The sequence below is a fragment of the Amphiura filiformis genome, unplaced genomic scaffold (genome assembly GCF_039555335.1).
Source record: "Amphiura filiformis unplaced genomic scaffold, Afil_fr2py scaffold_22, whole genome shotgun sequence".
Taxonomy (NCBI): domain Eukaryota; kingdom Metazoa; phylum Echinodermata; class Ophiuroidea; order Amphilepidida; family Amphiuridae; genus Amphiura; species Amphiura filiformis.
The window spans coordinates 77,438-149,526 of record NW_027305486.1 but is presented as its reverse complement, the minus strand read 5'-3'; the positions used below and the strand labels follow the sequence as shown (position 1 = coordinate 149,526).

The window sequence follows — 72,089 nt, the reverse complement described above, 5'->3', positions numbered from 1 at the left end:
AATAGGAATAGTATCCTTAAGGTTAGGTTTAGGTATTTTTTTAATCATTGGGTTAGGTTTAAGGAAAGGATTATGGTTATATGCCTATATGTTTAGGGTTCGAGTTCGAGTTATGATTAAGGTTATTACGGTTAGGATGAGATAAGAGTTAGATTTAGGGTTTTGGTTGAGGTGGCGCCCACTATTCTTATGCATGTTGTTCCTGATCCTTCTTTCATCTCTTTTGATTTTCCCGATATTTACTTTCCCTGATTTCGTTCTGTTTTTCTTGTCTCCACTAGTGTTCACTTTAACCAATAACCCGATACCTTTTCACACATATCAAATACTTCCTCATCTCACCATCCATGCAGAGACCATAGAGTTCAAACGCCAGTCATCCTTGTTTTTCCTCAATATAATATCATTATTAAATTCTATTTTTAAGGCGCCCATACTTCATTCAAATTACCAACACTAACTGTGCGACAATTGTCACGAAATTTTAAGAACATTTTTACGATAACTATCTCGAATCTTTTCGCGCTATTTTATTTTGTTACTCAGCTGTAGGTCGGCGAGATACTCACCGAGTTCCGATACATTAATAGAAAATATTTTCATCTTTTGGTTAGCCCCACATTGTGAAGCGAAATTCCTGAGGATTTTTTTGTGAACATTTAAAGTTTCCGATTGTCTCCTTACGGCTATTACTTTGCAAATGTGCCGAAACATAAAATGGTCAGTTGTTTAGCTGGCGTTTTTTGTTATTATAGGAAACAATTATACCCTTTAATTGTTCTTATTTATTCTTTCATAATGAAAGGCGGTTTTTACCATGTTTACTGGGCCGGGGTTAGAAGTGGTCACTTTTGATTTTGAGTTGGTCAGAAAAAGATAGAGATAGGAATGTGATAGTCTTTTAAATTGATTGCCGACGGACCACCCGTATGTTAAACTGTGATTCTTTTGACAATTCAAAGTTGTTCAAACTTTAAGGATAAGATGTTGCACCAATGTTATTATCCTGTTGGTTCACCATTTCAATTTTATTTATTTCTTATAAGGCACATGATGTAGAGAGAAATTGTGATTGGGAAATTGACTCTTTCTAATTTTCCTCTGAATTGAAACGTTAATGTGGTAGTTTGTAAAAAAAAGGGGGGAGGGGAGATGTCTCACTATGGGCCACAATGGCCTCATCACAATGGCATAGTTCTTTAACCTCACTTAAACAATCATAGTGCAAAATTTGATCTCACGTTGCAGAGTATGAGTTTTCGTACCCAAATTTTCAAAGGCCATTCACTAAATGTACAAATGTATTGGGGTTAAAGAACTGTGCCCCTGATAGATGAGCATGTTGTGGATCCTAGTGTCTTTTGCAGAACAATACTTTGCTCCGGTATTTGGTGACAAAACCTATGTACAAGTTGGACTTGGCGTGCAGAGGCGGCAAAGAAGGGGTTACCAGGAGTACATAGATTATTGTTGAATCTAGTCTCCATCTGATCTCTGTAAAAAATAAAATAATATTTTATTGTCGTGATTGTCACGACTGTGTCATACTCCTGATCACTCGTGATGTTCATAAATTGTCCCAATATTAATGTTTCCCATCACACTTCCTCATTAGGAGATTGATTTATACAACATGCTCATCTATCAGGGCACAATTCTTTGACCCCAATACAATAGTACATTCATCAAATGACCTTTGAAAATTTGGGTACAAAAATTCACACTCCGCAATTTGAGGTAAAATTTTACACTAAGATTGTTTAATTTAGGTTATTGAACTATGCCATTGGAATGAGGCCATTGTTGGCCACAGTGATAATACCATCGGCATGTATAGTCATCACAAAGTTCGCGCTAAGTTTATAAAACTTTATTAGTATAAGACTTCGATTTGCGTTTACAAGTCTGGGTTAAAGGGTCAAACAAACGGTGATGACACCAATCAATTTGTGTCAACAAAACAGTAACTCATATCTTTAAACGAAAGAGGTGCTATTGTAAAATCGTGTCTGTTACCTTACCGCAATATGTTGGTCTAAAATAATACGAAGCGAGGTGTAGAAATTATGAAATTTATCTTGTTATTTGAAGCTTCAGCACATAGTGTGATCAAGGGTACAGACTTTGCTGAAACGGTCATTTAACCCTTTCTTAGATAATTATTCCTATAAACAAAACATTCAGGAACATCATACCCATAGGTGTAAATACTATCATTTTGCATCTAAAAACTATTAGAAATTTGCAATAAAGCTGACTATTTAAAAGTGTATGGATAAATTAATGTGCACGCATGAACCGAATGACCTGAAATATTGCTCACCCACGGAGGTGTTTTGTTTTGCTCCATTGGAAGTACACGTTGTTCCACCATAAATCTCAAACAATTTTACATGAAATTATGACAAATGTGCAGATCAACAACCTTTGCATAATGCTCTACCGACAGCTGTTAACATTGTTTTACATCCATGTCAACTTTGTACTTTTTCCACTTTGGGTGATAAAATGCTTGTATACAATACACATGCCGCTTTTCGTGCTTTTTGAGTCGCAAACACTTTAAAATATAGAATATTAGCATGATTCTAGGGATATTAAACAAATCGTCCTGAACGTTCGGCATGTATTGCGGTGGACGGTGTAATGACCGTCCACGATTTGATCCAGGACCTTGAAGCGCCACGACGAAATGTCGGCATTTCGGCACAATAACTTTCAGATTTCTTCTCAGCATTCTGCTATTTTTGTTTAAATGCCGATATACTATACATGATATGTATTCCGGTTTCTTATCAGTATAGTAACTTAATTCTGACTTTTAGAACTCTTTTTATGCCATGTATAGCTATATGTAATGCTGGCAATGTAACTTCATTTTGGTTGCTTGTCAAAAATGCCGAATTTAGGCATCGAACCGTTTTCGACGGATATAGGCAAATTTTATGTACTTAGGTTTGGCACTGACACTGATGCATATTCGGCGTTATTATGTAAAGTTAAGACAATTTTGTCTCCGGTAAAACAATGCATGAGGTTGAACTTTTATAACGTCGCATTAGTCCATCTGAAGATTTCACATTCTGACAAAAGTATATCTTGGAGATGTGTTTTAATAGTTGTAGGAGGCGTGTTTGTTGTGACGACACACAGACCGGAACATATCAAGAGCCTAATTTCACACCCTCGGGCTATCTAACGACAGCCAAGCACAGATAAATTTTCCAGTTGAACTTGATCTTAAGGTGAACCTGATTTGCCTGTATAGATTTACGAGTTTTTCCAGCATTGTTTTTTGCTTCAATCGAGGGTTGCCGTATTGAAACGTGTTGTCACGGAGACAATGGCATGGAACACTCAGAAGTCCCCGATCGTTCATGCTATTTTTGATGTTTTACGTGATTTATCGTAAAGGCGATGCACTTTCGTGATCTTGACATTGAACGCCATCGGGGTTTCAATAAAATCAACAAAGTATTTAAAAGGAATTCAAATTCAACAGACTGTTAGACATGTATGTCTTCGGCTCGTATGTGCATGAGAACATGAAAGAGTGCAGATTTTCGTAAAGGCAAAACGCCAACTGAATTTTACTCCAGCAAATTTGAACTTGAAACTTCTCTATATCCCGTAATTTTTATTTTTTAATCGCAGATCACCCCCGGGTGATCGCCGCCCTCCACCCAACGCGCGTCGACCGTTTCCCTTTTTCCTATAAAGTGAAATCATTTTATCGAGCAATGAAAGTATTTAATTTATCCATCAGTATGCATTCATTTAAATTTGTAATCAATTTATAAAGAATGTGGTCTCCTTCTGAGCAGGCCCGTACGCAGGGGGGGTGCAACTGCACCTCCCCAAATTTGCCAAAGTGTTCAAAAAGTCCCAAAATTTCAGAATTTGCAAGCGTAGCGAGCCAAAAAATCAGGTTTTTTACGGGTTTATTGTCAAAAAAGGTCCAAATTTTCGAAAGAAAGTCCACTTTTTTCACAAAATCGCCCCCCTTGGGAAAAAAGTCCACTTTTTTCAAAATCAGCACCCCCAAAAAAACATCCTGCGTACGGGCCTGCTTCTGAGGTATTTCTGGATTCCGAAATTATCTTAAAACTAAATTTGCCACTGCTCTCAAATACAAATTATCACGTAGTAATAAATACGTGTTAAATAATATACCCGACTATGCATGGACATCATTTAACCAAATATCTTTTAATTACATTGATAATATATCGCTTCCGTATTACACGAATATTTTGGAGTACTTCTATTAATATAATCTCTAGTATTTGCCCAACTTCAAAAGTGTATTTGTCGGGTACATTCTTAGCTGGGCTATTTTGGGCGTGATTAAATGTTGTCGAGGATGTTATAATCGTGAAACAATGTTTGAGGAGACCACTTTATCATACTCATGATGAATTCTAAAATTACGCAGGTGCATCCTCAGACGAGTTAACAAATTAACAGGGTGGGTCAAAAGTGAAAAGAGACCGTAATTAACAGGGTGGGTCAAAAGTGAAAAGAGGCTATAAAAACATCATGATAAAGCAGAAAAAGTTCAGGGATGCAGGAAATACAAAAGATGAAGAATCGGTGAAACTAATTTCAACCTCATCATCATTATTTTTGCATTTAGGTTTTGTGCATAGACATGATAGACGACACGTCTTGATCACATTATTCACAACCGCGTGCGCATCACACAGATGCGCATACTGACCACTGCTGACCGTGCTTTTGGCCAAGATAAAAGTTGGATAAGATCCTGCACCCGGTAAATCGACATTTTGTTCAAAAATGTCGCATGCTGTACTTTCGTGTGCTTTATGGCCAACTTGCCTTGTCCGCTGCTTCAGTGACTACAATACAGCAAGCACACTATGTTTTTGCCAAAAAAAAAAAGCATGTGGGGTTAACGAATTTTGACCTGACAGATGAGCATGCGCATTTCAGTGTATCACTCCTAGGATCCACAACATGCGCATCTATACGGGCTCGGTTATTCAACCCCAATACATTTGTACATTCATTGAATGACCTTTGAAAATTTGGGTACAAAACCTTATACTCTACAACTTGATGTCAAAGTTTGCACTATAATTGTTTAATTAAGGTTATTGGACTATGCCATTTGGATGAGGCCATTGTCGTCCATATAGTGATATGGACGACCAGAGACGACGTCTAGAATCTGAAACCATGAGATTTAGGGTCAAGTATACTTTTTTTTCAGCTAATTAATTTCTCTATTCAATGTATAATCACTCAACTAATCACCCCATACGTGGTTACAAGAGACGCAGTCCAGCCAAGTCAGACGGAATATAGGGTGATCCAATCGAAGTTCACTTCATACAAAAAATGGCTGGGAGACTGACACATGCGCAAAGTGTATAATTTTGATATTGTTTAAACATGTTAAAGTACATCGCTGCCAGAAAACATTGCTCTCTTGAACAATTTTGTCGCTGCGTTCAATATGTTCAACGAATTTAAGCTCTTGACTATGCGTAACTATTAAATCACATGTATATCCCAGATTTGAGGTCTTTCGATATGCCAGTCAAAAATAGCAAATGACCAAATACAGTAACTGATTCATCTTAGAAAATTAATTGACTTCAAAAACTGATTTGTACCAATTAAAATCGTCTACACAGTTTCAACATAAACGAAAGTATAATTTTAATCTTCTCGGCTATACTTTGTTTTATTTTATTTTAATACATTTCTTTTCTTTAAAAAAAAAATAGAAACGGCAGGTTGATTAACAAAATTAATTTTTGTGTTCTGGGACACCCTATAGCAGAACCTGTAGTCGCGTGTCCGTGCGCCAAACTCCAACTGGGCCACCAAAATGTACATGCTAATTTGCTATTTTTCTTCGTAAAAAGATACCATGTAATAACATTTATGTTTTACCAACGTGCATACTATAATAGTACAAAACCGCTGTTTTAAAAAGTACTGTCACCTCTACAATACATTATTATTTCTATATTGAGTAGTTTCAAACCGATGATATTACTTCAAATTTATTATAACCCGTATCTACTTTTTCGAAAGCACACAGTTTGCAGTAGAAATCTCTTGTTGAATTGAAGGTCTCGCAACCCGGAGGTCCTGGGCTGGGTGAATCCCCAATAACTGTTTCATTGGTCTTTTTCAGATGTTTAGTTCTATATCCCATGGTTACTACCAACATTTGCCTTCAGCTGGATATTTGGGTTGTTTGATTGGTCAGAAACATTATTTTGATTCAAGTTCTAGTATACATCGAACATATCGAACACGTATTTGTGCCACGTAAATGCGCGACGTATCATGAAATAACAATGCCAATAATCCCAAAATTTATCCAGAACTTTGAATAACTTCGGATGTAAAGGATTATGCTCCAATTTCCATTTTACATGATGTAATAGTCCATGGAGTATTCACATATTATACCCATGTCATAATTTTCTTGTACATGTTGTATGATTAAGGTAGTGAACCCGGGTAGTGAAGGACCGAAGGATTAAAGCTTCTTCTTGTTTTAGACATACCCGGAGTAATTTGTCAATCATGATCATGTCATTTTTGTCACAAAGGTAATACAAGGAAAAGTACATGTAATATATTAAAGAAAACATATTAAAGCGGATAGCATCGGGGTCAAATCAAACACTTAATTTATTTATTCCAGGGCTAAATTACTGTTGTGTTAATGTTATGTTTAATATATCCTTTTATAATTATTCAGATTTTTGTCTGGTTTTTAATTATTATGTAGACATTGGTAGAGGAGATTCTCCATATTTACATGCCCTTAAAATTACTTGGCAGCACCATTATTTTGATGCTCCAATACATGATTTAAAACTTTTCCACATTCTGTATTTTTGTCAAACCATAGGGAGCAATGATCGACCGGTCAAACACGCATTCTGAACACACTAATTTGATCTCAAAATTGAAATACATTATAGTCTATAATTATACACAAAAACACAATAACCATTATTTCAAATTGTGTTATCTCTGGCGCGACAGAATGTCTTCAAAGTTGGTCCAAAGTTGACTTCAATCTGTCAAATTCAACAAGCCCCATTGATCACAATGTTGAATTTGACAACTTTACCGGGCGCGCGGACGGCGACTGATGCCTAAGTTAGCAAAACATTTGTAATGTACATTCAACTGATATCTCAGGCACATAAGCTTTACATAACAATTGTTATTTCCTAAACACAAAACTACGGCGTGGAACTCGACTTCAGATGTCGGTGACCAGTTCTAGCCCCTTTTGACAAAAAATTAATAAAATGAGCTCCGGGTATCTTGGGCACAAAATCACACTCCAATGTCTCCAAAACGTGCAATTGAAAGTGAAATTAATAATAAGCGATTGGAAATTATGCAAGAAAGCACTTGGATATTGGAGATTGTTTGGGCGACCCTGTCACAAGTTATATCCCCATTCCGCTTCATATTCCATCAATTTCACATGGGTATAGGCTATAGGCTAAGCTGACATCACCATAGACATTGCTTGATTTAAATTAGGCAAAATTCATCTGTCGACAAACAAGTTAACTTTTAAGTAGACCCAATTTGCGTATCAGCATGGTACATGATGTCATAAAATTGTTATATTATATAGAAACGGTCATGACTATACAAGCTTTCATCATTTAAGCATAAATCATCCAACATTACTAAGCAAAAATTTTGTCTAAAGGAACAAGTCGCGATTAATTTTCAAGTCTAAATTCAAACTGATGTCGTAAGTCTACCAGATTTCGTTTTAAAATTTGATTTTCAAACTTTTAACTTTTTAAAAAGATAATGAAATTTAAATCTGATTTTCAAAAGTTAATTTTCGAAGAAATATAATAACGACCCATTAACCGTAGTCTGAACTTGCTGTAAGTGAACTCAGGTTTATTATTTGCTATAAAATTATGATAAGGGATATGATAACATAATACTTAAGTCGGGTTTCGCTAATCGAACTCGATTTTATTATACGTACCGTATCCGTTTTAGTAGCAGATAAAACCGAGTTAAAGGGTAAACAGTAGTTAAGTTTATGAAGTTGTGGAAGATGACAAAACGTTCCCGTCGCCTGTGCACCTGGGGATTTTACTTAGTGCGCTGGGTGCTGGTCACAGGCTTCAACATATTCCAAGTTTTGAGATATTTTCACAAAATATCCAGAGCTATCTTAAGAACCACTGAACCAATACTAGGCTTGTTTGTACTCATTTTAATGCATTTTTTATGCTGATTCCAAATATGGCCATAAAAATGTATAATTCAACAAATTTTGAATTTTTGATTTTTTTTTTTTTTTTTTAACTTGTCGTCTGCAGTCGACACCCGCATGGAGAGAGTTTGTTAAGGAAACCACTACAATATTATATATACAAAGATGGTTTCCTATATAGACATACAAGAATTATACCTGTGCTACGTTATGCCAAGTTTTAATAGAAATGTCCTGCCAGGTACAATATGCCTATACCAATAGCCCGATGATGAAAGATAACAATACAATATTTGGATAAAACTTTGTGTATAACTTTGTGTATAACCACTGTGGTTTCCTTTTTCATCTCAGGTAAACTTAACTATATTTCGGCTACTATGATCTTTGCCAAGTTTAAATAAAGATGTCCTCCTATCAAAAGTATCAAAATATGATTATCTTAACAGAAAGTTCCGCCTTTACTTAAGGCAACCAATTTAAGGGGAACCCGCCATGCCATTAAATTAGACCTTAAATAGACCGCCAAAATACCCTCTATATGCCCCTTAAAATACATGTGCAACTTACCGCCGTACAATCGCAGTTGACGCAAACCATCTCTCCAAATGGAGGTCCGAGATTTGGGTGCCATGTTTCGCCCAATTCATAAAATTCTCCACCAAATGTGCAGCCTTTGTGAGGTAAAAAAAAAAGAGACGTGATATTAACAATGAGAAAAACAAGAGAAGGAAATTTTGCAAAACTGGTAACCAACTTTGGGACACTTTATAAATAAGAAAATCGTGGTAAACTCGCGAACATGCATGGTAAACTCGCACTTCAGTTAACTTGCAACTTTATTAACTCCCAAGTTCTGTGGCCACACTTGAGCAACTTTTTAATTTTCGGTACTTTTCGTAAACTCAACATTGATCCGCAAAACTCACCAACAACAACTTTGAACAACATTTTTTTTTACAAAAATGACTTACAAACTTTTCAAAGTTCAAGCAAATTTGCATAAGTTTTGAGAAACTCCCAATCTATATAATTATCGTGAGTAACACTTGCATATAAGTTATTGATGCATTCGCAACTTTGATCTCTAAATTTCATGAATTTGGGCAGATTATTTCCTGCTATTACTAAGCCAGTGTCAACTGTGTAATCTTTCAAGTATATCCAATTCTATCGGTCTCTGGGTTTTGAGAAATCCTCCGTAAATCCATAAGATCCCAAGCAAATCTCGAAATGAATATGTTGTGGTCTAGCTTGATTTTCATCAGCCTGGAAGTACTCAAAAGAGACTTCCTTACAAAAGTCTACAGATTATCCATAGGGTTTTAGTGAATTAGACTGTTGAAAAGAGCAAAAGACACTGGGGAGAGTGCATGCTTTTCGAATTCTTTGGACAAAACATCATTCTTTTTAAATCTCGAAATGAACATGATGTGGTTTAACTTATAATTTATCAGTTGAAGTACTGGTAGACTTCCTAAACACAAGTTTACAGATTATCCATAGGGTTTTTGTGAATTATACTGTTGAAAGCAAAAGATACTTGGGAGAGGGTGCATGCTTTTCGATTTTTTTTGACAAAACATCAGATTCATTCTTTTATTCAACGTGTATGGGATGTTATTTCCTATATTGAGATGTTCGTATAAAGAAGGGCGTATCTGCAATAGCTGCCCAATATACATTTGACAATATCTGCATTCTGTAATGTACGCAATCTGAAAAAAAATGACACCTGGCAGCTATTGCAGATAGGCCTTCTTGCAATTAAACCCATCGATATAATCTATTAATAGATATCGGATTTGACGTAAAAACATTCCGAACTCTTCAGATACCAAAAAAATTGCAACTGAATTGGCGACTATGGTAATCAGCACATTAGGGGCCACCTAGTTTATCGCAATTCAAGTTCAAAGGCACCATTAACCTTCGCAACATGCCTACCAATTCTGTTTAGTTGTTGTGAGATCAAAAAATTAGGTCTCGATAAAATTATTTTAATCCGATATTTCATATTTTTGGGGGCAAACATAATATTGCATTAAAGATTTTTCTGTCAGGGATGAGAACAGTCGCACAAAAGCTTACAACAAAGGCTTATTTAAGGTGAAAATATACCTAATCAACTTTATATTTTCATTATTTATTAATTGCTTATTATATTATTTATATTGCTTATATTCAAATTCTTTCTTTAATTCTTTCTTTATTTCTTCCTTTTTTTCTTTTTTTTTTTATTCCTTTCTTTCTTTCTTTCTTTCTTTCTTTCTTTCTTTCTTTCTTTCTTTCTTTCTTTCTTTCTTTCTTTCTCTTCTATCTATCTTTCTTTCTTTCCTTCGTTAATTCGGTCTTTTAATTTGTGGCATTAAAACATTTGGCTCTTGCGTTACTAAAGTATTATAAGTATACAAAGGGTTAAATAAAATGTTCTAAATCTTATTATTATTATGAAGTGACTAAAGTGAGCGGCTGAGCTGGCCACTTGTTTTACCAAAGTGTACATAGGTGTGAAGGTAAGGGAAAGGCCAACATGATTAGATATATAATCACTAGGATCCAAAACATGCTCATCTATCAGGGGCACAGTTCTTTAATCCCAATACATCTGTACACTCATTGAATGACCTTTGAAAATTCATACTCTACAACTTGAGGTCAAATTTTGCACTATGAATGTTTAATTGAGGTTATTGAACTATGCCATTGGGATGAGGCTATTGTGGTCCATAGTGAATACAGAGGCAAAATGTGTAACATTCGTTTACTTTCATCATGCTCTAACACGCTTATTTCTATGGGTTTTGAAAACATAGAATTTTAAAGACAGTGCATATTTTATTTATTTATTTTTTTATTTATTTTATTTTTTTTTATTTTTATTTATTTATTTATTTATTTATTTATTTATTTATCCATAAATTGTGACAGATTTAATGATTCATTGCCATAACCATGAAAGCCTTTCGATTTATAACATAACACATTACTTTTATACTTATCATATTGTCATTATCCCATTCATATCATATCATTTATGCATTTAACATAATTACCCTATCCCAAGGTTCATCTACACATCTTCATACTTATGTCACGTGACATATTCCAACATGTCACATGACCTTGTCATTCATTAATCATCGCAATTGAAAGGATTTGAAAATAATAACAATGACTTAACGGGATTATGGTGGAATAAGAATTAATTTGGACCATTGATTTATTTAATACGACAAGATCCACGTTAACGATTAAATTTGGGCGTGCACATGACAACCAGTTTTTGAACAACTTTAACAATGACTATAATTTAAATGGCCCACGTTTAATAAAGGATTGAAACAATTAACATTTTCAATGGCTGAATAATAGTCGATTATTCAAATTTAATACGCTATGATATTTGAAACGGTTAATAAATAGATAATTACTGTTGTTAAATGGATTATGTCTGTAATGATTATGTCTTTATTATTGTAACCTGAGAAGTTGTAACATAGCTGCACAAAATTTAGTGATTTTTGGGAGTTCCATAAATAGATTAGAAACAGTAGGTCGATTTTGATTTGAAACGCAATCAATTTGGACATTATAGTAATAATGAACTTCATTAGAAACAATACCAGGCAATTTATGAAAAACTTACGTAAAAGTATAAAAGATGCAATTTGGCGAATTAATTAAAAGAACAAAAAAATTACCGAATTGATACTGGTATAAAACTAAAGGTCTCTCCAATTTCCTAAAAGTTATATGCGCAATTCATATAGAATTGCATTAACGTGATAAATTCCATGCCATGTAAACTAATTGGACTTTTAGTTATTTCTAAGCGAAGATGACAGTTCATTATATATCGTACCCATATCCAAAGAGGAAGACAGATTTAATGGCTAATTTAACTTATAAATTAATTTGGTGCACTTTGTGGCCAAAAGGTGACACTGATTTTAACGCGTAGAAAAGTTCAAAGATAGGTTTCGCTCATTAATATTACATTGTAAATTATCAATAGAACTCTTTACCGTTTTGTCCGAATATCGCATATGTGAGGTATCCCGGATACCGCCAAAGGTTGTAAGTTATTTTAACCAGAAATAAAGAACAGTTTGCCAACCCAAAGTGTTGCAATTAAACAGTTTTACCAATGTTTTGTTTTGTCACATTTTGCTTACTATAAAATTGACTGTGGTTTATACCATAAACCATATACACGCGAAACATATTAATATACTCAAAAAGAGAGTATCATAAATTGGTTCAAATTTATGAATGTGGTTTAAATTTCCCTTTTTCCATAATCTAAACATTTAGGTATATATTGTAGCCAAGTGAGTTGGCTAGGCTGTCACGCACGTTTTCCAATTCCATTTTACAAATGTTTCAATAAATTTACTTGTCTAACTTATGGGTCAAATATATGCATGCAAATGATTGCTACTTTTTGTTGGTGTAATTGAAAACAATAATTATAAATTATATGATATATTTGAGAAAAATTGACACCAAATTAATGTTCTTTAGATGCTGAGCTTCGTTATGTCCATCCGACTTCAATAAAATTGTTGCGCTATATATATATAATAACATCTCTTCAACACGTTTTATTAAAATAATTAAGTCATAATACGCGAAAATATTTTTTTTTCCGATGAGAAATAAATTGTGTTGTTCTCATCTTTGTCCAATTCAACCTTCGCTAAATTCAGATATCGATCTAAGAAGTCCAAATATTTTTCTAACCATCCCATGTTTATTCCTGCACACACACCAATCATTCAATAAACCTCAAATGCTTGAAAACATGAAGGTAAATAGTGTATATAATTCATGATTTATACCGATTCGATTTTTGTTTCTTTACATATTTTAAACGACCGAGGCTCCAAAATGCTTTAGTATAATTTGGCAGGTGTACGGGGAGCCAAGGTGTGGGAAAAGGTCATATACTCATGAAAGAGTCCAAAAATATTAATGGTTTTGATTGAAATGAAAATCTTCTAAAGCATATGCGGATACATGCTTCAAATAATTTGATATGAGTTTTGCTTTAATATATCCGCAGCTCTAATTTAAATGTTTTTGCTTAAGCAAATAAGATGGCAACTTAATTGTTTTTACCAAAAATACATTTAAATTCAAATAACTTAATTATGCATGGAATAGCCGTGGTGTGATAACAAGTATGGAATTGTGTTTATTTTGCCGAAATTGAAAAGAGCAACTTCTGAACATGATATGCTGAGAGTGAGATTGTTAACATGTTTTAAGGGCATTAAGGGCAAAGGCAGAAAACCATTCCCTTTTATTTCATCATCAATCTGCGCATCATGTCAACGCCTTCTGCCTCTCCTCCGTACACCCCGGCATATCTGCCGAATTCTTCATACACTCCGCACCTCACTGATAACAGTGTTGAAAAGTTTATGTAGAAAGGACGTGCAAATATTTTGACATGTTTGTTTTTCATGTTTTGTTTTTGGCCATCAAAATGTTTATTAATAAATGACAAGTTGCAAATTAAAGTGTCATTGAGAAAGTGTTGCGGGTTCAAAGGGAGGACATTTTCACAACTATACCGATATATTCTCTTTAGATTTACTTGTCAATACACACGGATTGAAATCAGTGCCCAGTCCATATGTACAATTTAAACGCTTTACACTAGACACAATTCGATTGCAAAATAGGCTTAGTATTTAATTAGGATAATGTATAGTAAGTAGTTTGTATTTTGGTGATGAAACTGTATGAAACTGTATTTCCACATCACATCCAAAAAGCTCACATTGGGCGCACCATTCCTTTTTAAAGGAATTTTTATTATCTTTCTTGTGACACTTTCACATTGATAATTAATCATTTATAAATACATATCTGTATAAATCAAGTTTAAGGGGTCATCCGATCGAGCTGATATTGTTTATGAATTGCGCTAAAAATATGCATGTTGCTTAATTCGGAAACGATAATTTTATCATGCGGATTGTTTTCGATTGCGTATAGATCTGTATTCAGTCAAACTATGCTAAAAATGGCTAAACATGATTACTAGTGCGGGTAAACAATTTTGATACTCTTTAAAACTTATGCTGCACATGTCTGAACATTGAGATCTCAATTAAGATACAACAAAGGCTAACATAAATAATTGCAAACCAAAAAACGCTAATAATGGTAAACCACTGTTTTAGTCTATTGCAAAACAACAACGATACTTCCACATGTGAGCAAATGAACTTATAACTTTGCGGTTTTAAGTGAAAACGTGGTTTACCCTTAAGCACTTTATACGACTTTTAAAACTTTTTACAACTTTTAGACATGTACATACCAGGAATACCCCTCGATGTTGCGGGTGATTTCTCTGCTTTCAACGGCAACCTATCTTCCCTTGCCCTGTCTCGATCTCGTTTTCTTTCACCGCTACTACTCTTGGCACTTTCCACGACCCTACTTTCTAAAACAAGTAGCAGAACTGCAAAAATCAGTAAACTAAATCCCCATGTCAACTTCAACTCGCGACACCGATGATGATATTCCATTTTTGTGTGTGCGAACAAAGTTCCCAAATGCGGATAGTCTGAATCCAAAAATAAGACGGCGTATTTCCTATATAATATGCGTAGAAAGTTCACTTCGTTGTTACAAGAACTTTAATCAAACTTTGTTGAGTTATAAATCCAGTACTGTCATGTGCGAAGTTTAAATTGAAGAGGTTGCTCTGCACGGTTTTCACTTAGCAAACGCTAGACACTGAATGAACGAATTTGAATGTTGTGCCAGTGACTGAGTCAGTGCAGTGCGAAACGCTTGAACGATAAAACTTTTTTCAGGTCACGCGTGTTTTGGCGAGAGTTGGATGCGCTGCGGGGCTTAAATGCTCTAGTCGTATGTCCCCTGCGGCAATCTAATTGGCTGAATGAGTAAGTGCATGAGAGGTGGGTCGTGATGTTTTCAAAGGTGTGAAGCAGGCTATCAGTGTGGTCTATAAAGGCCCAATAGGATTTACGCCAATCGATTAGTCAAATAGTTGGATTATCGATAAGGCAAAATGAATGCGCAATTTCTTGTACTTATCCAAAGTTGCTGAAGTTCAACATGCTCAAGTGAATAATTGAAGTAAGTTGAGTTATTGGTTAATAATGTTAAAATGTACCAGACGAACGTATTGGATCAGGGGGAGTGCCTTTCATGTCATAGAATTTTTGAAACATTTGATGAGTTCAAACAGCCAACCGCTCAAATTCCATGCTCAAAATCAATGTTAAAAGTGGAATGGTGTAGAGCATGATTGAAAAGAGTTCAACTTTTTGAATTAAGTTTTTACACTTTTTGAATAGATCAATTCCTTTTGCGTACTTTAAACATGTTGAATAATGAAATTCCAATAGCTCCTCTGTATTATAATTGTATACACGGTGAAGTCCCTAAGTTACCCGACTATGGCAGGCCAAACTGGTCACAATCATACATTAACATTACGATGAAGAAAAACTCTTAGTTATTAATGTAAATCGAGAATCGGAATATGACCGACTGGGTACAACTTAACCAAACATTTAAATTGATTCGGCACCTATATGTAGGCGTATATATTATCCCTTAGTCTTCATGGTCTTTTAATTTAAATAAAATGTTTTTATTACCCTGTAACCTACTGATCATTGACACTACTTTGGTGAACATGATGACGCAACATTTATAATAATTGAAACTAACCACAATACAAACACCGTGTCAAAGGCTTTAATAAGATCGGAATTTAATGCGGACGCACGTTTCTTCTTGTGTGTAGAATTTGGGAAAGACAAATAAGGAGACAAAAGTGATCTTGTAACAAATCGTGTAAAGCGTACAATGTATAAACATGGACACCGTAGCCAAACTATATCAATATGAACAGGGTAGTAGCTGCTTACTAAGGCCAAATTGGTAAAGACATGAAAGATGAGAGATTTTTGATATGCAGGCCTCGTAGTTAGAATTATAAAGGGATTTAAATATCCGAGATCATTTGTACGAAAATTTGATCAATCATTTCAAAGATCTTATTTATCTTTATAGAGCTTTTTGAATACATGTCAATCCTTAATTGAATTATGGTTTGGAGTACTTTGGACCTAAGGTCCGTATGCACAATGATCCTGTTAAGGGAATTACATGTAGCTTTAATATTAGATGGCTGCAGTTTAACTTTGAACTTCGACTTACGAGAAAAGGACATGAAGGAGGAAAAGAAAGGAGTAGAAGGATAAAAGTGTATAAGTCTAATCTCATAGTTACACCACACTCTAAATAAATCCTAAATTATAGTACTAAGGGGCTGTGATTAGGGACTAATCAAATATTAAATCTTACAGACTAAAACCAAATCTTTAAGATTTAAAATTCAAATCTATAAGATTAATGTTAAAACTAAAATTGATTGGCCCCTAATTACAAGGATTTATTTTTAAATCCCCGTAATTGAGACCTGCCTGGTCCAACTTGTTTTGTTCTTACTGACCTAAGGGTTTGAGGCCTTTGGTTTGAGGACTGATGAGTATGTCCTGATATTGGTATAACCATGATAAACCTTTAAAGGCATATAACCCGATCATGAGGAGTGAGTGTACGTGCAAATATGCTGCATGGTGATGGGCCGGTAACCCCAATGGTACTATTAACCCAACCCACTCATAATTATCATAATTATTGGCAATCCCATCTGAGCTTTCTTTTAACTGCAGACGACAAGTTTCATTTTTTCATAAATTTCATTATTGTAAATTTTCATGACCATATTTAGAATCAGCATGTAAAATGCATTAAAATGAGTACAAACAAGCCTAGTAGTAGTATTGGTTCATTGGTTCTTATTAGTAGCTCAAAACTTAGACTTAAAGCCTTAATGTACGATTTCCGTCAAATTTTAATTTTGTTATTCTTTATTCAAAATGTTGAAATAATATTAGTAATAACTGACGGGAATGGTTGCTGTCCATTTTAGGTTGATATAACAAGGTAAAGTAAAAGAAACCCCACTGGTTATTTTGGCCATTTAACATGCAGTTCTATGGGAGGACATATTATCCTGCAAAGACAACAAATTTGGCAGATTTCATTTAGGTGCAAGTTGGGACATGTGTAAACATTACAAATATGAACAAAAATCAGGTTTGAAAAAAAATTAACCAATTTCATATTATAAGATCGTACATTATGGCTTTAATACTAGGCCTACTAAAAGTAATACTAGCACGCAGAGCAGTTTCTTGAGGCGCATCACGATTGGTTTTTTACATATTTTGAAACTGAGATATACAAGGTTTGAATTGATTGTGTCTTTCTTTAAGATATACATGTACATTTGTTCCAATAGATAGTGACTTGACTTCCTAAATTTATGATGATCAATGACGTCATGCATGATGTGCTTCAAAAGATTGATAAATCAGGTGAACTTCGAGCTCATCGATGACAAGCCGGCGCGGTAGTCACACAACTTTCCCTGATCTGAGCCAAAGGCTCTTGCTGCAGTCGCTGACTCGCGTGTCATGTCATTCACACATCGGAGCTGGATAATTATGTTATTATTGGCGTCCCATAAGAGTGTCAGTGTGAAACCATTAATTAATCAGTTTCCGTTTGGTTGACCTCATCTTAAGGTCACCGCGATCAAATTGGCAGCAGAATTCAGTGATGTGATTTGTGAATGAAGTATGTACCCTTTAAGTTCAGTTAAGGGGCCGAACACTATGACCCTAAAGAGTATGCATGGTATTTTGGGGGCCTTTTAAACATTTGGACCTTTAAATTTACGATTCAGCCCCTGTCTTGCCCACTAACAATAACCCTGCTCACATTAAGAAATAGCTTTATTCAATGAAGATCAGTTAATCTTAATTAGCTATTCATGAAGTGACCGTTGGATGACGATTGGATGAAGCAAAACACCAGAAACTTAAACTTTCCTCGAATTGCCCCCTTTCATCAATTGAATTTGGTTCACTCGTAAATGCATGGTATGTAATTACAGTTTTGATCATATCCAAATCAAATATAGGCCTATCAAACATCCATTTTCATGTTAATGCATGGTGGCATATTACGTAATCATCCCGGGTAACCATTTCTCATATCTTTCTTTCTTTCTTCGGTGTAAAGTACGAACTAATGTTTTACTTTTCGAAGGCAATTTGACTAGCTAGGCCTATAATTTTTCAGGCAGGACAGGGCGCCCAGGCTCCGCTAGCTGCATAAATATTTAATGTTAATAGTTTAGGGCCCAAGGTTAGCTGGGGCCTGGAGCTGGGGCAAAGGGTCCTGCAAATATATGGTCAGTTACACTCAGAGATATTTTTACATAACGTTATGTTAGTACGTATAGAACCTCGTAATAATTAAGTAAAATTTACCCCAGAACTATGTAATATTTACCAAATTATGTAAAATTTTAATCAAATTAATTACATTTTACATAATTTGGTAAATATTACACAATTTTACTTAATTATTATGAGGTTCTATAGGCCTACACATAACGTTATGTAAAAAATTATCTGTGTATAGCCTTGTGAAACAGGAGATTCACATCAAGCAATGCAACTGTCAGAGTTGATGACACCAATGACATGATAACAATTACATTTAAGTGAATGAATTAATCCAATTAACGCGACCACGTGTTGTGAATGATCGCCATTGAAATTGGATTACAAATAATTAATGACGGAATGAGTAGCAGCTAAATGACGGTCAATTTAATGGTACATAATCTTGTTTAGTACTTGAGCAATCACTCAATTCAAAGTCTTTGTATATATTTAGACAGCAACTTCAGTTTCATAATCGTTATACTTTTACTTAGTAAAAACTTGTCTATCATTTTTATTTATTTATTTATTTATTTATTTATTTATTTATTTATTTATTTATTTATTTATTTATTTATTTATTTATTTATTTATTTAATTATTTATTTATTTATTTATTTATTTATTTATTTATTTATTTATGTATCTATTTATTTATTTATTTATTTATTTATTTATTTATTTATTTATTTATTTATTTATTTATTTATTTATTTATTTATTTATTTATTTACTTATTTACTTATTTACTTATTTACTTATTTACTTATTTATTTACTTATTTATTTATTTATTTACTGAATTTATTCATTCATTTATTTGTTTTTATTTATTTATTTATTTATTTACTATTTATTTATTTATTTATTTATTTATTTATTTATTCGTTTATTTATTTATTTATTTTATCTGCAATTTATTTTTTATTGTTTATTTACATTTTTTTATTTTTTATTTTTTATCCTTTTTTTTATTTATTTAATATCTTATTTATTTATTAAGTCAGAAATTCTGAAAATACTCAGTTGCAAATTTTGTAAACCAAAGAAGATGGCTTTTCTCATCTTTTCTGGTTGAACACTATAGATGATTTAGTCCTTACAGCAGAGTGTTTTTTAAGCTATTAATGTGTATATATTTTTAATATCTAAATATCTAAATACCTTGATATGGTTGTTGTTTTGTGTTTGGGAGTACTTTAATGCGTTTAATTTATAGTTTAAAATTTTTGTGTTTACCTCCTAATCACATAGCGGTGTTTAAAGAAATGTTACAAAGTAATTAAAATATTTAAATTAAAACCTAAACATTCCATTTCAGTGCTGGATGGCCTTAGACCGGGCCCAATCAGAAAACAGACACAATGTGGAAACAGCTAGTTTCTTCCTTGTTCGAAATTATAGCCTTTAATGAATGCACTGCCTTTATTCATTTGGTTCTTGACATACTTATTTAACTTAATTCCTGTATAAATTCATTCCAATACAGAGGCTATAATAATAATTATGAACAATAACTTTCGGTTATTGTTACAAAGACAGTTAAGGTTAATTTCCAACTTAAATGTAAACTGCAAAGTACAATGTACCAGTTTGAACATGTTAACCGATTAACCGATTAAACCGTCTACCGTGGCAAATTAAGCAATAAGTCAACCAATCAAACGTTTTGATACGCCTTGCGTAAAGGCCTTTGACAAGATAGACCCACGAATTGGATTATCTTCAATTGAGCAATTGGGGGCAATTGAGTAAAATTAAGGGCTCGTTAATCACGTTAGTATTGTACCCATTGATGACCCATGAATAAGATCTAAATTGCTCGATGATTGGCCCATTTGTATGGCGATAATCGGCTCTAAGTACCCATCAATATCCACAGGGGATTATGAGTTGTATTTAATGAAATTGAGTATAAGGCTATCTTGTCATTCAAATTGACAGCAGCCTGTACCGTGCGGGTTTGTATGTCTGTATGCACGGATTGCATTAACACGAATTGGGCCAGGCTGAGGCCAATAACCTTTCTTAAAAGTTGTCTGTTAAAGGATAATCTTTTAGCTAGTTTTTTAGTAAGTAAACAAATAAAAACAAACAAACAAACAAACAAAAAGCTGTCCATCATAGATCACCGTACGTATAGTAAAGCTAATAATAATCTTCTCTTTATGACATTGTTTATGGATATCCACGAAAAAAGCTTATTCCAAAAAATTGCAAATGATTCCGATTTTGCGTTTGCGAGTTAATGAATTATACATGATTATGATGGGATTATGATCGGATATATTAAATAAGGCCCTAATCACAATCATAAAGGGTAATCAAGTTGGGAACCCGTCCACAAAATATCATTCATATCATATCCCGGGTTTAGGGGTTCATTCATATATTTTCATGACTAAACGGTTGTTTATGCCCGAGGGGCCGCTTGCGGCCCGAGGGCATAAACAACCCCGTTCGTACATACCAGAACATTTTGTGATTAATATTTCATCTAAATAATAACAAAAATTACAAGTAACATTATTAAAAAACATGATTTTCCTTCGCATTTTCCCTACCCGGCGACAGTCACATCCGGGACACCGGGCATAAACGCTGTTTATGCCCGGCTCTCGACCAATCACGCGCGCTGTTATATAGCGTGTATGTATGAAATATAGTTCCCTCTGAGCAAAAAATGTGCAACTTAGAACCTTATTTGTCCCGTATGCAGCACCCCAAGCAATGTTTAAAATTAAGTCCTATAAAGAACCTTGAAAAATTCTATAACAAATCTTAATGATTTAAATAGGCATGTGAACTTTCTAATTCTTTAATTCAGCTGCTAGGGACTCATCACGAAGTTGAGAAAAGTGAAAAGGAATGTGAACCTTTGTTGGTTGTAAAAAATCATTTTCTTGACTAATGAACCATGGTTCCTTAAAGGTTCTTCAAGCTTATATTCTAGAAAGAACCATTTTCGTGGAATAATCATGGTTCTACAAAGCTCGTTGGTTTTCCATGGGGTTCTTTAGAACCGGAAACAAGTTTCAAAAAACGAAGAACCTTTAAGGAACCTTAAAGGAACCTTAATCATGTTAATGTTCTATGTAAAAAACAACATAAGAAAATATTCTTTAGCCAAGCAATGGCGTAGGCCTATAAATTATAGCCAGCACCTTTTCAGAGGGTGGGCAAGGGCCCGGGGGGTCTTCGAAAAATTTTGTACGGGGGTGTGCCACGCAGACTTTCGGATGCTGACTTTCTCTATACCTACTTTTTGCTGTTTTTGCTACCCATCAGTATACCAATTTTCAAGAAAAAGCACCCAAAAAGCACACAAATTTGCCATAATTGGGCGCTTTAATGGCATTTTTGCCCAAATGCGCCCAATTGGGCGCATTGGTATCCACTGAAAACCCACCCATCGATATACCAAAATCGCTGAAAAGGTACCCCAAAACCGTGGCACATCCCCGTATACCTTCAACCAGGAAGTGCTAGACAATTTTTAAGGGGTAAAACTTTGACGAATATGGTCAAAAATTACTTAAAAGGCCTAAATTTTAAATAGGGCCTATCAGGGCGGCCAGCATCCCACATGGGGGGGCAAGACTTCTCACAGGGAAGCTCCCCGCTTTACCCCCCCTATAGCCAAGAAAATGGTTTTATAGGACTAAAAACGCGGTTCACACTGATTTTCACTTTTCTTAATTTTGCGACGAGACATTGAATTAATTAATTAGAAAGACCCTATAGGCCTTACGTATTTAAATCTTTAAGGTTCTGTATAGAACTTCTTAAGGTTCCCATGCTTATAGAACCTTGTCATTGCTTGTGGAAAAAAAAGGTTCTCAGAATCTTATACACAAAGTGCATGTATCATCATGATCATTCAAATCGTATCCACGGGTATCGTATAATAGGTCACCTTCATGAATACCCTTCTCGGTTCATTATTCACCTATGGTCAAGAATTTAATTAAGAGCTAAATTTACCACTTATATCGAAAAGTAATAATTACATTATTGAGAAAATAAAAGACTTCAAATTCTTTCCCTTTAGTCTAACATCTCTAATGTTACCTTGACGGGACCACACGCGTGTTTATAACAAAAGGAACTCATCCCAGTTTCAAATCCGATAAAGTTAACAACTTATTTCGATCTTTTTTTTTACCTGAAAATTGTCTTGTTCCCCGACACCCTTTCGGCATTTTCTCATGTCAATACGAAAGTATAGTGTGTGCGTATAAGAAGGTATACAAACAGAGAAATTTTGAAAAGAATTCGGTAATCTAAACAAATTGGTCGATCATCATTGGGGATGAGAAGGACGCGAATAAAGGATCTTGTTTTCTTGCGTGTTGTAATAGGGATTTTGAGGTTTGCTAATTTCTCAATTAGCGTGTTATTTTTGCCGTCATATTATATGGAAATGTATTTTGTTTGATAAACCAGGCAGTTACCGACTTTATTCTGTGTCCGATCCTGTTAGGACACTGCACTACTCCCTTAAACTCGATCTCCAAAAAGTGAAACGAGTGACAATCGGGCTCTCCCGTCAGTCTAAAACACCGCCAGTCCGAACCACCGCTATAGTCCCGAATTTGTAGGGTTATTTATAGGGTTAGGTTTAGGGTTATTTATAGGGTTAGGGTAAGGGTTAGGGTTAGGGTTAGGGTTAGGGTTAGGGTTAGGGTTAGGGTTAGGGTTAGGGTTAGGGTTAGGGTTAGGTTCAGTGTTAGCCAACTTAGCGTTAGCGTTAGTAAGCTTAAAATTCGGACTAGCGGTGGTTTGGACTGATGGGGTGTACCCTGACAATCACTCCAAAAGAATGAAAAATTACTCTTTCAAGGTATGCTACATCACTCTTTTTCGAGTAATGGCCTTATATATGAGTTTATATCTTGTTGAAAGAGTGGTTGCCATTCTTTTAGGAATGATTTTCACTCTTTTTCGGAGTAATTTTCACCCCCACCCATCTCAACACAAAAGTTGGTAACCATGGTTACCAAATATTGCGGAAAATGGGTATTTTTTACCAGTATAGCAAGAACCGCGAAATCGGCAAAGTAGGGGGCATTTGTCCGTGAAATTTTGATAAAAGTACTTCGGGAAAATCAGGTAATGTTGAGTGTCATTGAAAACTGCAACAACAACAAAAAAAGGCCAAATTTTGTCCTCGATTTTGCATGAAAAAGGGGTAAACTTGATGACATCCATTGCAAAAGAGGTCTTTGAAAGATTTGGTAACACCACATGATCACTAATTGTGTGGGTAACACGCGTGGTTACCAACTTTTGTGTTGAGTGTTGGGTGCGGACTCTTTTGGAGAGTGAGTTTTTCACTCTTTTACTATTGTTTACAATAAAAGAGATGCTATATCCGAACTATCTCCTGCATGCATGATGTAGAAATGTATGTCTGCACTTTGTAAGAATTTTTAAAAGACGATTTCGAAATGATGGCCGAGAATTTGCATGTTATTCGAGCAAAGTTTAATATTGTTCACAAAGTTTATTGTTTAAACGTTTCGATGGAGTTTCGATGAAGTTTAATTTTCGAAGTTTCATTTTCTTTTCGTTTCTGCATGCCCAGAATATGTTTCAAACTATCATTCATGTCTTAGACAAAAAGACGATTATTATAATAAATTTATAGAAAATGTGCATATATGCAAATTTTCTGATGTATTTTACTATATTTTTATATTCTTTTCGCCTACACTGTGGATCGAAGTGTTTACCACAGTGAAGGTACTAAATTAAACACTTAAACGCTTTATAAACACAAGTATTTAGATTCTAACCACACAACGCGTGTTTTTAAACACTAAACGCTTGAATGAACACTAAACGCTAAACACTTGAATAAACACTAAACACTTGAATAAACACTTAAAAGTTAGATTTTAAATATATATGTATTCAATTTTGAAACTAATACAAACTAATACATAATACGTTTGTAATGCACATACTTGTAGGTGTTTATTAAAGCGTTTAGTGTTTAAACACGTTTTTCTGCTAATCTAAACACTTGTGTATATTTTTGTTCACTGAAGCGTTTAAGTGTTTAATTTAGTATTTACTTGTTTAAACTGCTTATACATTCACTGTGGTAAACGCTTATAGTGTTTAAAATGGAACACCTGTATGTGTTTATTTTTCTAAACACTCAATTTACAGTGATATCTCAATTTCATAGTTGTAAACTTTGGCCTGATTGGTTCGGATGTTCGGATAGCATTTATCATGTTTATATTTAAAGTTTGGCAACAACTGTTGATCAAGGAAGGAAGCTTCTACATATGACTTTATTAAGCCACGATATCTATAATCGGAAGTGAAACAGTGACAGAAAACAGTGATTCACATGTAAACAATTATCATTATTGACAATTAATGTCATTCCTGCAGAGATAAATGGCAGTGATTTTGCAGTATTAGTTTGTGATACTCGAAAACCGCTCGATTATGCTAAAAGATATTTGGACATCATGGTTAAATTCTTGAATTACAAACTCCCGAATATGAACTGTGATTATTATATATATTTATAAAGTTTATACTTCGAGGACTGTTAAATATCAATAGGCCTATATAAAACATATCAATTTTTAATAAGTTGCCATAAAATTTATTCGCGAATTTCAAAAAATCAAAATCATTTGATATCAGAAGGACATTTCCTCGTATTCAAAATGCAAATTTGGTGTGTCTGGTGTGCTCTCAGTCCGATCCCACAAAAAATACTGTGCAAACGTTACTATCCGATACCTTAAAGCTGACGGCTGACGTATATTATTTGCGTGTATCTTTATTTTCATCAGAAGCAAAAAGAGAGGAGAGCGTGGCCTATAACGGTTAAGGCGTAGGGATGTGAATCCAAGGGTCAAGGGTTCGAATCCCAGGTCCGGCTCTTTGTGTCCTTGAGCAAGGCACTTCACTCTTCGTGCTTCGGAGGGCACTTTAAGTTGTCCGGTCCCGTGTACATGCATATGTTCTCACATTAAGGGCTGGGGTATGAACGTTTGGACAGTATTTATTTTGGGACATTAGAGCACATCAGACATATCGAATTGCATTCTGAATATGAAGAATGTCATTCTGATATCAAATAATTTTGATTTTTTGAAATTCGCAATTTAATACACATTTTATGGCAAATCATTAAAAATTGATATTTATCAATATGAAAGGTCAAAATTTTCAATTGACCGTCGGCTTTTCCTCCCTGCTACATACACTTTTAGAACATATCATTAGATTTATATAATTTACTTCGAGGACTGTTATATATCAAAAATTTGATATCAGAAAGACATGCTTCGTATTCAGAATGCAATTCGATAGGTCTGAGGTGCTCTCATGTCCCACAAAAAATACTGTCGAAACGCAATAAACGCTCATTTTGGATCCCTTAATGTAGTGTGCACATTAAAGAACGTCACAGGCTATTCGAAAAGAGCAGGGGATCATCCCGGTACTGTTGACTGTACTTCAAAATACACTCATCTACTCTAGGTTCCAGAGTAAAAAATAAGTACAGCTTGTCTGTACGCAGTGCGATAATACTCATACAAGGAAGAAGAAGAAGAAGGAGAAGGACGAGGTGTTTTGTGTTTCTACCTTTCTAAAGTCTATTCAAAATATAAGATGGCACATGACCATGATACCCTGTTCTTTTTTCACTTAAAATCTAGTTTTATTTCACGAAAGGACATCAGCTCCCGGAGTCAACATTCACTAATGCTACCACACATTTTCCAAAAGTATTGTATACCATTTTACCTTTGTCTCGGGGGGGGTACAGGGCGTTAACCTGGCCGACACGCAGCTAGTCCGACACGCCGCTAGTCCGAATCTGAAATGCACTGCACCAGTCCGACACGCCGCTGGTCCGAAAAGGAAAACACTGCGCTAGTCCGAAAATGAAAACCACTGCGCTAGTCCGAATCTGGAATACACTCCTTCAGTCCGACACTGCGCTTGTCCGAATCTAAAAACACTGCGCTAGTCCGAAACTGAAAACCATTGCGCTGGTCCGAATTTGAAAAACACTTAGCTAGTCCGAATCTGATTGAAAAAAAAAAAACACGATTTGGTTGCATAAAATTATAGAGAGTGGCACTGACTAGCTACCGTTCGGGTTCGGGCAGCCATATTAGTAACTATAGGGGTGGCATGGGGGGAGAGTAGCACCTTCAGACTTGTCAAACATTAAAAATATATATTTACTTTTATATCTTGCATGAATATATAATTAAGAAGTAATAGGCCTACAGCACTTTTAATTAATGCATTTCTGAGCTTGAAACGGGAGAAGAGCAAACCCTAATATAATTTTAACATGTTTAAAGAGTCTCGATGCAATGTGGGCTGAAAATAAATAAAATTAAAAGCGCGGAAATGTGGACTTAAAAAAAACTGGATTTGAACTAAAACATGAAAAGTGATATCTACTATATAACAATATATAGTTTCTTGGAACTTTCACAATAAAATTCACGCGTTTCAAACAGTGTCAATGTGAAATTTGCAGAATAGAAGCTATAGAAAAAGATGCTCAATTCCCTCAACTGCTTCACACAATACAGACCAGTGGCAGCTTTATTTCTCGCAAACACTATTTACTTTCTTTTGATAAAAAATAACAAGGATCTCTTCAAGAAAAATGCCCTTGTATGACTGTGCATGCAAATATTATAAGACCCTTAACCGAGGAACACCTGCCCGACCCACCTGCACTTATGCCCACTCATCCACTAAAAAATTAAGCATCTTAATGCATAGCCCACTTAAAAAGATTCAATTTAAGGATTATTACTTAAAAAATCGGAAAATGAACAAAAAGTCAAACGTGTTGGTAAAAATCATCTGCTTACAAATAGTGTTGAATACATGACAATAATGACACTTAAAATACACATTTAAATGATGAGGTCATTGACATCGAAGAAGTGATATCTTTTGTGTGGTATTATTAAAATTTTTGTCTAAACTTAACAATTTTCGGTAAAATAGGTTATGTATTATGTGAATAGGCCTATCTTTCAGTGGGTGTAATTCAGGGGGTATTATTCAATTTAAGATTGCACGTGTGCGCTGATTCAGAAGAACAGATTATAGGGCTTTTGTTGGTCATGTTTGATGCCATAGGACAAAGATACGCAAAGATAATGAATTTGGACAGAGGTGTTTTACTCATCTATTTGGTATGTTTTTAAAAAAACGTATTTCGAAGAAAAAATATTGTGGGCCTAGCTACATTGAGGACTATGAGTACGACGGTGTTTAGGTTGGGTGCTAAATAATATCTTAAGTCCGTGTATACTTCCATGGTGTATACCACCTCTCCTTCATCGTGTGGGTGCCCATCAGACTGGGTGCTTGAACAGTCTTTGAATTGAGTCATGGATACAGAAATCTGAAATAGACCAGGTTAAAACTGAGCTAAGTACCACTTGGAGAACAAGAAATTCTCGTATGGTTTATCTGGACCAGTTTTGCATGGGGAACAAGAATTTGTTGGGTAAAAAGCCTGTAACCTGAGAACTTTTCCGTGAGGGCGCTTTTTTCAAAATGGCCGCCAAAATCCAATATATATATGGTTAAATTAGTCACTTTAGGCGCATTAACCAGATTTTGGATTTTTATTGAAAGCAATAATGTACTACTATAGTCAAGTTATTAATATGAAGGTAACAGGAGGTCACAGCTGAGGGCGTTTTTTTCAAAATGGCCGTCAAAATCAATGAAAAACATACATTTTGTTAAATTAGTCACTTAAGTTGTATACTTCATCAGATTTTGGATGTTGTTATTGATAGCGGTAAGGCATTACTAGGTCAGATTATTAATACGAAGGTAATAAAGGTAATAGGATGTCACCGGCGAGGGTGCTTTTTTCAAAATGGCTGACAAAATTGAAGGAAAGTATGATCTCAACAAAAAAGCGTCAGGAAATGTTACTTAAGTAGAAAAAAAGTAATAGTTGTCTTTGACTTTTTGAACTTATAATGAAGTACTTCAGGGTGGTAAAGGTAGATTCTGATTTAAAATGGCGGCGATGAACATGATGACTACCAGAATTGCCTTTATGTATTAAAGAAGACCCTAAAAGCAACTTGTAAACTAGAATGATGCAAAAGTGTTGTTCCGTTTGTGCATGGTTTCACTGATGCATTGTTTTAATTCTCAGGATCACTCAAATCGCTATTTTCTGAAAAATCTTCATAGTCATTCTCTACCAATAGTTCTTGGACGTCCTCAGGCATTACGGTTTCAACCCATTTAGGTTCCATGTTTTCGTTCCACCCATTGTCAACACTGTTTCACCATCGTATACAGTGACATCTGCTGCTCTCCACTCTCTTGCAATGAAATTGAAAGGATATGAAGCGTCAGCGCCTGCTTACATGGTGGTAGTAAGAATATATCTGCAATCTTTTTCTCTTTTGAAAACTTTCGATCAATGATATCTTCTCCTTCTTCTTTTCTTCTTCCACGGTAAGTGTAACATCAAATGCATGATGACAGGCACACTTCAAGTTGCGCATGTACAAAGGATCAGGAACGCAACTTGAAAAACAGTAGTGCAAAATATGTACAGTGCGATGTGCGATAAAAAGCAGCTCTCGGTGGAGGAATATTAGTGCTGCGGAGCCCCCAATGCAGACTTGACAGCATTGAGGGACGGCGAGATGGCTGGATCTGGAAGAAGGTTCCAGTCCTTGGCTGTTCTCTGGAAGAAAGAGTGCAGGTAGACCTGAGTGTTGCAGTGCTGAAGCTGGAATCTGGAATCATGGAATCTGGAAATGCCTCTGGTGTTTGTCACAGATTTGGTAAGGTACTGGTTCCACTAGATATCCACAAGGTTATATCTGATGCGATACATCATCATCAGTACCCGGCTCTGTTGCCGTCTGGCTTGTAGAGATTGCCACTGGAGGTTTTGTAAAATAGCAGACACATTGCTCCTCCTGTCATAGTCACTGGTGACATAGCGAGCACACCTGCGCTGGACTTGATAAAGTCTCTTTATGTTCTTTTGGGTATGGGGAACCCAGACAGGTGCTGCATATTCAACTATAGGCCTGACATAAGTGGTGTATGTTGCTTCTTTGATCTTATGTAACAGCTGTTATCTTATGTGTTCAGTGACTGAAATTACGACTGAGAAATGCACGGGTGGAGTTGGCTTTCTTAATGATGCTGTCGATGTGGGTGTTGAAACTGAGTTTGGAGTCAATGTGGATGCCCAGATACCTGGCAGAATCAACTTCCTCAAGTGTGTGGCCATGAACAGAGTATGAGCTCTGGAGGGGATTTCTCCTATTTGTGATATGGATGACTTGACATTTTGATGGATGGAATTTCATCATTTACTGTTGCTCCCACTCCTGCAGATTATCCAAGTCTTCTTGCAGTTGCAGACTGTCCTCATGTGATGTAATTCATGTAATGTACGAGATGCAGTCATCTGCAAAGAGTCGTACCGAGGAGTTCTTGATGCAGGCTAGTAGGTCATTAATTATGACAAACAACAACGGCGCCGGCTGCCTTGGGCTACACCAGAAGTCACTTCCACTTCAATGGTAAACTGGCTATCAACCACTACTTGTTGCGTTCTATTTGTGAGAAAGTCCGAAATCCACTCCAAGGTTGTTCCTCTGATACCATAATGCTCTGCTTTCATCAGCAAACGATGATGGGACACCTTATCAAATGCCTTTTCAAAATCAAGCAAGATAAGGTCTGTCTGCCCTCTTTCGTCCAAGCTTCTGGCAAGATTATCAATGGTGACAATTAGTTGGGTAAGATAAAAAGATTGCCGATATATCCTTACTACCACCATCGAGATAAAAATAGATTAGATATATAGATCTATATTTTATCTCGATGTTATAACACTGTCAGCAACACTTTCATGACTTTTGCGGCATTATAGTTTACAAGTTGCTTTTGGGGTCTTCTTTAATACATAAAGGCAATTCTGGTAGTCGTCATTGCCGCCATTTTAAATCAGAATCTACGTTTACCACCCTAAAGTACTTCAAGTTCAAAAAGTCAAAGACATCTATTACTTTTTCTACTTAAGTAACATTTCCTGACGCTTTTTCGTTGATATCATACTTTCCTTCAATTTTGTCGGCCATTTTGAAAAAAAAAGCACCCTCGCCTGTGACATCCTATTACCTTCGCATTAATAATCTGACCTAGTAATGCTTTACCGCTATCAATAACAACATCCAAAATCTGATGTAGTATACCACTAATTTAACAATATATATATATGCTTTTCATTGATTTTGGCGGCCATTTTGAAAAAAGCACCCTCAGCTGTGACCTCCTGTTACCTTTATATTAATAACCTGACTTAGTAGTACATTATATTGCTATCAATAAAAATCCAAAATCTGGTTAAATATGTCCCTAAAGTGACTAATTTAACCATATATATGTTTTTCATCGATTTTGGCGGCCATTTTGAAAAATAAACGCCCTCAGCCGTGACCTCCTGTTACCTTCATATTAATAACCTGACTTAGTAGTACATTATTGCTATCAATAAATATCCAAAATCTGGTTAAATATGCTCTAAAGTGACTAATTTAACCATATATATTGGATTTTGGCGGCCATTTTGAAAAAAGCGCCCTCACGGAAAAGTTCTCAGGTTACGGGCTTTATACCAAAGAAATTCTTGTTCCCCATGCAAAACTGGTCCAGATAAACCATACGAGAATTTCTTGTTCTCCAAGTGGTACTTAGCTCAGTTTTAACCTGGTCTAAAATGGTTAACAAATTTTAACTGACTGACCTCTAATGACCTTGTAAATTTTGGACACATACTATGATACTAATGTTGATCACTTCCACCAAGTTTCAAGAAATTGTAACTGGTCAGGAAAGACCACCTGCCCAGTACATGGACGAAAAAATTACAAAAAAAACCAACAGACAAACAAAACAAAAACAACAACAACAAACAAACAAACGAAAAACAAAACTCATTTTCATAATCATAATAATATCAACAAAAAAAATGTTTAGTCCTAACAGCTATACCATTGAGTGCGAATATAAGTTTGGTTGAATTGATCCCTCTTTTTCTTTTTTTTCTTTTCTTTTTTGTGACTTTTATTTTATTATTATTATTATTATTTTTTTTTTTGCATATTGTGGTTACCACGTTTCAACCCGACCAATATAGTGTTAGTCCGAGGAAGATAACCCGCGGAAAGATGAGCAAAGTCCGAATTATACTTGACCGATTGACACGTTGAAAGATCATATTACAGGGAGTTTGAATCCCTCAGGGACTGCGCAATATTGAGGCCTGCACGGGGAGAGTAAAATTTGTTGGGGGGGGGGGAGTTTTTGGTAGGCCAAAGGGATCGGATCAAGCAATATTTGGCAGGTCAAAGAGGGAGGGGATTCTTGGCACACATTTTACGGGACACATGCTTTACAATTTGGCAATGAGCAAAGGGAGGGTGGGTTGCATGCAATTTTTGACAGGCTGAGAGGGGAGGGGAAAGCAATTTTTAGCACGCCGTTTGGAAATTTTACCCAAGGGGTGCTTAAAATGTCGTATAAATTTCAAATCGTTCCGTAAAAAGTTCTGTAGAATTCTATGAGAATATGGAGATGCTTTTCTTTTACAGTTCTAGTAATTTCCAGACCTGAAACAGGGTCTTTATATTTAAGAAAAAGAGGAAAAAAGCTGAAAATGCTCAACAACAAAAAAAACCGCTGAAAAACAGCGTAAATTGGGGTAAAATGGCTCAAATTGGACTGAAAATAAACAAAAATGCGTAAATTTCAGGAATAAAAAAAAAGATGAAATCAGCTGAAAAGAGGAAAAGTTTCAGGTCTGAATTTCTGCACATTTTTTTCCTGATAAAACTGTTGGCAGATACAGTTCTCTGGCAAGTTTGCAAGTGTCGGAAATTTACAGCAATTTTTCTATAACAGTGTGACCGAGGGCTACATGTACATACTACTTATGTATGTCTGTCGAACAAAAATATACAGTATTATGCCTATGCCTAGCAGATATATTAATTATAAAGCAGATATTATGGCCCCTTTACATGGGGTATAAGGGAACAAACCAAAAGATCGATGACGTCCTATAAACGAAACTAGGTTCGTTTAGGGGGGGGGGGGTAAAAATACTCGATTACGTTTGTACAAAAACATCGGTCTGAAGAATGTGTTATTATTATTATTATGTCAAAATTTTCCAAATTTCTTTATTACGTTTCTGGCAGGGAGGGAGGGGGTCGGCTGAGAAACGAAACCAGTTACGTTTATAGGACGTCATCGATCTTTTGGTTTGTTCCCTAAGAGCACAACATACAACATTAGGCAATTAGGCAATGAACTATTATAGTCTTGCAGTAGGCCTAATTCATTATCATTTCTTTATTACGTTTCTGGCAGGGAGGGAGGGGGTCGGCTGAGAAACGAAACCAGTTACGTTTATAGGACGTCATCGATCTTTTGGTTTGTTCCCTAAGAGCACAACATACAACATTAGGCAATTAGGCAATGAACTATTATAGTCTTGCAGTAGGCCTAATTAGGCAATGAACTATTATAGTCTTGCAGTAGGCCTAATTCATTATCATTCAACATAAATAACGTATGAATATGACACTTTTGACATAGACCTACTTTGATCGTGACGAATATTATTTTTTGTTTATTTGTTCAAGTTTTTGATACATTCTTTGACTCTCAAAATCTCTGAGAAACAACACGGGATGAGTTCATACCGAGTGACATTATTTCAGAAAAGAACATCCGAAAGATGCGCGTCAACTTTTTTCACTCCCATGTGCATGCAGTAAATTACTTACTCGCATGGGATTGAAAAAGTTGACGCGTCTTTAAACGTTTATACCCCCTTCTAAATGGTGTAGATCTCACACCACCAAATTAGAGTCTCATAGAGATATGTGCTAAATTTGCCTTAAGAAAACGTCACTTTTTCTTCACAGGAGCGACTCAATTTTAAGCGACAGCTATGATGGTTGAAATCAGCCCTTGTCTTAATATCCCTCTGGCTTGGAAAAAATATAAGTTGACCGTCATTATTTTTACGACTGGCCCTCGAAGTCTACGATGTCCGGGAATCGCCTAATTTACATGCGAAATCATGCCAGTGTTTCTGTAAAGAAATGGCTGCTTAAAATCATTAAAAATGTGTGCTCTTCCAACTGTGGTACACTTGTAGTATTTAACATTACTAATCATGACCAATCCAAAATTATGCAAATTTCTGCTCATTTTAATGCTTAATTTAGCTGTCCATGGGTGTTTCTGAGAATTAAAATTAAGGGCGCACAACAATATAATTCTATTTGGTGGTGTGAAATCTGAAGTCACACCTAAGAGATGCTTTCAACATGCTCAACTCATGCAACTTCAAGTAGGATGTGCAGATAGGTTTTATCATCATGATCATGCCATGGCATGAAGTGTGGTGTCGTGTTTCGGCTCCCATTTATTTGCAGTTTCCTTATGACGCTAGTAAAATAGCCAGATGCAACGGCAGTCTGCTACATACAGGCCGTCTGCGCTCCCTGGTTTTCATGGATACCTTGAGAAGATCACCATATAGTTGCTACAGGTATCTTCTGCTAAGCTTCCAGCTAATCTCAAGCAAGGACATCACTAATAGAAGTCTGGTCACAGCATCCATCTACAATCCTTTCCAGTATTCCTTTTTCTGGTATGGTAGAGGTCCCAGTGCTTCACACTGAACCACATCAGCACTACTGGTCCAACCAAGGTCTGGAACACTTATTTTTTGTGAAGAAAGGTTTGACTCTATGGTTTGACTTAGCCCTCAAGATCTTACTATACTCAGTCATGCCATCGGACCATGCATGGTAACAACTTGCTTGCAATGTTTGGCCCTTCCTGATATCCCAGCAAACACAAAACGTTTCGACATCATTCGCAAAAGGTTATAAACGTTTAAATGTCGGGTTATATAAAGGGTATATTAAGAGTATAATACGTTTTCATAACCTTAACATTGTTTGATAATCTACTGCTCAGCAAACAAAAATGTTTTACAGAAAACGTTTAAATGTCGGGTTATATAAAGGGTGTAAAAACGTTTTAATAACATTCCAAAAACATTCTTGAAAACTTGATACAAAACATTCTAAACAGACTGTTATTTTGGGGTTGAAAAAATATTTTGCGAAAAATGTTTGCCCAAAATATTTTCAAAAACGTTTTAAAAACGTTTTCATGACCTTTATATAACCCGACATTTAAATGTTATTAAAAGGTTTTGAAAAAACATTTTAAGAACATTTCTGTGTTTGCTGGGTTCAAACATTTTAACATAATGTTATTTAAGTATGGACACAATATTTGGCAAAAATAGTTTACAATAACATTTTTTGAAAACATTTAAAAATATTGTGGTAGTGTGTTTTCATACAAAACGTTTTTACGTTATCATGACCTTTATATAACCCGACATTTTAATGTTATTAAAACGTTTTTACCGAAACCAAAAGCCAAAATATAACTTATTTAAAACGTTTTTAAAACGTTTTTGTGTTTGCTGGGATATTACTTGTTATCTCCATATCCAGGTCTGGAAGACTTTTAAAATAGTGTTGTTAAAATATTTTGAAAAAATGTTGGCCAAAAATATTTTGACATCTTTAAAAGGCCTAGAGGTTTTTGTTTTTGTTTTTGCTTTTTGCTGTTGTTGGTAATTAAAAAATATATATATAAAACGTTTGATCAAAGTGTTATTAAAAAATTTTGACCAAAACGCGTTTATAACACTAACGCTGTAAAACAGTGGTGTTTACTGGGTATAAGAGATATTCTGAAACTCATTAAAGAATGCAACTCCAGAATCGGCATTAGTTTCTTTAGATTTCAACTTGCTGGCAACAATTTTCAGTTAGGCTCATTGACACGAATGGACAAAGGCAGCGGGCAGAATATGCAGTATGGGCTTCTATTTTCAGATGCTTATTGTGTGTGTGTTATGTGTTGTGGTAAAGTAAAGAAGATTCCGCTGTGAAAATAAATAATTTATATATCAAATTATAGGAAGAACTCCTCTGGCCCCTAATCATAAAATGTAAGAAAATAACATAAGTTGAAGCGCGCCCTCAAATATATAACTTAAAAAGTTCTCATGTTATTTGAGTCGATACACGTGAGGGCGCTACTATAGACCTGGTTAAAGCCAGAACAGATCTGGTTGTCATCTTATTTGCCCGGCTTATTTGCCGTTTGAAAAAAAAAATCTGGATTTCTAAAATAAAAGCACTCTGTCTATTACTAGTCTGGCTTCCTTCTGCTTCTAGCGTTATTTTGAGTGGCACACTAAACTCTACTACGATATCTGTCCATGATAATTGTTCTAAAAATGTACAAATTGCAATGCTGTTTATCCCCACGCGTGAAACTATCCGGTTTGTTCAAAAATGAATAAAAAAACCGTTTTTTAAACCATCGGAAAGTGTTTGAACAGTTAGTCCCGATTAATTTTGGATTGTGAGCGCTACACGTGTATTTCGTATAGCACTGTATGCACACGGGATCGCGAATGCGGAAATGATTGCAGCCTCGATCCAATAAACAAGTTGTGGTAAACATACCATCGGTTCCAACACACATCCTAGAAAGAAATGGGGTTCCAGCAGCGGTGATGTGTTTTTTGCCAAGCGGAAAATATCATGATTAAAACCATGTTTTTTTCCAAAAAAAAAAAACCCGCGAACCCTGGTTAAAACAGTTTTGTTCAGGTTTTTGCAATTCAATAATGTCTGATGTGCTCTGGGCCCCCACAAATATATGTGAAAAGTTGCTAGTAACCCTAGGATGATTTAACCACGTACTAATAAAATCATTCCTTTATTTCAATATTTTGTGGAACTTTAAGGGGGTACTACACCCCTGTGGTAAATTTGTGACTATTTTTGCATTTTTCTCAAAAAATAATAATACACTGGTAATAAAAATTATGTATATTATTGGGGCAAGGAATCGAATTACTACACTGAAATTTCAGTGACTCAAGACAAGCGGTTCAGTATATATGATAGGAAACGAGGTACATGCTAGCGGTACCTTATTTTTTTATCATAAATAACAAACCACTTGTCTTGGGTCACTGAAATTCTAGAACAGAAATAGGATTCCTTGCCCCTATAATATATATAACTTTGTTACCACTGTGTTATTAGTTTTTGAGAAAAATGCAAAAAATAGACACAAATTTATTGAGGGGTGTAGTACCCCCTTAAGGGCTGGGGTATGAACGTTTGGACAGTATTTATTTTGGGACATTAGAGCACATCAGACATATCGAATTGCATTATGAATACGAAGAATGTCATTCTGATATGGCCATGCGTTTTGAACTGAACACCCAAAACGGGTGGTGGTGTCACACTTTTCGCCATGATCGTTTTGTTTTTTGAGCATATCTTTGAAAGTAAAGAAGCTATGGCAATAAATTTGGTACCAAATGAAAGCTAATATATTAATGACAAACTATGGAAAGTTACATGAAGGTATCTTGAACAGAAGCAGAATGTCATTCAATCCAATGACCCAAGACAGGGGTGGTGGAGGCAGCGGCTCATGAGGCAGCGGCTCACTATGTACAAACTCAATGGGGAAATTTCATTTTTGGAGCCTCGCAGTGCAAAAATGTTGAAATTTTCTTTAAAAACTAGTGTATATCAATAAATTTGGTATCAAAAGAAAGCTGACATTGTTATCTGAACTTTTATTCTGTAAAATAGTTGAAACAATAAACTGCCTTGAGCTAATGATAGGGGCATGTGCTTTGAACTTGACATCTAAAATGGGTGAGTGGCATCACATTTTTCACTGTGGTTATTAGTTTTTTTAATGTATCATTGGAATAATAATAGATTTGATAGTAACTTTGGTATCAAATGACAGCTAAAACACCATTATTAATTGTGGAAAGGTGTCAGTAAAATATCTTGAACATCTATAGAATGGGACTCAATCCAATTGGCCAAGGCAGGGGTGGTGGAGGTAGCAGGCACTCTGCACAAAACTGTAAGCCAAGTTTTCATTTTGGGAGCCTCGTAGTCGGTGTGCAAATAACATATTTGCTCTTTTCCTTAAAAATTAGTGTTTATAAATTTGGTATCAAAAGAAAGCTGACATTATTATCCACACTTTTATTTTGTACAAAGTTAAAATAGTTAGCTGCTTTAGGGTATATGATAGGCCAATGTCCTCCAAGACAATAAGAAAAATCAATTCAATTTTGGTCACTTTTTGAAGGGTTGTATCATTTTACCAAAGTGATAACCCCCATACATTTATATATTGCAGGAAAGCCCTTACTCTGATCAATAAGAAAATGACATAAAATAAGATGCAGGGGTAACACAGAAATGTTAGTGACATTATACCCCTGTACCACTGTCAGTTGATGTTTTGTCTCATTCACATAAATGTAGCATTTGAACCTTACATCTGACAGTGTTTCTGAGTCTCTTGTTGGATTCCTTGTTCAATTTCCTTTCAGAAAATGTATACTTTTAACATGCTGGGGGTATGGTTTGAAAAATATGGGCATTTGAAGGTGAAAGAGTGTCGCGAATTTCAAAAATCAGTGTGTGACAAAAAGTTGGCGAGGTTAAAACGCATGGCCATATCAAATAATTTTGGATTTTTGAAATTCGCAATTTAATACACATTTTATGGCAAATCATTAAAAATTGATATTTTTGATATTTAACACTACTCGAAGTAAACTTTATAAATCTGATGATTTACACTTAACGTGTATGTAGGTGGGATGAAATGCCGACGATCAATTGAAAATTTTGACCTTTCGTATTGAAGATATGGATTTTTTTTCCCAAAACACCAAAAAAAATTAGGTCTTTTTGGGAAAAAATCTATATCTTCAATATGAAAGGTCAAAATTTTCAATTGACCGTCGGCTTTTCCTCCCTGCTACATACACTTTAAGAATATATCATTAGATTTATATAATTTACTTCGAGGACTAATATATATCAAAATTTGAAAAATATCAAATTTTTATAATTTGTCATAAAATTTGTATTATATTGTGATTTTCAAAAATGAAAATTATTTGATATCAGAAAGACATGCTTCAGTATTCAGAATGCAATTCGATAGGTCTGAGGTGCTCTCATGTCCCACAAAAAATACTGTCGAAGCATAATAAACGCTCATTTTAGATCCCTTAATTCCATGGATTTCCTATCCAAACTTGCACTAGGGCACACAACATGCTCATCTATCAGGGGCACAGAAAAACCCCAATACATTTGTACATTCATTGAATGACCTTCGGAAATTTGGGTACAAAATCTCTGCAACTTGAGATCAAATTTTGCACTATGATTATGTAATTGAGGTTATTGGACTATGCCATTGGGATGAAGCTATTGTTTACCATAGTATTGCCCCTCAACAGCAGTGGCGTAGCCAGGGGAGGAGCTGCCCCCACCCCTGTGACGGTCTTGCCCCCTGTGGGATGGTGACCGCCCCAACATTTAAGACTTTTTTTGTGTTTCTGACCAAATTTACATTATATTTTGCCATTTTAACCTAACAAGTACCAATTTATTCACTTTCTGTACCATATTTCACCAGTTTAGCTTCAATATGGCAAAATTTTTCACGCTCATTTGTAACATTAACTGATTTTGTCGCCAAAAGGTGCCCCCCCTTTAAAATCTGTCTCCCCCCCCCCCCCTGAAAAAGTGCTGGCTACACCACTGCTCAACAGGTGTATAATAGCTTAATGAAAGTCTCTCAAAGTATGCAAGTATGTATTTTTGAACCTTATAAATCTCTTAATGATATCATGCAATCATAAATTAATGTTTATTTTCTGATTCAAGTAAGATTACAGTGTACGTTTCGGCAACTAAGGTTGCCTTTTTCAACACTATATGAGATGCCAGTGCTACATGCAGTCAACTGCCCATCCTGATGTCACACAGGAGGAGGGTCTATGATGGTTTACCACCTGGGAGTTTTCCTGAACCAATTTGCAGTCACTTTAAAAACAAAAGTAAGTGCCCTTCATCATACAGCATATACAACATAGATCAGGAAAATCGGTAGATGTCTCATTTAAGACAAACCATCACCATATGCTAATTAGGGTCAGGGGTTACCGGGGTTAGGGTCAGGGGTTAGGGTTCGAGTTAGGGTAAGGGTTAGTAACCCCTGACCCTAATTAACACAAGGCGGTTCTCGAACCACGAGTCTCGCCTGCTTTCGTGACCGCCTGCTTTTGGAATTACTTTTGGTAGAGGTAAATGAATTTGGCGGTTATCGGCTGGGCACGATTATCTGGCTGATGGTGACTGTACCCACCAAGTGTCATGCCCATGCAACAGTTTTTACTAATTTGACTTCAGATTACCCTGGTGGACTCGAAATGACCTTCCCAAAATTTGGCTTTAAATGTTGACTGTACCCACCAAGTGTCATGCCCATATGACAGTATTTACTCATTTGACCTCAGATGACCCCTGGTGACCCAGAAATGACCTTCCAAAAATTTGGCTTTAAATGTTGACTGCACCCACCAAATTTCATGCCCATATGAGAGTTTTACTAATTTGACCTCAGATGACCCTGAAATGACCTTCCAAAAATTTGGCTTTAAATGTTGACTGTACCCACCAAGTTTCATGCCCATCCGACAGTTTTACTAATTTGACCTCAGATGACCCCTGGTGACCTCGAAATGACCTTCCAAAAATTTGGCTTTAAATGTTGACTGTACCCCCCAAGTTTCATGCCCATCCGACAGTTGTTACTAATTTGACCTCAGATGACCCCTGGTGACCTCAAAATGACCTTCCAAAAATTTGGCTTTAAATGTTGACTGCACCCACCAAATTTCATGCCCATATGACAGTTTTTACTAATTTGACCTCAGATGACCCCTGGTGACCCTGAAATGACCTTCCAAAAATTTGGCTTTAAATGTTGACTGTACCCACCAAGTTTCATGCCCATCCGACAGTTTTACTAATTTGACCTCAGATGACCCTGGTGACCTCGAAATGACCTTCCAAAAATTTGGCTTTAAATGTTGACTGTACCCACCAAGTTTCATGCCCGTACACCAGTTTTTACTAATTTGACCTCAGATGACCCCTGGTGACCTTGAAATGACCTTCCACAAATTTGGCTTTAAATGTTGACTGCACCCACCAAGTTTCATGCCCATACGACAGTTTTTACTAATTTGACCTCAGATGACCCCTAGATGACCTCAGTGACCTTGACCCACTAACCAATACAAACCGGTTCTGTCTCGGGTCAAGATGCACCCACCCACCAAGTTTGAGGAACGTGCAACCCCTAGTCTCCAAGAAAATAGGCGGAAGGCAAACTTTAACCAAAACTTTAACCAAATTTGTCACATCCACACACACACACATACATACACACATACGGAAAAGTGATTATATAGTCTCCTGCCTTATCAGGCGAGACAATAATGGTGATGGTTTGTTTTAAATGAGACATCTACCGGAAAATCTCCAGATAAACCAACTGGCAACACAATGTTTGACACTGGGAAACAATATAGTGTCCTGATGAGCAGAATGTCGATATCTATTGGAAACAGCACCCAAAGGTCTGTTCATACTACGCCGCAATTCGCGGGCGAAGTGATGTAATAATCGGATTAACTACTATAGCAATAGGTGAAAATAAATAATTCTTGATTATATCGCGCTGCACTAGTATGTTCACGCGGTACCTCTGCATTGAACCATATCATACTGATCACTCACACCTGTAAGATTAGTATCTTTGAAAAGAGCGTTATTGTATTCAATTCATGATTGCAGACATACACAGGTGACTGATGAGTGCAACCTGTTTGTGGTGCAGCACGATATAATCAAAAATTGTTTTCTCATCTATTGCTATGGTAGTTAATCCGATTATTACATCACTCACCAGCGAATTGCTTTGCGGTGCGTTGCCACACTGCATCGTTCTGCAAAATAGTGTATTGCGGTATCGCGATGAGTTGCATTGAGTTGAAAAAAAAAGTAATCAATATATTAGCAACGCACAGCACCGTAAAGCAATTGTTTTGTGGCGTAGTATGAATAAACCTTAACTTAATAAAGAGCTGAATATAGACTTTCTAAGCCTCTCAGAGACAATCTGGGAAAGAAGTACACATTTCGTTGGACATTGCTTTTGGAGCAAGAGCGAACCTGTTGCCAAACTGATCAATAAGGACACAAAAACATGGAGATGACAAAGTATTCCATACACTTGCATCTCATCTGGTGTTGAAAAATGCAACAGTACTTGCCAAAACATACCCAACTCAAAAAGTGTATTCCACTCAGATCATCAAAAAACAACCTTTGTTTCTACAGATCCATAATTTTAAAGGGAGTGACATGATATATTTGCAATATCAAATACTTTAAAACTTTAGGTATAACATAAAATATTGCCCCTTTCAATTATTCATTCAAAAAGAACACGTAAAAGTTCCTTGTAAATGCGACTAATTCCTTATGGAATTTATTGACATTTATGATACCATGATACCCATCATGATCATGTACATGTAATAAATTGATATCAAATAAGAAATCTTATTTCTCTCATTAACATTGATGTAAATGGCATTTCCGAAAATTTCATCAACAAACTGTTGAATTAGTCTCAAACGTCCACAATCGAGACTAATAAGACAGTTTTTTGATGATTCTCCAGAAATATACCGATTTGGAAGTTTGGAACGCCTAATTTCTGTATGTTACATGAGAAAAATATGATCTTTCACCAATACCAAAATCTGCATTTTGATGGGGTAAAGTGGGGTGATGAGGCTGTCAATCAGGTTACCCACCTTTAATGAATCTATGGACTCTATCATAAGCATCACTCTGATAGGATATACCAGTTAAATACACAAAATGTACTTTTGGTCCATATTCTAAAGCTACTTTATTCTGTTAAATTATACAAATAACATATATGTTGAAGAGGTAATAATTATATACAAATTTACTTTACATAATCTGTTACAAATACACATTGTAAAAAGGTTAGTACCAAAGTTAGTATTAAACTTCTACACCTGAGCACCAATGATGCAGCGGTTCATCACACCATATCACTCGTACATAAATTCTAGACAGTTCATTGGTTGACTACCATTTATAATTTTTACCATCAGCCTCTCCGTGTGATAGGTTTTACCATCATAGTGCTGCGCCGTAGTGCGCTTGCGCCAAGCTGTGCGCTGACTTTAGACTCGCCTATTTAGTTACGGGGTGGACCCCTAAATGTGAAGTATATCACGGCAAAACATGGTGTTATGTTGATGAAAAAATGTATTCCCTAATTAAATAGTATTTTTAAGGAACAGAATTTATGTACGAGTGATATAAAACAAATATTAACTGTCTTAAATTCGTGTAATGGTCGAAATATAATCACTCGGTGAAAGATGTATTCCAGCGAGTGGAATGGAACAATCAATCTTTCACCTTGTGATTATATTTCGACCATCACACTCATAGACAGTTAATATTTGTATAATATGCAATAGCACTATAATTTGCCATAGAAGTAGTGATGTAACAGAATTAGCAATAGATGAATACAATTTTTGAATGTTTTGGCCTGCACTACAAGTAGGCTGCACTCATCACCTGTCATGTCTGTGTATGTGTACAATCATAGATTAAATACAATACCGCTCTTTTCAAAGATGCTCATCGTACAGGTGTGAGTGATGTCAACATAATTCAAAATTGTTATAGACTTACGATCCAGGTCTTTATGCCTATTCTTTGATACTCAATGGTGCGATGCAGAGTTACAGCGTCCATCTAGTGCATAATCCTCTTCAGCCCTACCACCATTCTAACCATGTTCCTGATTGGCTCAATAAATCATAATGGTGTTCTTATAACCAATCATAAGGTAGTTAGTACTCATTGTGTTAACCAGGTATATGATGATTGATGAATCCTCAACTCCATACAACCAGAGAATGAACTATGTTGCCATTCTTACCATGTTGCTGATTGACTTAATAAATCATAATGGTCTTCTTGTAACCAATCAGCAGATACGTACTCAGTGTTAACCAGGTATCTGAAGAAACCTCAACTCCATACAATCACAGTATGAACTCTACCACCATTCTCCATGCAACCACAGTATGAACTATCAGCACTCAGGCTTCTTCTACCCTGCAGAAGTACACTTACCAGATTCCTATAGCTGCCACCCCCATAGGTACACTGCTGCCGAGCAACTTCATTGGTACTAGACTAAGTACCTGTGTAGGGGTCTATTGCCATTTGGTCTAATACCATTTCGTCTAATTCCCGTTTAGTCTATATTCAATTGGTCTATTACCAGAAAGGCTAATTGCCACTTAGTCTAATAATCATATAGTCTAATGTCCATTTAGTCTAATATTGTTTGGTCTAATAACCTTCATCCCGATCTAGTCCCCTACATATTTGAGACTTATTCCGTATTCATTATGTGATAAAGATTTGTGGGAGTAGATCGAGAGTCAGGTTTCTGCCCTAGAGTAGCCACATAGTAGCCCCTGGGCCTCATGGAAGAACAGAGGATACCTTAAAACATCCACTGAATGAGTAACCCAGGCAAAAGAAGAAATAAAACAAACAACGTAGCTGGACAGCAGTGTACCTCTGGGGTCAGCAGCAAAAGGAATATGGTAGCGTACATATTCTGTGATATGTCCACCCTGGCCAGCGCCTTGTACACCATCACAAATTATCTAGATGCCTGAAAAATCATCTTTTACAGAAGGCTTTCACAATTTGTAGTCATCTTCACACACATTCACAAAAGAAATAAATCAAGAAAATAAGAACCTGTTGACAGTTAGATTTCTTGAATTGTAAACAGTTTTGCCATAATTGAGAGAGGTACATTATTTTGGCACCCCCTGTAACAATCCAATATGGTCACTTATATACTCTTCATATCCTCTTCTGGGTTTTCAATGTTTCACAAGTCTTCAGCTAGCAATCATAAGAATTTTTCCAGAGTTGGTAGTGGTGGTGTGGTCTTAAAAGCGAGTCCAGTCTTCTTGCGTAGTGCTGTGACAGCTTTCCTAGCCACCGGTTTGGAGTTGGCGAAACTCTGAATTTCTACGGTTAAGGATAATAACTTCATTTATGTCCTGTAAGATCTGGTTTGACCTCAGAATAAACCTGACAATGTTATAAAGCAATCTGCATTCCTGCCAAACCCTATTACACTAAATTCTTCAGTCGTCTACATATGTGTTCGACTCGTACTATATCGTATAGTGTACCATGCTGTTGTGACAAGATTGTGCTCTGAAGTTCTAAAAATATGTGTTCAATAACAAACGCGGTCAAAAGGTAAATTAGGACACAACTGCGCAGTCTCGGATCACCAGACACTGGAGGAAAGTCTGACACTTTCTTAACACGAGTTTCTCAGTTGTCAACCCAGAAAGTTGACAAATGAGAGCAGCACTAGCAGTCTAAAACCCTGTACTACTTGAGCAGGGATTTAAGGATGGAGAAATACATTTGCTATTCCAGTTTAAAATCCATACACCCCCTATGGAAGACACGACCTTACTCTCCCACAAGGGGGTTTAGATTTCAAATGGAGTGGCCCATTCAGGTCACCCCGTTTGAAATTCACACTCCCTGTGTGGAAAATTAAGGTCATGTCTTCCAAAGGAGGTGTATAGACTTCAACTGCAATATAGCCCAGTGGGCATTCAGCATGTTTCTACTGTGATTTCACCATTACTGTGGTTTGTTTTGGGGCAGTTAACATGCTCACTATAAACAGATAGGTAATAAGTTTTGGTGTGCTGCATTGCAGAGACTTATTATTAGCCTTGGGCATTGCCAGTGTTTTCCATATCACGTATTGTGACCAATTTTAAGCTTCAAAACACGCAAATTTTACTTTTTTTGAAAATCACTCAATTTTGAGGCTATCGCAATGAAATTACTTAAGGTAATACATGATATATATTACTTCACAAGTGTATTTCAGATTCTAACAATTACTAATGAGTGAAAAAAGTTATGGACCTGAAATAAGGTATATTGCTGATAGCGATCGATGGGCAAACGTGATGCATGCTGGGAATGAAAAGGGCTCAAAGCTATAAAATTTGTCATGTGAGATCGCGAATTTGAGCCCTTTTCCTTCCAAGCATGCATCACTTCTGCATATCGATCGCTATCAGCAATATGCCTGCCACTCACTAATTTTCACTGTTGGTAAATTAATTGTGAACAAAAATATGTTACAACCTCTTACATTACAATAACAATAATAAAGGATACACTCTTGAAGAACTTCTCATGGCCTCCCATGCCGTTGTAACCTTTCTTTGTAATTGACTGGCTTTCTCTAAGAGGTCTCTTGGAGTTAAATAGACTTGAATTACAAATGGCTGACATCACTACTGCATCATCCTCTTCTTGCTCTTTTAACTGCGAACAAAAAAATGTAAAGGCTGGTATATCAACTGACGTTTTTAGGAGCGTGTTTGGCAGTTGGGGCAAACACAACAGCAATTTTGCAGTAATGTTTTCTGGTGTAGCTAAAATTTGCCTAAAACATTGAGAAGAGCAAAGCTTTGAACAAAGCATATCAAATGAGCGGCAAAACCGATCTTATAATATGAAATAGATTAGGTTTTCCAAACCTGATTTTTTTTTTGCATATTTGTAATGTTTACACATGTCCTAACTTACACTTAGATGGAATCAGCCAAATTTGTTGTGCTTGTCAGGTCACCAGAGCGATTTTGACATGTCATATTATTATTCACACATTAAGTCCAACATCGAACTGCATGTTAAACGGCCAAAATAGCCAGTGGAGTTTCTTTCACGTTTGCCTAAAGGGGACAGAAACCTTTCCTAACAGTTATTACTAAAATCATTTCATTATTTTAAGTAAAGAATAACAAACTTAAAATTTGATGGAAATCTTTCATCATAGCTTTAACAATTGCCTGTCTCTTGTATGCTGAATATCATCACTGCTGATGGACTTTGACGCATTTTCTTCGTGCAGACAACTCTAATTTGGAACAAGCTAGTCTGCAGAAGTAGTTGCAGCACCATCTGTCAATGTTCTCCAGGCCATAGCTCTTGCAGCAGTGAGGGTCTTGCACCCCACTGCTACTCACCAAGTCATTTAATCAGCTCTCCCATTCTTTTTACTTGCACCGTTTGTTATTCTGCACTCTGCACATTTCTGGGAATCATCGCCTTACTCCATGGATAAGCTTACCTTTGTTATACCATTTTTCACCCTGATGTGACAGTGACCTCAACAGGCACAGCTTCAAAATGCTAGCGTTTGTTCAAAGCGCTGTCATACACATGTATGCGCTCAAAGGGTGAAAAATGGTATAGTAGAGTAACACTTGAAGACTTGAAGGGTAGTTTGTTAACTATAGACTTCTGCACAGAACTTACCCTCTTTCTTTTAGTTGCAGCAGAGGTAGTCTTGATATATGGCACATTAAATTCTCTGCAGTCAGTTTTGGCTTGTATACTGGGGCTTGGTTCCAGAAATGTTGGAGTAGCTGGGCTTCCTGGGTTCATGGTTACATCATCCAGATCAATGGACTCGTTCCCACTCAGATTTGGTCTTTGTAGAAGGCTAGGTGCAGGACTACAATAAAAATGAGGTTTTATTCGTTTTATAATATTTCTGAATACATCTCAGTGAGTTTACAGTATGATATCAGCCCTTGATGTTTGAGGCGAGCGATTGTTCTCGCTCACCACTGTTCGCCCAAACTAAATTTCTAGTGAACGATTTTCCACTCCCCATTAGACACTAAAGATCACTCGCAACAAATCACCCAAAATTGAACTACATTCAAGTTACAGCACTTTCAATGTATGCGATTTATCGTAATAACTTCACCTTAATCCCTTAAAACGAAAGAGAGGATGTCAACAGTGCGTAAGTGTTACTTATTGGTATGAATGATCTTTTACACCTAGAGAGTGATTCAGCTCTGAGAGTGATATAATTCGACCACTCCCCTAGCATCATGCTAGCGAATGACTGACCACTCGCTTTTAAAATCTAAACGGCAAGGCCTCTGATATGACAAACCCACCACTGTTACCCCATATCAGATCAATCTATGAACGATATAACAACAATACAGGGACTGGCACATTCTAGGCTGAATGCAATATAGATAGCAAAAGAATTAAGGTACCAGTTATTTTCACCCCTGTATATCCTAAACAAAGACAAATATATCATAATTAGAACCACCAGCCAATAGCTGCATCTTTTAGCTCGGAATTAAGACCTCATTCATTGAAATCTGTCAAAAAATAAAGACACTATGATCCCACATCCCAAGGAAGAGGCAAATTCGAAAAAATGCAGATTGCTCCATTGGAGGTCCTGTTGATTTGTATACAAAGCGTTCTCGATCAAGAGAATTAGCGCTGTGCTTTCCACTGATTAGAACACTAAAGTGCAACTTTTGATTTAATTTCTTTCTTCGGTTTTCGATCACTGTTTCTTTAATTCTCAACCAATTTAACAAATCAGAACTTAAATCAGAGCTAAAGGGCAGAGATATTGGCTGCTAGTTTTAATTTTGACTTATTTGTCTCTGTTTAGGATATACAGGATGAACATAACTAGTACCTAAATTCTTTTTCTGTCTGTATTAAAATACTACATGGTGAGGGGGAATAGGGCAAATTATTTTTCCAAGGTATACTATTAGTTACCCCCTGTTTGTTCACGAAAACTATTTATCCATATTATTATTTCATGTGAATATCTATCCATATTATTATCATGTGAGTTATTTATCCTTTAGTGAACATGAATTTTACTATCTGCCAACTTGTTCGTAAACTTTGCTGAAGGAATTTAGTTTGATAATCTAACTGAAAAGTAGGCTAGTTTCTTCCTTGCTATTTAACAGTGCATTGTGAAGTACGCGCCCGAGTCTTAGGATATGTTACGCAGATGCGGGCGTGTTAGGACTACGTAGTTAATACGGGAAATATTACCTGCCTGCCTGTATATTAATGAGTACGCAGGTAATACAGATTTTTATCCAAGTGGTGTTTGACCAATGAGATTACAGAATTCTTGTCAACTCAAGGATAATGGCTATTACCACGGAGAAAATAGTTGCCCTATTTCCCCAATATAAACCAAGTAGCATTTATTTTAGTACACCTCACTGCGACTCCCAGGAATGAGGTTGTAGGCTATTTCTTTGCAAAACAAAGCCACTTTTTACCTTTCCATGATTAATCTAGATATTGCACTTTTACTCCCCGAGCTGCTCGGCGACTCAAGCGCCCTTTGTAGAGTGGCCATCTTGTCTTTCATGGCGGCTTTCTCTGCCTCAACCTGATTGAGGTCATCCTCTAAACTTCTCAAACGTTTCTCAAGTCTTTCAACCTCAAGAGTCCTTTCCATCACCTGCGAAATGAGAAAAAAATAACAGCACAAAAAACATATTTTGTTATCATTGGGATAAAAACAAGGAGAGTGTTCACTGTTGTTCCGAGAAATCAACCTTAATCTTTATCTGTGCCTTTTTGCACAAATTGTTGTTAAAATCTCAACTTTTTTCGCTGAAAAATGAACAAGTTTTATTGAAAGAATTGTCTTGATACTCAGTAGGCCAATGGGCTATTCCAGTTGAAATCCATGCACCCTGTATGGAAGACATGACCACACAGGCAGTGTGAATTTCAAATAGAGTTACCTAAATGGGCAACTCCATTTGAAATCTACACCCCCTGTGTGGGAGATTAAAGCCTTAATGTACGATCTTTTTAAATTTTTAGATTTTTCTTTTTTTCTTCCAAAATGATAATATGCAATCATTATGAAAGTTCCCAATACATTTTGACACGCAAAACATTGGAAATTTGCAAGGAAACAACATCATAAACTTCACCTCTATCACTCGAAATATCTCGCACTATTTGGATTAGGGCGGCCTCAGAGTTAGTCTCCTACGCAGCCAGTTTGGCTACGCTCCCTCCACATGTGGAGGGAGGGCAACCAAACTGGCTTCGTAGGCGACTACGATTTGAGATTGTTCAGACATATTATCATAATCTAAAAATTATGATAATATGTCGGACTAACAGAAAATCATCCCGTTTTACTACAAATAGGGCAAATTTGACAGTTTGCTCATAGATTTAAGTTGGAACATGTGTAAGTATTACAAATATGCCAAAAAATCGGTTTTGAAAAAAATAAAGGTATATTCTGAAAAAAGATTGTATATTAAGGCTTTAAGTTCATGTCTTCCATAGGTTGTGTGTGGATTTTAAATAGAATGGCCCATTGTTGACCTCATGATGGCATTTGGCTTAAGATTATTTTTCATGCATTGTAAAACTTTAGAGGGAAAAACAAACTAACAAAACGACCAACTGACTGGATCTCCAGATTTGTCCCATTTTATGAGCAACAAAACTATTTTCTTTGGCTATCATAGTTAGATAAGCAATGCTGGAAGGCACATACAACTTGTTTACATTCGTTGATGAGTAGGAAAAACCTCCTATGTAAATTTTCACCATTATTCATTTGGCAAAAATGGGAACACTTGAGTACAAAATATCAAATTTGAAGGTATTTTCATTTTGCACAGGAAATCAAACACACTTAGCTGATAAAAAAAGCAACATCTTTTAACAGTTAGGCATTTTTTGTGTCCCCTGCAAATTGACAATACCTGCAAAATAAGTGCAAATTTACATAGGTTTTTCCTGCCCAGTAACGTTTTGCATTTCAATTTTTTGCCCATGAATACTTACCTTTTTGCCTTTATATGAAGTTTCTTTCTTGAGCCTTTCATTTTCTTCTTTTAACCTCCTTTTAGAGTCTTTTCCATTTTGAAACTCTCTGCAATGAAAAATAGTTCACAACATTCATAAACTATAGACTCAACAACTCAAAAAATGAAATGTGAATGAAGTTGACAATTTGGCAATAATTTTCCAAGTTTGTAGTCAGATTTTACCTTTTTAAATATTTGAAGATCTTGCAATTCTCTTGTTAGGGCTGACATCACGAAGGGGAAAAAGGCTTGTAAAACCAGTGTGCGCATGTGTAGTTCCCCTTCCTCGAGCTGGTTGCTATGTGTGCACTTGTGCAATGTCCGACTGAGTGAATGTACTTAATTCCTTCAATGAATCCATTTAATATTATTTCAATTATTAGTTTTGTCGAAAATTGTGTGAAAATCAGGCCTATCATGGACAGTGTTTGAGCTTCCTGGTCTTACAACTTATCGCGATATGATCGATATCACAATACATTTTTCCATAATATCGCAACATGGAAAACATTGGCAATGCCCACCCTTATATCATAGTGTTTCTTTGGAAAACATTTGATTATCATCACTTCCATCACTTGCTGTAGACAAGATACCACAAATACAGAAAATTGCATCTTGCCCTTAATCTAGAGTGCGAAGTTTTCCTATTTACAGAAAACAGAAGAAAATCACAGAATCGGAGGTACAACACGGAAAATGCCATTTTTGTATGATGTGACAAAAATTGTTAAAAGATAAGAGAAATGAATGTTAAAAACAATCATGAGTTGTGTATGTCAATTTGTATGATAAAAATACTGTTTAATAATACCGAAATAATGGTATATTACCAAGGTATGAACCCCCAATATGCCTCTAAACATCGTAATAGTCGGCCTATTATCGTGAGAATATTCCAATCAGAGCATAATGATCGCGATATTGAACACTTTATTGTGACATTAATATCATTGTTTATACATTTTAAGGTTTATTCATGACACGGATTTACAAATTTTACAACACAGATTACAACACAGAAAATGGATTTTAGAAAACGGTAAACTTCGGACTCTACCTTAATCTTAATGACTGAATACAGAATAAATCACAAATGTTTGAGGACTCGGGTAAGATCCATGTTTTTGCAAAAAGATACCGCAACTGGGTAGAAAATGAAGTGAGTGCGGTTGACAGGACACTCATCATCAACTTTCATCAGCCTTACCTCTTGAGTGCTACACAGTAGGTTGCCAGTTCCCTAGCTGCTTTAGGCCCATCGCCAGATTCATTCAACATGTCTTCAACTGCTTCAGAGTCCCGGGTTATTACAAGCTGAAATCTGGCAGAAAAAAAAGTTGGACAAGAATTAAGAAAAACATGAGGTATGGTATGAGATGCAAATTGCCTGTAAAATGTAAAATCATGCTTGCATTGCTGCTGTAGTAATTATTCTAGTTTTGAAAGAATTATGCCTCCCTATTTTGGCTATAAACTGTTATCCATGTTTGGGGACCATAAGACATTTGTCACAAAAGCTATCTGCAATTCCATCGGACATCAGCGATTCTTTTCTCACCTGCAGCAAATCTGCTTTTAAATCTCAACTAATGTCTCACTATATGGATCACAATGATTAAATTGTATTGATGCCTTTTTTACTATTTTTTTTGGCTATTCTACCTACAAATATCACACCTACATACATGTACATCACTCTTATCGACTCTCACTAACTGATTCACCACACCCACAAGACACCCTCCCACAAATACTCACACCTTTGCTCACATCTCACACTATATAGCCTTTTTTGTGTCATGCTTTGTGTATGTAGAGTTCCCCTGAGTCAGGAGCACTGCACTTTGCAGTGACTGATCTTTTGTGCTTTTAGTGCTCCCCTGGTAGCTCAGCAGACTTCAATTTTGTTGTTTTACCTTTCAAGCAGTTGAAGTTGTTCTCTCAATCTCTTGGCTTCTTTCTTGGCAGCTTTAGCTTCCTCCATCTGAAGACTCAGTAGTGACAATTGTTTCTATAAAATACAATACAGAGTATCAAGCATATCAATTCAATTCTGTCCCCATTCACGAGGACATACCACTGCCAATGCAGGTGTCTTCAAGCAAAGAACATCAACTCAACAATTGGAATGTCTTGAATCTCGCAACTTGTGACTTTACGCTCATTTTTTGTGGGAGCAGGAGCAGAATCAGATCACATATTTAAAAAAAGTCCCAAATGAAGGTGTAAGTCAATTTCTTAATCAAGAACCTATTCTCACATGAGTACTGTTGTTGTTGGACGTTAAAATGGAATTGTAATTGACCATGATAATGCAATTGGTATTCAACCAAACCTAAATAGTACTATCTGTGGCTACTAATACACACATTTCACACTTTCATACAAATGTAAGCTGCTTGTGCTATTTACACAAATTGACACTTTCTTACACGTGTGGGCTATTTGTGTAATTGGAAGTCAATTTTGCCTACATGGGGCTACCTGTGGCTATTTACAGAAATTGCAAATTTTCTAACAACTCTAGGCTATGCAATTGGAAGTAAATTTTGCCTAAATTGGGCTATATTTGTGCTAAATTACAAATTGAACACTCCTGTAGAGTATTCAGACAATTACAGGTACATTTTGTATTAGTAGGTTTATTCATAGCTATTTGCAAATATTTTACACTTTCTTACAACAGCAGCTATATATATATTTGTGATATTCGCAGAAATTGCACACTTTCTTACAACTGTGGCTATTTGTGCTATAGCAGAAGTAGTACTTTTAGTAGGCCTGGATCCATACCATGGCTATTTCAGGGGTATGATTCAAAGCTTTTGAAATATCCTGAAAGTAGTAGAAAATCCTGAAAAACAGTGTGAAATTGGGCTAAAATGCCACAAAATGGACTGAAATCAATAATGTTGCGTAAATTTTGGCCAAAAAAATGCAGGAAATCAGGAAAAATCCTGAAGAATCACACCCCTGCTATTTCCACAGATTGCCCGCACGATAGTACTCCTATGCACAATATTATTCAGTTTCAGCGCTTTCGTGATTTGGTAGAACACATGGATTGTTCACAGCTGTATACCTCACTTAATGTGTCACCTTTATTTGATTTGTTGAATTCAACTGTGTCATTGTCTACAGTGTGTTTTTAATAATATATATACGTTTACTTGGAACTCAACAACTTGTTGTTTTGTCTTCCTTCTGTCCTGTTGTTTTCCTACATGCCAAGACCGATGTACGGACCAGCTCCAGTAATAGTTATACTGATTTTATACAGAAGTGTCATAAACTATTTCCTATAGAAAGTGGGCTATTAAAGTTGACATCCTAGATGGAAGACATGACCTTAATCTTTCACACAAGGAGTGTAGATTTCAAATGGAATTGCCATTTTCAGGCAACTCCATTTGAAATTCACACTCCCTGTGTGGAAAATTAAGGTCATGTCTTCCATAGGGGGCTGTAAGGATTTTAACTGAAATAGCCCTATCTCTGAATGTACCTGTACTAAAACATGATGATTGTAAAACCTAAAGTGCGTCCGTACCTTTAGTGTGTCAGTCGTTATTTGCTCGCTGGCCAGCTTGTTAGAGATAGTTTTGATTTTGTTCTGCTTTTTCTGCAGTGTCTCGCAAACTCGGATTTTTCTTTAAGAAACTTTGCCTTCTCCTGGTCTTTGCGGGCCAACTCTGCGCTAAGGGTATCCAACTCATTCTGAAACAAATAAAAAAAAACATATTAGGAATATTAAGAGTGTTACAAAATCAATCTTATGTATGTGATGCGATCAAACAAAATCAGTCTGATATCGACTCAAATGAAATTCCACATTTATTTAATAGTAGGAATCTGTAAATTGTTGCTTGACTTATAGGGGCCACCAGGCCATTTAGCCAGTTCACCACCTTCACCTTCAACTGTAACGATGACAGAGAGAACAGAATTTACATGGACAAGTTTCAACTTCAACTAATTCTCTAAGGAACTTGAAACAAAACTTGGATGGCATCTTTAACTAAAAACCCCTTGTTTAAAAAGTATAAAAAGTTACTTTACTGCGGAAATCCATGTAAAGAAGTATTTCGTGATCCTAGCATCCACTTTTTATGACATTTTCAGTAGATATTTACGAAAAAAGCTTATTCCCAAAATGTCAGTTGATTCCGATTTTGTGTTTGCGAGTTATGCATGATTATGTGTATTACACTGCTCCATAGGCCACTGTTGTAATTTCGTTCTGGTATACCAGAACAAAATTAAAATTTGACAATATTTTTTCCAGTGGTATACAAATCTCAACTTTTTTTGAGAAAAGTGGGGGGATGAGGCTGTGGATCACGAAATGCCCTTTAAGTCATTAAGTGCACAACACCTAAAATGATCCATGCAGAAGTAGAAGTTCTGAAGTTTTCCAATTCAACAACATAAAACCATGAATGAGGCCTCAGAAATGGAAAGAATGTTGGCATCACAGTTCACACTGAAACCTTCCAGTTTAACCATGCAAACATTGCAACCACTTGTACATGTAGAATTCAGGACCGAGTCTCCAAATGCAAACTGACCTTTTTAAATACCAGTACTCTTCTTCGGGTACAGGGCGTTAGTCCGACACGCCGCTAGTCTGACATGCCGCTAGTCCGAATCTGAAATGCACTGTACCAGTCCGACACGCCACTAGTGCAAATCTAAAATACACTCTGCCAGTCCGACAAGCCGCTATTCCGAAACTGAAAACCACTGCGCTAGTCCGAAACCGAAAACCACTGCGCTAGTCCGAATCTGGAAAACACTCCTTCAGTCTGACACTTCACTAGTCCGAATCTAAAAAACACTGCGCTAGTCCAAATCTGAAAACTATTGCGCTAGTCCGAATTTGAATTTGGGAAACACTGCATTATTCCGATATTCGGACTACGCTGTGGTTTTCAGATTCGGACTATCGCTATGGTTTTCAGTTTCGGAATAGCGCAGTGTCGGACTGAAGAAGTGTTTTCCAGATTCGGACTAGCGCAGTGTATTTCGGATTTGGACTAGCCGCGTGTCGAACTGAAAAAGTGTTTTCAGATTCGGACTAGCGGACTGTTGCAGTGGTTTTCATTTTTCGGACTAGTGCATGCTTTTTCGGACTAGCGCAGTGTTTTTCATTTTTGGACTGACGCATAGAGAATTTGTGTAGTCTGACTAGCAGTGTGTCGGACTAGTGGTGTGTTGGACTGAGTGACTAGTGCCCCCCCCCTCTTCTTCAACTTCATCCCAGATATGAATGAATACCTTATATACCTACATTAAATTTTGTATTGACATCATGAGATGAACAAAAACCTTTAATTTTGTATCATCCTCTGACATCATTATCCCAGAGATGAATACCAACCTTTAATTTTGTAGGGTCTACATCCTCCTCATCCTCATCCGGCTTCTCCCAATACAACCTGATAATGGTTCTCATTGTAGATTTGCTCCGGCACTGGGGGCATGTTGATGAAGTTCGCACCCATCTGTGAATACTGTGAACAACAATTGCAGTTAAACCCATGTTACAAGAGTCTCAAAGCATCACTGTTGGTACAATTATCGAATAGGGTGCAACTTGCTAGACTTGAGTCCAGTCCTCGTTTACGGAGTTTAGGATTAGGGTTGGGGTAGGGCAGTCAGTGACAGTGAGTCTTATAATAAGACTATTCGGCAATTGCTCCTCACTGTTTATAGGAAGAATGAAAATCAAACACATCCAAGTTCCAACAACAATATCACTTGATTTTAAAACCAGATTGTAACTTGCATACAAGGAATCAGATGTTCTCATTCCGTGGACAGTACCTTTAAAAATTGAAGCAGAAAGATCCATGAAAAAAGCAAAATCACAGGTCATATATATTCGCCATCCTTATCTTTCACCTGTTTAACCAGTCAATAGCTCAATAGCATCAAGTCCTATTGTGCTATTGACTGGTTAAACAGGTGAAAGATTAGGATGACAAATTATATTATGACCAGAGATTTTGTTTATTCACAGGTCTGTCTGCTTCGATTTCTCAAGGCACTAGATCCACGAAATTTGGCAAAAGGTTGCATGCATATTCTAGTTACACAACCAGCAAAATGTTACCTTTGCCATGGTTGAGGTTAACAGTTAACAGGGTTGGGGATTTTTTTTAAATTTTTGTTTAAAAAGCTTTTTTGATTTAAATCATTATTTTTTTAATTCCAAGAGCTGCTTTTTTTTTTTAACCCATGATAAAGTCGAAAGAGACCAATGGAATACTAGACACATGTGCAATCCCATCGGCTATCAAAAACTCAAAACATGTTTTTAAATGTTAAAATTTCAAAGACAAAATTTGGTAAAATCATGAAAAAAAAACCCTATTGAATACTGTACCTTGAAGATGAATTTTAGCAATTGATTTAATCCAAAAGGTGTAGAAGCATTATAAATGAAGTAAAGCAGTCAATTTAAGAATGAAATTAACTTAAATTGATCAAAAATGGTAAAAATCAAAGTTGATTTAAATAAGCGATTAAAAAATCATTTGATTTAAATCATGATTTAAATTGTCCTGACAGTTAGTGAAGTAAATTATACAAGATACACCCATTGACCATTATAAAAAACACCATGCAGTCTTCAAACTGGTATCTTTATCCCAACTTTCACATGATCAGGATGAATCAGACAACTTACCATTCTTCATGAAATGTGTGTCCACAATTACAGGCAGCGATTGGCTTTTCTCCTTCAAAGCCCTCAGTGCATATGGTGCAATTTGAGCGAATCACCATCTTGGTGATTCAATGATTTCTTGTGCCGATGATATACAGAGTGTGCTCTCAAACACCTGTAAAATAGAAGTAGAATATTAATTCCTTACCTCACATTACTACTAGGCGGGTTTTTCATGGCAGGACTCGGATACGAATACAGACATGGACACGGACACATGCCACAGATAAATCAACCCTTTTCATTGCTAATAAAATTATAATAAATAAAATTGCTAATAAATCCCACTTGAGAACCCACTTGAGAACAAAATTGTAAAAATATACATTTTGTTATAGGCCTAAAATTTTGTGCACAAAAATGTGTTTCCGTACATGTACATTAAGTCTTGGGTTACTCAAGGACTCTAGCTTCGAATTTGCACACGATAGTTACGCATTCAATGCTAGAGTGCGTTGCTAGCCTATCGTTTTTCGGTCGGACAGGTGGTTATTTATTCTGTTAATGTTGAAATTTGGATGGAAGTTATTTCGATGAGTCAACTGCATCTTTTGAGCAAGATTTGCCTATTTTGAACAGTCTAAAATTTTGCTGAAGTATAATTTGAGCAACATTTTTGATGCAATCGCTTGTCATGCTTGTCCAATCGGCTGTGTTTACTTCTGAACTTCCATTGCTTCACACGGTGTCATGCACATGCATGCTTCAGCGAATCCGACTAGATTTTGAATGCAATGGTCATGGTCTCTAGCCTAGAATGTGAAGCTATCAGACAATCGGTGAGCAAATTCTTGGCTAGACTTCTCAAGCAAGTCTTGGGATGTAGGCCTTAAATACACATACTGACAAGAATTGGAAGTCATGGAAGTAGCGGCGATCTTTTCTTTTAGACCACCGAGCTATATAAGGTTAAAATCTCAAATTTATCAAATTAAACTTTCGCATTAAGGTTAAACATGTTTTTAGCAATACAAACATACCTTTTACTTTGTCAAACAAGCTTCATTTTGTTCCATAATCCATGTTTTTATCGCAATTTTTGACGTAAAAGAGCTGAATGCAAAACCGGTGATGCAAACTCCAAAACTTTTGCGTAGCACGAACGCTAGATGTACGCTCGTTTTGATGATGATTTACGCTCGCGTATCAAGCGCGTTTGACAGGTTTTTACTGCATGCCGCAAATCTGCATATTTTTTATTCAAGATGGCAAATTTCTCGAAAACCGCGATGTATTTTTATTTACAAAATTACTTCATTTGACAAATTCTTTGCCGCTTTCCACTTATCTGATCATCTTTTTTTGTGACGGAAGTGATGCTGATTTTATGAAGGTATGTTTCTTGCTTTTCCGATAATTTTTTATTGTTTTTAGAGGTAAAACTTTCCTAGCAAAATGGACATTTTCACTTGTTTTCAAAAAAATTTTCATCGTAAAAAGCATCTAAAAAATCTTTAAAAATACAGTGACCTACCTAATATTATTAATCTATGTTTCCGATGATATCCAAGAAGCTGAAATATTGTGAAAGAGGGCAGGGTTTTGAGTAATGAGGAAATTACGGGTAAAATACATTACGTTTTTAGAAATTCACTAGTATCTTGAATAAATGCAGAATTGCGTCACGCAGTAAAACAATGTCAAACGCGCTTGAAAATGCATGATACACTAGCGTAAATTACCGTCAAAACAGCGTACCGTACATTAAGCGCTTGTGCTACGCGAAAACTTCGGAGCTGGCATCACACTGGTTTTGTTACCGGTACCAGCTCTTTTATGTCAAAAATAGCTATAAAAACATTAATTTTGGAACAAAAAAAAGCTTGTTCAATGGAATAAAAGGTATGTTTGTACAGTTGAAAACATGTTTTAACCTTGTTGCGAAAGTTTAATATGATAAATTTGCAATATAGCTCGGGTGGTCTAAAAGTCAGGATCGCCAGGAAAAGATCGCCGAAGTAGCGACCTTTCATGATTGACTAAAATAATTACAAAGACATGAACATGTGAAAATTTGTTGAAATTTTTGAGCTGCGCAGTGTGTACACGTGTATCAGTCCAGGCATTGTGACAATGGCATGAATGTCAACAATAGTCAATCAATTGTCATGATTGTACCAGGGATTGTACATCATCAGAATCATACATGATGCATGATTCTGCTTCTGCTTCTGCTTCGTAATTGGCACCGCCTCCGTAGAGTATCACGCCAATGGAGGGTCAGGGTCAGTTAGTTATGCTGCAGATGTGTTTTCAATCTTGCTTTGAACTGTGTTGTTGAAGTAGCTCCGATGACATTGGGGGGCAGGGCGTTCCAGTCGACTATAGTTTTTGGGAAATATGAGTTCTTGAATGTTTCTGTTCTGGCATCCAAATGTTTGTAACACGCTTGATGAATGCGGGTGCTCCTTGATGGTATCAGCCTTTTATTTGCTGCGTTGACAAAAAGTTCCTGGTTTCTGATTTTGTATAGGTTTGTTAATCTTGAGGCTTTCCTTCTTTCTTGAAGAGTTGGCCATTCAAGGTCGCTAAGCATTGATGTGACGCTGCTATGGCGACTGTAATCACCACATACAAATCTGGCATGAGCGTTGCACTTTCTCGATTTTGGAGATGTTTTTAGCTGTGTAAGGATCCCATATGGAGCCGGCGTACTCCAAAGTTGGCCGCACAATTGATTGGTAGGCGAGAATCTTTGTGTCTTTGGGTGCTGCATAAAGGTTCCTTTTGACTAAACCCATGACGGAATTTGCTTTTTTCACTGTTTTGTCAATATGTGTATTCCATGACAGGGTGCGGGAGACTTGACGCCAAGGTGCGGGTTGGAATCAACCGAGTCAGTGTCTGTCCACATAAGGAGTAATCAAAGACTTTTGGTGTACGTCTGGTGCTAGTCATTCTGATGACGGTGCATTTGCTGGGGTTGAATTGCATGAGCATTTCTGTTGCCAGAGTTCAAGATGGTGTAAGTCTTCCTGGAGGATCTTATGGTCAGCTTGCGACCGTATGGTATGATAGAGCAAACAATCATCGGCGAATAGCCTAATTTGCGACTTGATGGATTGAGGCAGGTCATTAATAAATAGTAGAAAAAGAAGCGGTCCCATGACCGTACCTTGCGGGACACCTGATATCACGTCTTCTGCCACGGATTCCGCTCCGTCGACCACCACTTTCTGCTTCCGGCAAGTAAGGAAGGTCTTGATCCAACTATGTATCGGCCCTTTGATTCCAAGATGTTCTAACTTTGACAAGAGTCTTTGATGGGGAACCATGTCGAAAGCTTTTCGAAAGTCTAGTACCACGATGTCGGTTTGATAGCCTCTGTCAACATTGAAAGCTAGGTCGTCGATGGTTTCCAACAATTGCGATTCACAGGAGCGATTGCGCCTGAATCCGTGTTGGACATCGGTAATGATATTATGAGTGTCACAGTGATCCATGATGTGTTTGAAGATAACATGTTCCATGGTCTTACAGCACACTGATGTTAGTGATACTGGACGGTGGTTTGATGGTAGAGATCTATCACCTTTCTTAAACAAGGGTGTAATAAATGCTGTCTGCCAGTCTGTTGGTAGATTCCCTGTTTGCAAACTTTGGGTGAAAAGCGCTTGAAGGAGAGGAGCAATCTGTTCAGCACATTCTTTTAATATGCGAACCGGTATATTGTCTGGGCCGGAGGCCTTATTTGGGTTCAGTTTTTGTAAAAGTTTTTCAATACCATCACCTGAAAAAGCCAAAGATGGAATTGTTGGCTGTTTTCTTGAAGACATTTCTGGGATATCACCTGATGTTTCATGCGTGAAAACAGATTTAAAATAGTCAGACAAAACATTTGCCTTCCCTTGAGGATCAGAGACGGTGCCGTTGCCTGATTTCAGAGGACTTATACCACTCCTGTCTTTCTTGAGGTTTTTTATATACTTGAAGAAAGCTTTCTTATTTTCTTCTGTATCTTGGCTAAAAATGTTCTTGATGTGAGATTTCTGCGTTTCACGGAGAGTCTTGTTGTATAACTTTCTGTGTTCTCTGAACTTTTCCCATAGTCTGTGATTACCGCTTTTCTTGGCTTTGTTGTAGAGTCTTTGTTGTTTTCTTCTCATTCTATGAAGCTCTCGGTTAAACCAAGGAACGTTGTATCTTGTTGTACTCATCTTACTAGGGATAAACTTGTCCATCAGTTCAAAAAGTTTGGATTTGAAACTCAACCAGTTACTCTCAACAGTGCGATTTTGGCAAACCTCTAAGTAGCTATCAACATATTCCCCAAGGTCTGATTTCAATCCATTCATATCACCCTTGCTGTATAGAAAAATCTTGCGAGGTGGTTTCTTGTGAACTTCCGGTTTCAGCGATGAATCAACCAAGACTGCATCATGGTCGCCGAACCCTGGAATGACAGTAATGGCATTGGTCAGCGATGAGTTGGATGTAAAGAATAGATCCAGTACATTAGCAGTGGTTTTCGTAACACGCGTAGGTTCTAACTGAATCTGGTCCAGGTTATATTTATGACATAGATCGAGCATATATTCTGATTGGCGGGCTCTCGTAGCACCAGACATGACTTGATGATCCTCCCAGTTTACATCTGGAAGATTAAAGTCTCCACTCAACCATAGAGTAGGCCTATGTTGCTCTTTGTATTTCTGTTGCAAGTTACATAAAACCGAGTCAAGGTTATCAAATGAGCCACATCCTTTTTCGCTTGGCGAACCATAAAAGGCAACAACGTGGAGAAGTTTCTGCCCTTTGATTTTAACTTGGACAACCATAGTACTGTCACTTATTGACAGATCTTCAACGAGTGTTGCAGGTATTTCTTCTTTAACCAAGATGAATATACCACGACCTTTGTTGTTAGTAAAGGATCTGTAACCAGGAGGGAAGAGCTCATTATAGTTCCCACCAAAGGAAGAAGTTAGCAGAGACTCTGTTCCAACAATTATGTCCGGTTTTAGCGCATCAACGGAGTGGAGTAACTGCTGTTTCTTGCCTTTAACACCTTGGAAATTTGCAGATAATAAGCGCAATGTTGAGGGTTTAGTGTTCTTTTTACGAGTAGATTGAATTGGTGATGAAGTCGCTGTGGGTATTGGACCCTTGATTGGATCTGGGCTTGCACACGTTTGATCAGGACCTGGGCTTGCACACATTAGATCAGGATCAAGGCTCGAAAAACTATTGGACGTATTGATGGCCCAATTGGAGAACAAGGATGTACTAAAATTCGGTAAACCACACGTGCAACAGTACCAGGAAACATTTGTCATTCCCTCATAAACACATGTAGGCATGTTCATACAGTCTTGATGAAACCACACTTTACACTGATCACATTGTATGCCAGCTGTATTCCATGTCACATTTCTTTCACAGATGCCACATGGCCACTTCACTTTACGAGCTGTCTTATAAGGGCCAGGATTTAATTCTATGTCCCAAGAGCTCAGCAGGATAACCATGAACAGGTAGCCTTCTTTCATGCTCATAACCTTCTTACTGCTATTCAACAAAGGGTTTACATGTAAAGTCATATTTGTATACAACATGCTTGTATTGTCATAACGTGGCTGATGAAATACCAGAACATTATTTGTGGTTGCTGAAAAGCCATACGATGATTTGTTGTCAAAAGTGAATTCTACATCATCAGCATCATGCAATAAGGCGGACGTAGATCTGATGTACAATGTTAATAGACAAAATAGTAATACTTGCAGATTATTTCCCATTTTTTAAGTCGACTATTGGAACTGGAAGCCCTGCCCCCGCAGCGGAATTTAGCAACTCATGGTCGCCATCTTGGCTGCGTAGGTTGTTGAATTCTACACCAGTTGTTTTACAGCAAAGTTATTGTGAAAGTAGCTGGAAGTTTGTGCAGGTTCGGCTGATGTAAATATGCCGCGTGTGGAATAAAACACTTCCCAAAGTTAGATGGAAAGATATTACAGTTATTTGGGGGGAGAATGAAAACCCAAAAAGGGATTTCAGAGAGATTTTCCTCTCGCCGTATTATGCCACACGTCCTGACTTCGCAGCTGACCTCTGACCTATGATTTATAAATTTAAATTATTATCATGTTAAAGCCTTAATGTACGATCTTTTTAAATTTTTATTCCTGTCCCTAGAAAGGGACTGGTGGATCAAACCTATGTAACTCATCGGTCTGACAAGCATGACAAGGTCAGGTCATTAAGCTTAAATATCATGAATATCAAACATGTCAAATTAACTCACCTTTCTTGCCTTTTAATGTCATGCTTTTATTGACTTTAAAACTCTCTTCTTTAACCTAAAGTTACAGCTACATAGCCTTAACTTCCGGATGTATATTTAATGTCATATCTAATAAATGTATGAAGAATATATATAGTTCGATTATTAAATACGTTGTTTTCCGGAATTAATCAGTATTATTAAAAAATGGCGGGCGTTTAGAGTTGGGCGGTAAACATCATTCCGTTGGGCGATATACGATATTTTGGGTATGGCAAGCCATTTGCGCAATAAATGAATCGTCCGTCTGCAAACTATTGTTTTATAATCTTCACTGATTCAATTTTTATTCTATAGGTGGTACAAAATGAGATTCATTCATTCATTCACTCACTCATTCATTCACTCATTCATTCATTCATTCATTCATTCATTCATTCATTCATTCATTCATTCCTCTAGGGCCTACTCTAATTTTACACTTCATTTCTCTGAATAGAATCCCTACTCATTTATTTTTGATCCCGTCGTTTTGATGAGATATAGGGGAACCTGGGGCAAATGGTCCACTTAAACCACTTTTGTTTTATAAAAACATGTAACACTAGGTAGAGCTGATAAAATATATATGATTACCAAGCATATTTACCTGCATGTCTTTATATGCAATCTGTGCAAGAACCTGAAACCTCTTGAAAAGAAGCATGACTACACCAGATAAAATCTTATTTCAGTTGGACCAAATACCCCAACAGCGGGGTAATTGGTCCAGTGTGAATTACATATTAAAATGTCATTTACAAGTTAATCAAAGACATTTTATGTGATGCTATTGCTACTGCACTACACCTCTACCTCATACAGGACTTGAAAAATAAAAACAATTATAAAAATAACTGTCCAATGAGTTTGAATAAGCCCACAAACATACAATTACAAGACTTCGTTGCTCATTTCAAAAGATTGATAATTATACTGGGGCAAATGGTCCAACTGGACCATTCACCCCAAACCGTATGTTATTTGCATCAAATATAATTTATTCCATGTCCTTTACAGCAATTTTAATTTATTTCAATCATAAACACACAGTTACAAGTCTCCATTGCTCATTTTAAAAGCTTGATAATCATAAGGTCACACTGGACCATTTACCCCAAATGCCTACGGTCCATTTGCCCCACAAGTAAATCTTATGGTATTTGCATCAAATATAATTTTAATTCGTTTCAATTGAAACATGGAATAAAGAATAGAGCACGAAGTGCGATGGAATTGCAACTCCGACCGTCGATGTGAGGTCAGCGATCGTCACGCTTACAACATGTGGACGTAGATGGCAGCAGCATTTTTCTGTCATTAGCATAAGTCTCCACAGCACTACGCAGTCTATCGTAGATGGCAGCAGCATTTTTCTGCAGTTTTCAGTAGGCTATCGCACAGGGTAATACACAGGGGAAGCCGACGCTGTCGCCATTTTTTTGTATTGCGCTAGTATAGAAGTTGCAACGGCCTGATTGAAAGTAATATTAAAACATAAACCTAGTGTGCAATTGTACTATTTTTAATGCAATTGGTCACATTTTACATAAAAAGCAAATTAAATCGATTTACAATGAATGAATCGCAGCCATTTTGAAAAAACGTAATTCAATACACTGTCAGTGGTGAATTATTTTGACATGAATCTAGAATATCAATATTGAGTGGAATAATTTTGAATTTATTATAAAATCATAATATATAAATTGTGACCACTATAAATGTAAAAATTTTAGTACTTTAAACCATTTTTCAATACTTCAACTTCATGTTTATATCTTAATTACCAACCCTTTGTTACAGGGACGCCATTTTTAAATCCCTACATTCACCCTTTACACAAAAATAAACATTGAAGAAACAGGCCTAATATGGGTAGACATACACTATAAGCTTGTTGTCAATTTTAACTGGTAAATCGATGTCTGAAAGCTTCTGAACAACACCACATATCATCTTTTTCAACATTTTACTGCTCTATAGTACAAAAAACAAACATCAAACCTACATTTATGTCACACTTCTTCTATAAACGTAGAATATCTGTATCGATATAAATGTAAACAACTCGAGAAAATATTGATTTATTATCAGTATTTCACTTGCACAAATGATTATTAGTGCCAGAAATTCATAAAACTATATATCGGGCCACATATTGTAACGCGGCTGGGCCGCGGTGGTGAATACTGAGAATCCGGAACCTGGAACGACTGGACAAAAAAGACAAACTGTACGAAATGCCATCTAAAATGGTGAACTACTGTTATTGCTCGAATTTCACTGGTTCTTAAAAATATTACTCATGGCGGGAGCTTTCGACTGATGCCAGCTTGTCTATCAGTTTGGCAATTGAGCAATTTAGGCCAATCAGAAGTCAAATTTCTTTGTGATATAAAATCAATAAATAAATCCAAAAATAATAGGCAAGTTCAGCCTATTTGATTAATTTTGAAGTCACTGGCAGATTTTCCACGTACTTTCCTTGATTCTGAAGTATAGAACTGCACGATTGATAGAATAAACAGGAAGTTCCTTTTTAATTCATAAAACGACGAGTGTGCCTTTAATCCATAACACCTAAATTCAGAGCCACCATCTGCATGGCATGCATGCACATCATAATGCAAGGGCTAAGCTTAGCCTTTCTTGAAGACTAGGACTAGGAACTTCCCCTTTTATATTCTATCGTAATTAAAGTTGATTAAAATGAAGCTTTATCAGTCACGTTGAACCATGATATCCAAAAGAAGTAGAACTTAGAAGACCCAAGAGCCTAGGTAAGCTTAAACTTTCCAGGCCACCTACAGGCGCTAAAAGTCGCAAGGCAGCATCCTAGGCCACCTAAGCTTACCGATTTATCGATTTCTGACTGTAAAGATGCTGAAAATGGTGCAGTTCTATAGGCCTATCTTCGAATGAGACAATTAAGCATTCATGGGAACCAAAAATTATTAAACTACGAAGCGGAGAAAGCTAGGCTAGCCTTGAAAAAGGCTCGATGATGACAACCCACTTTACACTGCTGACATGGCTGCATGTCGTCTGCTACATTTTGACCATCATTTTTGGCAGAAAGTTCCCATAAATTGCATTAAATGTCTTCCACATCGAAGCTGAAGTTTACTGAACCAATGTCAAGGAAAGCGAGGCTACGGCAGTGAGTGGCAATCACTTCCAATGCCCGATGAGTCTCATTTCAAATCTGCTGTGACAGAGCTGACCAGGGGCGTGACTGCCCCTGGCAGCGTCAAACCAGCCCGTAGACAGCTCGTTTTAAAAGCAATTCTTAAACACTTGAGAACGTTCCTGCAATCTTATTGGTTCTTACCCGTGTGATATGACACGATATCACACGGGTCAGCGAGTGTGCGTCAACGCGATACGCATACTCGCTATTTGGACCAATCGGAGGCGCACAGCAACAACGAGACTGATCGATTTTAAGCCCTAGGTAGGCCTAATTCCTTGCAAAATATAGATTTAATTTGATTAAGATTTCTATGATATTTTATTTGAATTGAAGTGTTTAAGAATGAGAATAAAGGTATTGTTTTTAGCCGCTGTCGTGCATCTACCGTCTCATATAACACGGGCGACATCATTATTTTTGGCGTAAAACAACTCGGCTCCGCCTCGTTGTTTTACTTAAAATAATGATGTCGCCCGTGTTATATGAGACGATAGATGCACTCAGGGGCTAAAAACAATACCTTTATTCTCTAATTAAAGTATGGAAGCCGCCATTACCCTGCCATCGCGTAGGCCTGGAACATTACCGCGATTTCTACCGGCTATATCGCGTCCGTGCTCTGCGTTCAAGTCATGAAAAATCGCAGCTTGCTGCATCAACGGTTAGACTTTTTCAAGCCTGCTACAGTGCATTTTTTTCAAATGTTGAACAGGTTTTTGAATACTTTTAATTATATTTTTTAGCGCATCCATGAACTTAATTTATCAAATGCATTAAATCAACCAACAATCCCGCTATCCGGGCCAAGATTTATACAAGAAAATACTGTTTCAATCACGAAAATTAACCTAAATTTCGCGCATACACGTAAGACTTGGCGATAGTCTATTCAGATATTGTTGTCAAGCTCGAGGTGATTGACCCCTAATGATTGACAGTTGGGAACGCGTACTGTGCGCGATGCTGAACGCGTAGTCGTGGTAGCCGGGTTCTAAAGTGGGTGCTAAAACCTCAAATGGCGACCTCCATGCGTTTACCGGGGGTGCTAAAGTGGAACCAAAACAACAGCGGGAATCGTGTGTTAAATCGACATAGAAAAGAACAGGAGGGATCAGCGAAATTTACTGTCAGCCCTCTGAAACCCGAGAAAAATAGGTAGAGAAGCGACACTCTCTGCAAACTGCCTATACCGTGCTATACCGCAGCTGAAGACAGGCAATTCGCAAGCGTCGTCGCCGGCCAAGTCTTACTACGATCGTGTAATGAGAAGATACCATAGAGATATAGAGATCTGAGGAAGAGACGGTCCGAATTGACCTAGTGACCTATAATTTATTCGAGTATCACATTTTTAGAGTATAAGTCCGCCCACCGCTGTCAATCATTCTAATGAACAAATAAACAAGCTCTGTCAATGACGTAATCCTAATTATAAATGAAAGAATCACATCAGAGAAAATAAAGGTAGAGAAGCGACACTCCGTATAATTAACGTGCAGACGGCCTATACCGATGTGAGGACAGAAAATGTGACTCTCCTGCTAGTCTCGGGCGCGGGCCAGACTGTATGCGGTATGAACAAAAACATAATTAACTGGTTGTGTAGGAGACTAGCAGGAGAGTCACATTTTTCTGTCCTCTGCTGTCCTCCGGAGTGTCGCGGTCCTGATCACATTGTACATGTACTGTCTGCTGTACCATATGTCTTCCAACAAGTGCCGGAGTGTCGCGGCCCTGGTCAAACCAAAAAGTGAGCAATTTTGGCGAGCAGCCGCTTTTATAGTGAGCAATTTATCGCGAAATCACGCACAAAACGAGAGTTGAGTGAGCAGAAAAATCACTTTCCTTGCTCGCGAGCAATTTATCGTATTTTCTCGTGAGCAAGAAAACAGCACATTCTGCTCACGAGAACTCACTCACCGAAAAGGTTTCTGATTGACTGAAAAACATGAAAAACGAACGCGGCACAAACCCAGACAAGCGAGAATCCGACCATAGACATCCCCAGACGGGGTCGATCTCCAGAATGAAAAGCGAGTTGCCAGGGCCGCAAATTTGACAGAATCTTTACTAGATTCAGAGAATTAAGCCCAAATCGACAAAGAACTGGCAACATGTAAACAAATAAAAACTTTCCTAGATCGAAAATATGCACGAAACACATCATTTTAAATCAATTAATTTGAGCTGAAATTCAATTCAGATTTCAAGAAAAGTAATTTTGATAGTATTTCCACCTGTGCTTTACTGTAAACTTTTATTAATTTGCACAATAAAATAATTTGGAGCATAAAAATCTGGCGACAAAATCAGTGACTGGTGAGTAATACAATACTCTTCATTCAGTAAGCTTATAAAAATGCATGACCAGAACATCGAAATTGAGGACGAATCAAAATTGATAAAATTTGGTTATAAAAATCATGATAACTAGTCCAACAGAGATAGGCACGTGTAACAATACAAAAATAAGACCATAAGCCTCACACGAGCTCAAATAACCAATTTTTGTGGCGCCCTCTACGGAGGGGCCACATATATGCATGACTTTGTGAAAAGCTTCTAATTTCACTCTTGCTAGATTTACTCCTTAATTGTTTTGCTAAAATTATGCCCAGCTCAGAAATAAAACCACAATATGCTAGGATTTTATTTTATTATTGTTTTCTGATATGCACGGGAAAAAATGATGTGTGTATATTCTTTGTTTAAAATACAAAATTAATGGACTTATAAAAACACCAAATAACCCGTGACCTTTGTATGGTTTAAACCAGTTTACCGCCTCTTAGAACCCGATAGACGGTGACATTTGACCATTCTAATTATGTATGTTTTGAACATGTTTGCACATGAACTAGTTGTTTACAGTGTGAAGAATCTACAACATGCTCATCTATCAGGGCACAGTTCTTTAACCCCAATACATCTGTGCATTCATTGAATGACCTTTGAAAATGTGAGTACAAAAACTCATACTTTGCAACTTAAGGTCAAATTTTGCACTATGATTGTTTAATTGAGGTTATTGATAATGTGCCACTGGAATGAGGCCATCCATATAGTGATTGCACACGGTGCACCTAATCCTTAAACCAACACCAATTAATTATAGTTGACCAACACAACCACTGACCAATCATGAAATCACTAATTGGTTTACCGTTTATGTGCTTGAATCGACTGCTAACTGATTGTGACCAAAGCTATTAGAATACAGCTCAGTATCTTTGTGGTGACTATCTCTGATAAAAAAAACATTAATTAACGAAAATCAATTCTCGTCAGCAGAGAAAGGAATAAATTCGGAAGACATGACTGTGTTGAAGGTCAGAAGTGTGTTTGCAAAAATAATATTTATTGTAATATGCCTAACTGCTGGGAAGGGTTCCTAGCAAGGTAAAGTGAAAGAAACCCCAATGGCTATTTTGTCTGTTTAAAAGAGAGTTCTATGGCTGAGTTAAAGTCATAATTATGACGTAATTTATTAATTTATTATTATTAATTTATTAATTAATTTTTAGCAGAATTAATAGGCCTAATATAAAAATGGGCTGTGCCCGTTTCATGAAGAATAACAATCGATCTTACCCCTGAATTAACAGGCCTGTCAATTTCTTGGTATTGTTTGATATGAAAGGAGGGTATGATTGTTTTGTATTAGTTTAAGTATTTCCTAGCCTCTCTTAGCCACATGGTTGGCTACAAAAGATACAGAGTATACCTTAGGATAAACTGGCATGAGTGCGCCGACCCCAAGTTTTCAACATTTCAGGATTGTTTCTGGACGGAGGTCGGGTGAAAAACGAAATTACGTTTACATGACTTTGTCGAAATTCGTCGTGTGACAAGAATGAGTGTATAGATGACTAGGGGGAAGCTTACTTATTTGTGTCTTCTAGTTATCCATCATATAGTACCCTAGGCCCTGCATAACGAAATTCAACAATATTCAATATCCAAAGCAATATCCTCACTACAATAGGCCCCCAAAACAGAACTCCCACCCCACATAATCGCAAATTGACACGAAAGCTTCATTCCATGAAGCATTTCTCTCGTATTTGATCATCTTCTACTCTTCCCTAAAAAAAATCATTATAATACCAAATCTAATCACCATGGAATTCACCATATCCCGTCCAGCTCACATTGGGCGCCACATTCCTTTTTAAAGGAATTTTTATTAGAGAATCAACGAAAATCCATTTTCGTTACAATATCGAACTCTAAAAGTAGTCCACAGAGGGCAGCATAGCAGAAATGCAGCAAGAAAACCTTAGATCTGGACCATTTGCCCCATGGGTTTTTTGCCCCAAGTTCCCCTAGGCCACATTGTTCATTTTGATTAGGTATAGACATAATTATTATCACTTTGAACTGACAATCTTATCAAAAGGAATAGTTCCGTTTTATTTTGATAAGAAAACATAACTTCTGGTATTTACATTGAAAAGTTCTGCAACTCGTTATTCGACAAGATTATGGTCGATTCCACTACAAGAATATTTTCCAACCCCATTCCCCCAATGTCAAAAAGAAATCTACGTCACTGGTGATGAAACGTTGCCAATCTTATTCAGGACCCAGATGTTTGTCTTCTTGTCTTTCCAAGATAGGCCTACTCCCAACAGCCTCCTGTTGCACCACGTCTCAAATAAATGCATATCTTCTTCCTGTCATTCTTTGTCATTGCCCAGGTTTCGCACCCGTAGGCCTATATGTAGCAATATTGAGAAGGCTGTTGCATGTTGCAGTCATGTCTACAGTAAAGGCAAATCTGGAAGTAAAGCATTCTTTCATGAAGGAAATTTCGGAAGCTGTCAGTCACCTTCATCAGAATAAGATAGTTCACCGGGATATTAAACCTCAGAACATATTGGTAGCACCTGATGGACAAGGAAAATATCACCCTAAACTTGCCGAATTCGATATGGCAGAAATCATGACCGATAGCACCGTGGAGGATGAACACTTGACAATGGATGATAGACATGATATGTCCATCTCGTTATTCATGGCACCAGAGGTGCCAACTGGACACTACAATGAAAAGGCTGACGTGTTTTCAATGGGAGTCCTATTCCGCGCTATGCTCTTTAACCGGTATGTCCCATTAGATAGTCAATGTTCTAGCCGAATGTTACTACCTTGATGGACGTTACCCTCTCCCGTGGGGTGTTGCTTTGACCCATAATCGTAATTTAACGAAGCAATTACTGCAAATCAATCCTCGACATATGAAAAACTTTCGCGCTAGGAACATTCTAGGTGCAATGCTCGACCCAGAATACGATTCTCGGCCAACAGCAAAGGACGTAGCAGAAGCAATCAAAAGTCTCAAACCTGAAGATTTTTAC

The 72,089-nt window shown here is 36.6% G+C and overlaps 3 protein-coding genes across 3 annotated transcripts in view; 1 reads left to right on the top strand and 2 right to left on the bottom strand.

Annotated features, from left to right (window-relative positions):
• Window positions 1-14,852, bottom strand: part of LOC140143497 (chordin-like) — a 44,052-nt gene extending 29,200 nt beyond the window's left edge. The window contains exons 1-2 of the mRNA XM_072165328.1: window positions 14,589-14,852; window positions 8,822-8,925 (exon numbers count right to left, since the gene is read on the bottom strand). Coding sequence (XP_072021429.1) covers window positions 8,822-8,925; window positions 14,589-14,799 — 315 coding nt within the window. The 5' untranslated portion in view covers window positions 14,800-14,852. The remainder of the gene's footprint in view (window positions 1-8,821; window positions 8,926-14,588) is intronic.
• Window positions 14,853-44,577: 29,725 nt separating this feature from the next.
• LOC140143504 (E3 ubiquitin-protein ligase TRAIP-like) lies at window positions 44,578-63,715 on the bottom strand. Its single transcript, XM_072165335.1, is given in 12 exon segments — window positions 44,578-44,816; window positions 46,013-46,162; window positions 47,159-47,357; window positions 48,973-49,157; window positions 50,516-50,603; window positions 51,749-51,862; window positions 52,458-52,552; window positions 54,092-54,186; window positions 54,189-54,258; window positions 55,922-56,054; window positions 57,233-57,386; window positions 63,516-63,715. Coding segments are annotated over 11 exon segments (1,341 nt in total). The 5' UTR covers window positions 57,331-57,386; window positions 63,516-63,715; the 3' UTR covers window positions 44,578-44,702.
• A 7,773-nt stretch (window positions 63,716-71,488) lies between these two features.
• LOC140143510 (serine/threonine-protein kinase pdik1l-B-like) lies at window positions 71,489-71,884 on the top strand. Its single transcript, XM_072165341.1, has one exon. It carries the CDS (start codon window positions 71,489-71,491, stop codon window positions 71,882-71,884), a length of 396 nt encoding a protein of 131 aa, XP_072021442.1.
• The last annotated feature ends 205 nt before the right edge of the window (window positions 71,885-72,089 follow it).

Bases quoted from the DNA above. Each gene is read 5' to 3' on its own strand.
- LOC140143510 (XM_072165341.1), top strand. From the start codon at position 71,489: ATGTCTACAGTAAAGGCAAATCTGGAAGTAAAGCATTCTTTCATGAAG.